At 46.2% G+C, this 70,886-nt stretch overlaps 3 protein-coding genes across 5 annotated transcripts in view; 2 read left to right on the top strand and 1 right to left on the bottom strand.

The window, feature by feature from the left end:
• Window positions 1–82, top strand: part of Adam2 (ADAM metallopeptidase domain 2) — a 56,418-nt gene extending 56,336 nt beyond the window's left edge. Inside the window, exon 21 of the mRNA XM_035453398.1 lies at window positions 49–82. Within this exon, the coding sequence (XP_035309289.1) occupies window positions 49–82 (34 nt within the window). The remainder of the gene's footprint in view (window positions 1–48) is intronic.
• Window positions 83–25,063: 24,981 nt separating this feature from the next.
• Window positions 25,064–43,329, top strand: LOC100760306 (L-gulonolactone oxidase). The gene is made up of 12 exons (XM_035453108.1): window positions 25,064–25,156; window positions 25,272–25,373; window positions 27,411–27,536; window positions 29,091–29,185; window positions 29,764–29,854; window positions 32,465–32,650; window positions 35,970–36,077; window positions 38,245–38,321; window positions 39,763–39,912; window positions 40,085–40,249; window positions 41,953–42,043; window positions 42,548–43,329. Exons 1-12 carry the CDS (start codon window positions 25,064–25,066, stop codon window positions 42,674–42,676), a joined length of 1,413 nt encoding a protein of 470 aa, XP_035308999.1. The 3' UTR covers window positions 42,677–43,329.
• Window positions 43,330–48,874: 5,545 nt separating this feature from the next.
• Window positions 48,875–62,803, bottom strand: Clu (clusterin). Of its 3 annotated transcripts, none has more exons than XM_027390300.2 (9): window positions 62,648–62,803; window positions 59,743–59,869; window positions 57,620–57,768; window positions 55,639–55,809; window positions 54,633–55,041; window positions 53,472–53,576; window positions 50,332–50,561; window positions 49,361–49,536; window positions 48,875–49,099 (listed from the first exon to the last, which is right to left on the bottom strand). In XM_027390300.2, exons 2-9 carry the CDS (start codon window positions 59,834–59,836, stop codon window positions 49,090–49,092), a joined length of 1,344 nt encoding a protein of 447 aa, XP_027246101.1. In that variant the 5' UTR covers window positions 59,837–59,869; window positions 62,648–62,803; the 3' UTR covers window positions 48,875–49,089. The 3 variants fall into 3 exon arrangements, with proteins under 3 accessions (XP_027246101.1, XP_027246103.1, XP_027246102.1); XM_027390302.2 differs by lacking the exon at window positions 62,648–62,803 and adding an exon at window positions 62,085–62,217; XM_027390301.2 differs by lacking the exon at window positions 62,648–62,803 and adding an exon at window positions 61,428–61,447.
• Window positions 62,804–70,886: the final 8,083 nt, after the last annotated feature.

Genomic DNA, 70,886 nt, shown 5'->3' with positions numbered 1-70,886 from the left:
CACTGTATCACTGTTTCTAAGCCACTGTCTCTGTCTCTAACCATATAGGCAATTTGAAACTGAAACTGAAACCAAAGACTAGTCTGGACAGCAAAGATTTCCCCCCCTGTCATTCATGGTGAGTCTCCAACATTCCAAGGGAAAGAGGGAAGGAGGAAGAGAAATGTATGAGACATAAAGGGTGATAGTCATGTAGTTAGTTCTATATAACACAACTACTGACTGTTTTGCAGTATTGTAATTTATATCAATAACATAAGAATGTTATAAGTGATATCACATTTTATCACTGAAAAAAAATCCTGCAGACTGGGGAAATAACTCAGCCTTGGAGGTGTAAGGTCCTGAGTTCTATGGACAGAACCCAAACTGAAAGCTAGGCGTGGTGTGATAGCAGGGCTTATAACCTCAGCACTGAAGGGGCAGGAACAGGCAGTCTAGCTGACCTGGTGGACAGCAAGCACCTGGGAGACAACAGCCAGGGTTGATGTCTGGCTTCCACATGCATGTGTACATCTGCCCATGGGTACATGAGTCCACCTGCAAATGCACACACACACACACACACACACACACACACACACAATTTCTTTCAAGAGCCAGGTCTAGTAGTGTCAGCCTGTGCTCCCAGTTTTTGGGTGGTGGCGGCAGGAGGCTCAGGAGTTCAAGTTCATTCTCGGTTGCACAGAGTTCAAGGCCAGTCTAGGCTACATCAGACTCTGTCTCCAAAAAAAAGGATCATTGTTTTCCATTACGTCCTTTAGAATGTTTGAGTTCAGATGTTGGCCAAAGTTAAAGAGGCTTGAATTTCCCTTCATCATGAGGTCCTCCTAGGGTCTTTGTTGCACCAACATGGTTTAACCTGGTTAACTTTATGGGTGACTCCTCTCTTTATGTGTTCTTTCAGAGTAATTCTCTTCAGTGGACAGAAAATAATTGGAAAAGAAAAAAAATATGCACTCTCTGATTGCCTGGAAGTCAAGCCTGTACATTGTGGTTTTCATCTTGCCAGAAATCATATCTCTCCATACACATGTATGATACATATATGTGTATATAATTCCATAAATGATTCATTTGTAAGAAATGTATGATTATGAACTTTGTATTATAATTTGAAATTTTACCACATTTCTGGTAGCCAGTCATATTATCTAAAAGGCATGTTACAGGGAAGGTTATAATAAAATAAATGAGGTGCCTTGGCTTGTGTGCCTGCCGTGAGTTTAGAGTACAGTGGATATGCTGTCATGTTATAGTCTGATGGCTCACAACCAGACCGATGGCAATGATCCTGGGGTTCAGAAGGCACTCTGACAAACAAACAGTATTTAGAAAAGATACACACTAACATACAGCTTCAAAGGAAGGATGAAAACACAGTAGAGGGTGGACTTGAACCCTGGTAGCCTTCCTGGAGAGGAAGCTCAAAGATGTCAGAGTTCAAAGGGTCACTTTAAGAGGAAAACAAAATAACAAAAAGTTATTTTCCAACTGTTCCTGCAATCCTGGGAATGGAGCCCAAGGTGTCATACATGCCAGGCAAATACTATGCCACTCAGCCCCTATTGAGTTTTAATGAAACTTCACCATACGTGAAGCGAATTTCAGCCAGACAATTAGGAAAATCATCCAATTTAGTAAGGAATTCAAATACTGTAATAACAAAATAACTTGACCTATAGAACTCTGACAACAGGATAGTCTATATTACATATGTATGTATGTATGTATGTATGTATGTATGCATGCATGCATGCATGCATTACAAAGAAGTAAGGTTTGATCTAGCATGTGGAATATTCCAGACCATGTTTTCTTTAACTAAACTTAAGGTAAATTCTGGGGCCACCCATCAGCTGGTAGGAGCTGGTCTAGCATGTCCTTGTGTTTCAATCCCAGCATGGAACGGAGCTAACTGGACATAATGGCACATGCCCATGGTCCAAGCACCAGGGTGGTAGAGGCAGGGGGATTAAAAGCTCAGTCTTTTTTTTTTTTTTTTTTTGGTGACATCGAGTCTAGCCTGGGCTACAACACCTCCCTCCCCTGCCAAAAAAGAAAGGAAAAAAGAGATATATTTAAGGTAAATTATATATATATATATATATATATATATATATATTGCAACACATTCATAAATGCATGAATTAAGAAGAATGTTTAGTGGGATTTTAAATGTATTTTGAACTGTGTCTTTTTTAAAAATTATTGAAAAATGTGTGACGTAGTTAGATCTTGTGCTTAGAAGGCATCTAAGGTATTTGAAGATGCTAAAAGAAAAAATTTAAGGAATTTACTATTTTGTGCACATATAAAAGTGCAATATACACTCATATATGTATGTGTGTTCTCCGGTATGTTCAGGTGTGTTCAGGTGCACATACACGCCCATGTGTGCACATGTGTATGGAAGCCAGAGATTGACCTAGGTAGGTGTATTCCTTGATCACTTTCTGCTTTATTTGCTGAGGCAGGGTCTCTCACCTAACCCTGAGCTAATCCCTTTGATTAGTCTGATTCATGAGTGCTGGGTTTAAAGATAGCTGTCATGCCCAGCTGGTTTTTATGTGGATGCTGGAGATCCAAATTCTGACATTCATGCTTGCAAGACAAGTGCTTTATCCACTGATACTCAGTGGATCCCAGTCCCTCGTCAACTGTCTTTTTTAAAAAATAGGATACAATGTAGAAATTAACAAAAAAAATTAGAAAATTACAATATTAAAAGTAAAGCCAAAAGGGTATATTCAAAAAGGTGAACTTAATAACCCTGTTCCCATGAAGATCGAGGAAAATATTAAATACAGATATTAGCATTATGTAGAATAAGACACATATAGACATGACAAATAAGAAAGTTGCATTTTTTAGATGAAATAGAAATCTTTTACTAAAAATAACATATCGCAAAACTGATCAAAGCAGAATTTAATATCTGCAAATGGCTGTCATAGTTTTCAAAGCAATCATATGCATAACAACAACAAAACCATGATGTTTCAGGTCTGGACAGCTTCCTCAAAAGCCTCACATGTTCTGGTTGCTTTCAGGAGGTCAGCAAACACTGATAGCAAAAGTTGGCAAGACTCACGAAACCCGTGGAACTCTCTTCAGCAGAACCAACAGGCTCTGAGCTACGTGACCAAGGGCAGGCATGTGACTGAGGCAGGGTGTTGACCCAAGCTTATTTGACTCCAAAGCCCACACGATTCAGCCAAGCCATACTAAGAGGAGTGTGGACTTTATTCTGAACACTGCCAAGGAGCAAATGGAGTCAGGCCAGACAAGCTCCCAGCCCTCTTGGGAAAGTGACCAGACAAGCTCCCAGCCCTCTTGGGAAAGTGACCTTAGAGGAGAGATGCTAACTAATTACTGCAGAAGGACAAAGGTCCTGTCTTAGAGATTGTTACAACTGATGGGATAAAATCAGAGTGTCTATTGTTCTGGTGCAGCAGCTGGGTTTTGTCTATAATAAGGGCAGGGAGAGGGCTTTGTTCTCAAGCACAATGATTCCTGGCTCTGGCTTTGTTAGATCCTCAAATGAGTGAGTGACCTGACCATAGAAAGGAGACTGGGGTGAGCCCACTCCCCAGCCCAGAGCATTTGTGGGAGGCTCAGAACTGGGCCAGGGGAAGCTCACTGTCATTGGGGGGAGAGGGGGTTGGTTGTTTGTTTACTCTTCACTCTTTGGGGGCCACCATCCATCTCCCAAATAAATACATGGAGGAGACTTATTCTTACTTAGGAATGCCTGGCATTAACTTGGCTTATTTCTAGACAGCATTTCTTAACTTAAATTGCCCTGTCTACCTTTTGCCTCTGGGCTTTTATCTTTCTCTATTCTGTATACCTTTCTTTACTTCTTACTTCTTGGCTGGCTGTGTAGCTGGGTGGCTGGCACCTGGTATCCTCTCTTTCTCTCCATCATTGATCCTCTTTTCCCAGATTTCTCCTCCCATTTATTGTCTGCCTGCCAGCCCTCCCTATTTCTCTCTCCTGCCCAGCTATTGGCTGTTCAGCTCTTTATTAAACCAATCAGGTGTTTTAGACAGGTGCAACTTCACAACATTAAATAAAACATAAAAGAATGCAACATATCTTTGTATCATTAAACAAATGTTCCATAGCATAAACAAATGTAACACATCTTAAAATAATATCTCACAGCAGCCCACCCACAAGGCTTACTACTACTGGCCTGCCTACTATCCTGTCGTTGAAGACATCAATGAGTAAAGAGACTTCTCCATAGCTGTTTCCTTATCTGCAAATGGCTAATGTCCCAGGATAGTCTCAAACGTGATAAGTGATAACTGTCAGCTAAACTGGTTTCACTAATCCCTCATTCCAACCAGGTCCTCATAGCCATTTGGACAAGATGAGTTGTTTGAAGGTGTTCACTGCCCTCAAAAGAGACTAAAGCTCAGTCCTGAAGGCAGCCTCATCTGCAGGGCCTGCTGCCATTCACTGGGTCAAGAGTGAGATCAGGCTTGGACCCAGCTCAGTAATTGCCCTACAGTCCTGTACCGGAGAATTTACTGTCTTAGCTGCCATACCCAGATGGTGGAGTCCCCAAAGACCGCTGAAGAGGCCTAACAACATTAGTGCAGCCATGACAGGCTGCAGACTTAACAATACTGGGACTAGACCTCACCCTTACAATAACCAGGAAAAACCACAGGCTGTAACCTGCAGGGGACCAATCAGAATCGAGACAAGTACTAGATGTCCCTTAGCCCAGCACATACTTACCCCCTTACATTAAAAATAGCTTACCTGACTTGTATAGAGGTTGCCAATTTCCTTATAACAGTACCAGTACCAATCCCTGTTTGACAAGACTCCTGCTCTCCCAACCCCTGTCTGAATCCTTTACTCCCTAAAATCCTGCTTTACTGAGCTTGATGCTCTCCCTGATTCAACCTCTGTGTAGGAACAGAGGGAGAGACCAAACTCAAGACTTTTGTACATACGAACTCAGACTACTGGTGATCTCTGGGGAACTCATGATAAATCCCTATGCAAAAGCAAAGAGCCTTTATTTGGACAAAATGGTACCATTGGAGAACCTTGAGTTCAATTGAGGTAGGGTTTTTGTCACAAGAGATGTTGGGGTGAGGAGACTTCCAAGGTTCAGGACCCCGATTGACATTTGTCTAGGGGAGTCTTGGTGAAAGGGGGTAAGTATGTGCTGGGTTAAGGGACATCTGGTTGAAATGTTAGGTATTGGATGTTGATTGGCCTGTTCCTTGGTGGTACCAGCTTGTGGTTTTTCCTAGAATCAGGTGTTGCCTACCAGCAAACCAAAACTCAGGAGTACTCCCTTAGCTGGTTATTTATTTATTTATTTATTTATTGGTTTTTTGAGACAGGGTTTCTCTGTGGCTTTGGAGGCTGTCCTGGAACTAGCTCAGGCTGGTCTCAAACTCACAGAGATCCGCCTGCCTCTGCCTCCCGAGTGCTGGGATTAAAGGCGTGCGCCACCAACGCCCGGCACTCTAGCTGGTTTTTATTAAGCCTGTCATGGAAGCTGTGTGGCTAAGCTGCCCTGGGCCCCATATTAGCCTACAGATTTGCTTCATCTGATGAACATAAAAATGGAACTGCATTTTGTTGTGCCCAAAGTCTGGACCCCAAAATCATCAAGAGACCTGATCCAATGCAAAAATCAAATAGTCTTTAATGAATTAACTGTATGAACTCGGGTCCTCCATCCCTCAGACACAGTGGATGAAGCAAAAAGGACAGGTGGGGACCTTGAACAGCAGTGGGACAGGGAATATATTGGGGTCCGCAACAGTCTCAGGATTGGTGTGCTTCCGGGCTTGGGCAACCTGGCCTGTGTTGAATGGTCAACTGCAGCTGCAGGTAGGTTGCTATGGCCTATAGGCCCTCCCAGGGCAGTTGCTGTGCTCCAGAGCCCGCCAGCTAACTTCTGATTGGTTCCTTGCCACATGGAGGATATCTAGCTTCCTAGCGACTAGGACTAGGTTGGGGGCTCAGCACATGTTGCTGAGTCAGAAGCCTACCTCTTGCTGGGTCCTTTCTGCAGCCTGTTATGGCTGTCAAAGCAGGGGACTAGATTAGGGTCTCATCCCTTCACATTTCTTTAAGAAAAGAAAAACTAACTTTTTACACATACAGTGTCAGGAAGGGATACAGCAGCAGGGTCAATGCCTGTGTCACTTTTAGTATAGCAGGTTCCATTGCTTAAGTGTTAGGATGCTTAACATCCTTGCTTAGCCTGGAGATAGCTCCAAGTCCCTTAGAACCCTGCCCTCTTCTACTTCCCAACCCTAGCTCCTCTTTTATCTGTCTATAACATTTCATATATGTGTATTTTTATTTCTTTGAGGAAAAATAGGTGGCGTGTTTGAATGAAAAAAAAAAAAGAAATAGAAAGGACATAACTGCTCCTAGGTAACTATCCTCAATCAGTTATATAATTATCCTTATATAAGGTTAGGATTTTTTTCAGCTTTGTCCCTGTTAAGTTTGAGTCTTTATCCGATTTTGAATTGAAGCTCTTTTAGTACCAAAATTAAATTTGAAATCATAGATACAGTCCATAAGGAAACTAGCAACTTTACTGATCCTTTTATAGTAGACCATGAACAAATAAAGAAGTCAAAACAGCCACTCCACCGGCGAAGAGGGAAAAAGGATTTTACTAAACTGCCAAGGCTGTCTTCTAGGAAATCAAGGAGAAGCAACAAGAGAAAGATTTTCCAGGTTAAATGAGAATGAGAGAAGGGGTATGGTGAGTTGGGGTGGGGCTTGTGAGAAGGGACTAAAGGAGTCCAGAGGTCAGCACTGACCTTGACGAGTAAATAGGTACCACAGTCAGAAGTTAATGGAAGGGCCACAAGCTCCTCTTGCCAGAGATAAGGAGAGAGACTCCCTTTTCTTGCAAGCAGGATAGGGGGACCAGACACTCGATTATAGAATGTTGCAGGGTTTATTTGTTTTTGTTTTGTTGGTTGGTTGGTCTTTTTGTTTGTTTTTGGAGTTGGGAGTTTTGTTTTGTTTTATTTTGGGTATGGCTTAGAGAGAGAGGGAAGAACAGAGCAAGGCAGAGAGTAAGAGAGCCAGAGAAGAGGGCATGAATGAAGAGAAGTTTGGCAGAGGCGGGGGTAGGTGGAACTTTTAAAGGGAAAACCGCGCATACGCACTGAGGTTCCACACATGAGCAGAGTCGTCACACAGGTCCATAAGGTGTGAGGAGTAATGGCGTAGCACGTGCCTGTTCGTGCCCCGTCAGGTGGTTAGGGTCAGCCTGGTGTTGGTCTGACCATCCCAACTCTTGTTTATCATAAAAGGTGGGGAGTTGGGCGTGGCAGGTTAGGGAACTGGGACGTAGAGTTCTCAAGGCTGCTAACTGCTGACCTGGTTGGGGGGCTGTTAGCCATCTTTGGGGGGGCGTGAGAAAGCTGGGGTACTGCCATGTCTTGGGAGAGCTGGTTCTTTCACCGCAGTCCAGGCTGTTTGGAACTCTGGTACCCTCTTTAGAAGTGGCAAGATGTTGGCAGAGTAGAGGACAAGGTTAAGTTTGGAGGAAAAAATTTTTTTCTTAGTTTTCTTAGGTCCTGGTACTTGAGGGGAAGATTGTAAGATGTCCATGTCCATCTCTCAAATTTCTAATTTAAGCAAAAATTTAAAGGAAGCTAGACAAATATTGTGAACCTGAGTAACCTTAGAAATTTATAAATCTTGAATATCAAATATACCTTATTTATACAACAAATCTTATTTATCAAATATACCTTATTTACCAAACATATGCTGCTTATCTAAATTTTCTAGCAGCTTGGTGTTAAACATTCAGCAAAAGACATAAGTAATTAGACATGCATCCTAAATCAGCTTTTGTTAATCTGAGTAGAATTTTATAACCTTAAGAGTTTATCACCATATAGAGGATATTGTACACTACAGCTGAATCATATGTATAGCATATTATAGCAAATACAGCTTTTGTTTTTTTGTTTTTCGAGACATGGTTTCTCTGTTGTAGCTTTGGAGACTGTGCTAGAACTTGCTCTATAGGACAGGCTGGCCTCAAACTCAGAGATCTGTCTGCTTCTGCTTCCTGAGTGCTGGGACTAAAGGCATGTGGGACCACGGCCCGGCATAACCTTAATTTGTTTTTGTTTTTGTTTTTGTTTTTCGAGACAGGGTTTCTCTGTGGCTTTGGAGGCTGTCCTGGAACTAACTCTTGTAGACCAGGCTGGTCTTGAACTCACAGAGATCCACCTGCCTCTGCCTCCCGAGTGCTGGGATTAAAGGCTTGTGCCATCAACGCCTACTAACCTTAATTTAATATAAAATCCGTACTAATCTAAAAGACTTGTTGATGCTTCCATATTCTAAATAAGATACAATGATAAAATCCCAGCACTCGGGAGGCAGAGGCAGGCAGATCTCTGTGAGTTCGAGCCTGGTCTCCAGAGCAAGTGCCAGGAAAAAAAAAAAAAGATAGAATGATAAACAGAGAGCTCATTAGGATTAATAAGTTTACAGTTGTTGTGCCATGTGATCATGTTAAGATGGTGTAGTCACATAGTATGGACTCTTTAACCAAGTGGCTGCTTACGTCTTGAAGGTCATCAGCCAAGATGGAGGAGAGCCACATGGTTGCTATTTAAAACATCTGTTTTCCTAAACAAGAGTTGAATCTAAGTCACATATACAGTATATTCCAGATAAGAGTTGAATCACATAAATGGAATATTGTAGTGAATTAAGATTCCCACTATAGCTGGGTGGTGGTGGCTCACGCCTTTAATCCACAACTCCAGAGACAGAGGCAGGCAGATCTCTGTGAGTTTGAGACCTAGAGCTAGTTCCAGGACAGCCTCCAAAGCCACAGAGAAACCCTGTCTCAAAAAACCAAAAAAAAAAAAAAAAAAAAAAAATCCCACTATAGCTGGGCGGTGGTGACACACACCTTTAGTTCCAGCACTTGAGAGTCAGCCAGGCAGATCTCTGTGAGTTCGAGGACAGCCAGAGCTGTTACACAGAGAAACCCTGCCTCAAAAACAAACAAAAATTCCTACTTAAAAATTTAAGCCAAATTTTGTTTCAGATTTTCCAGATTCTTTAACCACACCCAAAGAATTTAGGAATCAATCCTGAGATAAAGACTGTTTACAGTTGTCTTAAAAGATTTTTGAGAGCAGAGCACAGAGAAATCATAGAGGTAAAAGATTAAAGAGTGGAAAGTTGTAAAACCTTAGAGATAAGAGAATCTATGATCATTTGCTTATGCTGTGGCAGACGTTGTTACAATCTGTGAGAATTTGGAATTGAGTAATCTTTGGCCATCGAGCCATAATGAGGCTTTATGAAAAACTCTGAGAAATGAATTGAGTCCAAGGAGAATGGGAGGAAGGGTCACAAAAGAACTCTGCCATAGGGAGGGTTAGGGAGAGATAGAACAGTGTAGCCATAAGAGACAAGGGGGAACCAGCAGGGACTCCACCCAAGGGAGGGTTCCAATAGCACAGAAGCCACAAAGACCTTCGGGACTTAGCAGGCAGCTCCTGGGGAAGGCAAGGCAACTCCCAAGAGATGGGCCCTGGAGGACACAAGGACAGACACCAAAGAATAGAGAAACAATGTGGGAAAAAATGCAGGCAATGATCAAGGGAGAAGGTTCTACTTGACTGAGAGGAATTCCTCCCTCCTCGAATGTCAAACCTTGCCTACCTTTGGAGCACAGCTCCTGCAGGGATAACTGGATATTAGACACATGACTTATGACTAATTTTTTTTTTTGATTTTTTGAGACAGGGTTACTCTGTATTGCTTTGGAGGCTGTCCTGGAACTTAGCCCCTGGGATCTCAGCCCAGGACTGCAACCACCCCAATCACCATGTGGAGGCAAAAGCTTGATGCAAATTGCATGAGGCTTTATTGTAGTTGTTTAACAAGCTAACCCCATGTTAGCTCAGGCCTTCCATCCACCCGCCATGGCAGATGGCTAGGAAAGACGCTTTGAAGCCTTTGCATAGAGATCTTATGGGGCAGCCTAAGGGAAGTGTCTAGGGGTGCACAGGCTCAGGATCGGTGTGCCTCCAGGCTTAGAGGGTTTGCCCTGTGTTGATTGGTCAACTGGTTGTTATGGCCAATAGGCCCTCCCAGGGTGGTTGCTATGCTCTGCACCTCCTTGCTGTGCACTTGTCCGTAAAGCACACCCAGAGCCATAAAACATAGCACCACCAGCTAACTTCTGATTGGTTCCTTGCCACAAGGCAGGCATCTGACCTCTTAGTGACCAAGGCAAGGTCAGGGCAAGCACGAGTTACTGTCATGGCTGCTGAAAGGGGCAGGCATCTGACCTTAGTGACTAAGACAAGGTCAGACAGGCACGAGATCGGCTATTATGGCTGCCGAAATGGGGAGCTGGTCCCTTCATAGACCAGGTTGGCCTCAAACTCACAGAGATCTGCCTGTCTCTGCCTCCCGAGCACTGGGCTTAAAGGCATGCACCACCAATGCCGGCTTTATAGAGGTTTTTTATTTGTTTGTTTTTCATTAGGAAAGAAGGAAGGGAAGGAGGGAGAGGGAAAGGGGGAGGAGCTCTTCTTCAATAAGTACCAGATGAAATCTCTACCCTCCCATCCAGGAGCTCTTCATAGCAAGCTGCTAATAATGTTTCTTTTTCCCCCAGCATTTTCTCAAATTTGCTTTTAATTGAATGTGTGTGCCAACATGGATGTGTACCCCTTCACCTATAATGCAAACTGGCTCACATCACTCTTTCGATTGATGGCTCTGGTTCTTTCTAAAGGCCACCTGGCTTTTCAGGACAGAGATGGACCACGGTTCACTGTGCTCCTCTTCTGCTGAGGGTCATTTATTCTCATTGCACGTAGAGCGAAGAACACATTTTCAAAGAGCTTCTCAGTGCTTCTGCAGTCACCAAGTTTTCATTATCATTAATCTCATCTTTGTACCTTCATGAAAAAAAAACTTTAGCATCTTCTTTTCATATTTTTTTAACTGGTCAGTTAAATTATGGAGAAAAGAACCAAATAGCGTGAGTTTGAAATCTGGCATTCTCACGGCCATGTTGCCATCTATAATAGACCGGATCGGGACAGAGGCACTTGACAGACACATCTCCGCTTGAGAGGCTTTGCCTGGGAAATGGTCTGGTCCATTCAGTGCTCCTGTGAGGAGCAAGAGGCAGTGCAGCCAGAAAGTGGCAGGTGGCAGATGACACCATGGGTCCTTTCAGAGCCACTCTGAGCCTGACTTTCCATGCCTGTCCCTCTGATTGGCTGAAAAGCAGAGTCATGATGACAAGCAAATACTAAGCCTTCCATTGGATGCTATCCTCCCAGCTGTGCTGGAGGAACCTCAGAGAGACAGTCCCACAGAGATGAGAGGACATGTTCGTTGTGGGTTACATACATTGGAAGCTACTTACAATGCGCTTCCAGTTTACTTAAGTAAAATTATATCCTTCTGGAGTCTTTGGTTGAGTTGAAGACTAGATAGTTATAATTATAGCTTACCTTAGTTATGATAAAAGATAAATTAGATATGAAACTTTAGACTCACAAAGATAGGATAGATGATAGAGTATTTTCTTTAATTTTGCCAAATACAAATAGACTAAATATTAAACTGTAATTCTGGCTTGATAACTGTTTTGTTATATGTAATTTTACTATGTTAAAGTTAAAAACCTTTTTAATTAGATAGAAAAGGGAAGTTGATGTGGGATGTCCTTCTGTATGCTGCAAATATGTGTTACTTTTATTAGTTGATGAATAAAGCTGTTTTGGCCTATGGCAGGGCAGAATATAGCTAGGCAGGAAATCCAAACAGAGATTTGGAGAGAAAGAAGGCAGAGTCTGGGAGATGCCATGTAGCCACTGAAGGAGTAAGATGCCAGAACATTACCTGTAAGCTACAGACACATATGATACACAAATTAGTAAAAATGGGTTAATTTAATTGTAAGAACTAGCTAGTGAAATGCCATTGGCCAAACAATTATAATTAATATTAAGTTTCTGAGTGTTTATTTGGGAGCTGGCTGGCGGGAGAACAACCTCCATTTATAGTGGCTGGCACCATTCCCTGAGTTTGGGTGCTAGACTGCACAGGAATGGAGAAGGCCAGGCAAACACTGAAAAATATGCATGTGTTTGTTCTCTCTGCTCTTGATTTTAATGCGACTACCTGCCTCAAGTTCCTACAGCCTTTACTTCCCTGCAACGATGGACTGCAACTTAGAATTGTGAGCCAAATAAAATTCCATCCATTCAGCTGCTTTTGTCAGTGTGTTTTATCACAACAATGGGAAGCAAAATTAGACAAGGCATTTCCTCCTGGAGTCTGTGATTTCAGGTTGACAAGAGAGCAAGAAGAGGGGTGGTTGGAAAAGACACTACACTCATCATTCTGTTAAGTCCTATAGAGTTCCCTTCATGTCGCCTCCACCCGAAGTTGTATCTTAGGGACGGACTCTGATTCCTCTAACATTAGAGAACACTTTGAGGTAAAACTCTACCAGTCTTGGAATCCTTCCACCAGTCCCCCCACCTGCCCCCCCACCCGTCCCCCAGGGATGGCTTTTGATACAGCAGAGCAGATTTGTTTTCATGGGCTTTGTGCCAAAGCTCACTACTCAGTTCATTTCAAAAGTGGATCCGCTGGGCTGGTGGGTATGTGTCCTCATTGTGGGCAGAAAAATAAAAGTCCCGAGCCATGTGGTCATTCAGGAGCCTGCCTGGCAATTCTCACCTCATATTTTTTCCTTTTTTTTTTTTTTTTCTTTCTCTTCCCCAGCTATCCAGCCTCTGCTAGGGACCTTCTTTTGCCCTGCTTTGGCAGTGGGAATAAAAATGGAAATGAGATACAGGGTTGTGAGGGCATCAGACCAGAACTAGACGATTATGATGCAGTGTGACAACTTTAAGAGCAGTGCCAATGATGGTGATATCTCCAGGTGTTCTCATGCCTGATGTCAATCATAAATAGGTGAACCACAATAGGGAACATGCAGAAGCCCTTTCAATCCTTACAAACCCCATGTGACAGATGACGAATCAACCCAGGCTTTGGAGAGCTAAGGTCATGAGTCAGTGTTGGGGCTTAAGCCATGTGTGTTAGGTTCTAAAGGCCATCCTTTAATGCTGGGCTCAGGAGCACAGAAGGCGCAGTCAGGACATTTGTCATTGTGAAATGCAGCTTTCCCCTTTGATAACTTTAATTAGATAACACAGCTGGCACATACCCAGGAGCACAGCCCTTTTAGCCTCTCCTCTCTGGCCCTCACCTTTACACCCACTCCCTGTCGGCATGATGGACTTTCAAGTGAGTGAGCAGAACTATTTACCCGTAAGCTCTCTGAGTCTTAGTGCCTTTTGGTATCTGTTTACTCTTCTCAGCACCATGTGAGACGAGAGCTCTGTGGAGGCCTCTGCAGGGCCCCAGATACTGAATTGTGTCCCTGTACTCATCCACAGCAGCTGCTTCTGGGGTGAGGTCGGCCCTCTATAAATAAGAATCCTGATGGAGGTCTACTTACAGGCAGGGCAGGGCTGTCATCCATCACTGCCGGCCTACAGCCTTCCGTTGCTATTTCTTGCCTGGCATTCATCACCTTGCAGAAGGCCTCCATTGATTCTCCATTGTAATCGAATCTTACAAATGAGTGGGCTCATAATTAACAAGTCACCATGGCTTTCCTCAAAAATCTCCAACTGCAAATTCAGCATGGGGCAGGAATGATCAATGCCCCCACTCTTTCCCAGCTCCCATGGCATCAATCCAGAGTTCCCAAGAGGCACAAGGAACAGAACTAAATAAGATGACCTCTCTAGGTGCCCAAGGGCTCAGCTATTGTCACTGCACAGCTTGTGCATGTGGCTGTAGTTTGTATATCCAGTGTCCCCACATGTGTATTAAAGTCTTAGTCTCTAAGTTGGTGTCCTTCGGAAGTGGTGGGAAATTAAGATGTGGACCCCAGTGGAAGGTCCTCTGGTCACAGGGTACAGGCCTTTAACTGCAACCTACCTCCCACATCCTGTGTTGTTACCACAGACCCAAAGCAAAAGGACCAATTGGTTATGAAGCAGTTGTGACTTACAACCTCCAAAATTGTGAGCTGAATCTAACCTTTCCTGTCTTTAAGTGCATTTTTTTTTTTTTTTTTTAGAGAAACACTGTTAGGATCCCCCTCTCTGTCCCAGGATTAGCTGCAGATACTAGCCTTAAAATCCCCTGCCTTCCACAAACATGGTTATTTTTCTCACCACCCCCACCCCTATGAGGAACATGGCTTGAGCATCTATAGTAAAGGGCAGTCAGAGAAAAGTACCCAGGGTTACGAATTGTCAATGCAACCAAGACATGATTATCTCCTGAAAGAGAATAAGAGATAATTTATTCAGAAGTTAAATATGAGAGACCCTAACCTGGGAACACAGATTCAAGTTACCTCAAATACCAAGTTCCAAATGGTTACGGTTTTGTTTTGTTTTGGGGCTGCTTTGTTTCAGGTTTTAGTTTGTTTGTTTTTCCAAAGACTAGCTATGTAACCTTGAATGGCCTGGAACTCACCATGTAGACCAAGCTAGCCTAGAACTCTTAGAGGTTCACTGCCTCTACCTAATGAGTACTGGGATTAAAGGCATGCACTGTCATGCTCAGCTGAGTTTTGTAAAGTTTTTATAGTAACAGAATAAAGAAAATCATGAATTAGGACTCTTTCTAAATACATCAGTGATAAGACTGGATAGGCAGTTACAGCAAAGACAGGAAATCTCTGTTCTAGGCTTCAGATGGTTCTGATGACATTTTAGTGTTTGGGTCAATAGAAACTGGGAGGGGGGGTATGTTTGTACATTTCAAAATAACCTCATAGCCATAAGGATGCTAGGTCACACAGAGCAGTGAACACTAAATGGATATTTAGAGGGCCCAAAACAGCAAATCCAGGAAGATGGCTGAGTAAGTGAAGTATTTGCCTTGGAAACATGAAGACCTGAATTTGATCCCCAGTACCTGCTATAAAATACCAGACATGGTAGTGTGCTTTTCTAATCCCAGCCTTGAATGAAAGATTTTAGTTTGCTGAGAGAAAAAGTTTTGAAAGGTTTTAGTTCACAGAGAGAAAGTTTCCCACAGGCCTTGCCCATTACAAGGAAGTAATGCATAGGATGCGCCCCAACCCCGGGCACATCCCATGGTTTAGACGGGGCAATCGCCAAGACAACCCTCTTTGGGTCACACCTGGCTGGCCAACAGACAATCAAGGACTTTTCAGGGTACATTATATGGTTTTTCCTTTGTAGAAAAGCAGGTCACACCACTCTAACATGAGATCATACTTTGCAATCAATCACTTTGTGCCCCTTGCCTGTATGCTGATCTGCGGGGTTTTTTCCTTACACCCCATGCTGGGGTGTGCAGCTTTCCCGATATTGCTGACTCCCAAATGTGCATTCATTCAATAAACCCTCTTGCTTTTGCAGCTCTTGTTCTGGTTTCTGAGTCTCGGGGGCTCCTTGGAATCCTGAGGCCCTTAGGGGTCTGGGTGTCTTTCAGAGGATAAAAGGGTTTCTAAGACAAGTTTAGAGAAGGGAACCATGGTTTTTGTGTCTCAGTAAGAGGTGTGGGAAGGCAGGCAGGTGAGAGAGCCTTCGTAACTGAGCAGTCCACTGTCTATAATTCTAAAGACTTAGCCTGCCAGGGATGGTACTTTGGAGTGCTGTGCCCTGAGCCCCAAGAGCAGAAAATGCATTTCCTAATTAACTAAAAATGAATGCCTTGTTTCTAAAGTTACTGGGTTAAGATTCAAGTCCTTTTTCAGAAGTGCTCTTTTTCCCTGACGCTGCTGGCAGGCTGGCAACACGGAAGGGTGAAGCACGTAGGCATCCAGAGTGGCTATTTGGAACCCTCTCAGAATTTCAAAGTCAGAAGCAATTCACAGAAAGAACATTTCTGGGAATCTCTATGTGTGTTCATTACAATTCAGTGACTTCAAGGGGATGCGCATGCTGGTGGTCTTCAGCGGGTGTCCTAGATTCAGATGGAAATCCACCCTGAATGGCATGGGATATTGTAGGGACCCCCTTCCTACCTCAGCCTGAGATCCTGCAACTGAGAGTCAAACAACATGCTGTGACTGAGTGCAGCAAGGAATCGATAATCATTGGATGCCAGAATTGTGCAGTTCAAAGCCAGGGTTTGGGCAGACCCAACAAACTAGACTCTGCCACTTGTCCTCAAAAAGCCAATTAAAGAGACAGGTAACAGTAAAAAGCAAGGGAGTGAGATTTATTTAATATGGCTACACTGTAACAAAGAGCAAATAAATTAGTGCAATAAAGCCGGGTGTTGGTGGTGCACGCCTTTAATCCCAGCTCGGGAGGCAGAGGCAGGCAGATTTCTGTGAGTTCAAGGCCAGCCTGGTCTACAGAGCGAGTGCCAGGATAGGCTCCAAAGCTACACAGAGAAACCCTGTCTCCAAAAAAAAAAAAAAAAAAAAAAAAAAAAAAAAAAAAAAAAAAAAAAAAAAAAAAAAAAAAAAAAAAAAAAAAAAAAAAAAGAAGTGCAGTAACCTCCCAAGTTGATTTTCTGGGTACTGTCTCAAGGTTTAGGTTTGAATAGAAGGCAAGAAGTCACATAAACACGCCATCCTAGTCAAAGTGTAACCCTGTTCATTACATGGTCTGGTCTCCCATCAGGTTGTCATGAGCACACTATGCCAGAAGCATTCACAAATATGTTAGTGTTTTTCCACAATGACAGAACACGGTGGGTAACAATAAAGTTACAAGGAACATCAATTTGGTTGGCAGCGATTTTCTTTTTCTTACTCTCAGAGCACACATTTCTCATTACATAGTAAATGTATCTGTATCTATAAATACACACGTATTTAGTCTAAGTTATGGCTATGGAGGGCTAAAGAGGCCCCAGAAGAGCCCTAGGAGTCTCAAAGAGGCCTGGGATGCCGAAACTGATAGGGATGCCCAGAAAATATCCTCAGGAATAAGGTAACAAATCAGGCTTCAGGTCTGTGGCTGCTGCTGCTGCTGCTGCTGCTGCTGCTGCCGCCAGAGCCACAGACCCAGGCTGCAAGGTCAGAGCTGACCTGCAGAAGCAATGTGCACTGGAGGTTGTAGAGGTGACAGGCAGGACTGGGGCTAGGTGGATGAATGTGCAGAAATGCAAGTAGGCCATCTCTTGGTGGGTTGTCTGCCCAATGTCTAGGAGTTTTCAGCCTGTTGGTCCCTTGATGCATGCACTGGATGGTCCCATGACATGTCAATGGGGTTTGTCACCATTTCAGTGTTAGGTGTCCACGTCTTTATGGGGTCCAGGGAAGCCGTACCCTTTCGAAGTTTGGTGTGTTCAAAGGGCTCTCAGGTTTGGTTTTATTAATATGATTCTAATATACCCATGTGTTCATCTGGTCCCAGTCCACTTGGATAAATGTAGAAGATGGCAGCACTTCTGCTTTTAGGGGTTATGGTACCAGTGTCTGATGCTCAGTTAGGGACCAATGTGTTGCTTATATGTCCCATCACAGTGAAGTCATCTTCCATCCTCAAAATGGAGCCAACTGTTACTTTCAAAATGGAGTCACTGAGGACAAGACAAGGCACAACCTGAACAACTATGTCAGACCATATTTCAAGAAAGGTGAACTGACAAGCTAGCAGGACTCATCCTGAGAAAGAAGGACACCTTAACACCAGTCCTGGGGGAATTCCAGTTCTTTGGAGGCCACTGTTCCAATAGCCTGATTGTCAGAGAGAGGGGTATGATGTCTCTCTTTAGAATAGCCTCATTCCTGCTAGGAGGGCTACACAAAGACCCCAAAGCACTAATCTCCTTTTGGAATATGCATGGTGAGAGCATGGCTGTTCTAAGGAGATATGTTCCATTGCAGAACACACATGATATGAAAGAGTTCGTTCTTCTGGGTAAGCAAGTCTAAGAAAGGCCATGACCCCGGCCCTTTGGTGAATGCTGAACCATAGACATTGATTTTCTTGTCAATGAATATTTGGAAAAAATATTAAGACTCAGCAGTTATTTAATAAGCTCTCTCCTATAGGAGGAAATATTCAATAAACCTTGGCCCTCAATCACACAGTAAGGACAACACACATCAAATTAAGCAATGTACACCAGTTTTGCTGATTTTTATTTCTTTCAATGTACTTTTATTTTCTTTTCCAATAAAAGAACTTTATACCATTGATATGACTGGCTTCCGTTGGACCGAGGGAGTAACCCACTATAGGCCAATAGCCAGAAAACCTCTGGAGCTGAGTACTGAGAACCTGGGCAGAGCAGGCAGGCAGCCCACAAACAAGTCCAGGCTGTGAGGTTTCTCAGGCCTGTGTCGTGCCACTACGCTCAGAAAGACACAGTTCATCAAAAAAAAGAGCATTTAGACCTAACTCCAGCTGGAAGAAATTGTGGAAGAGGAAATAGGACAAAGTTGGCTTTAAGTCGAAAGGACTGGGTTTGGGGGCATAAAAGATGTAACAGAGGCTTTTAGGAGCAAGGAAACAACCTGGTTTGTCTAGTCATCCTCAGGACCCACCTTCCTCAGCAGCAGTTTGGAAAAGTGCAGGTCTTTGATAATTGGTCAAAGGCTGGAGCATGAGTGTCTCTCTAGTTCTGGGTGTTTTTTTGTTTGTTTGTTTTGTGTTTTGTTTTGTTTTGTATTTTCAAGACAGGGTTTCTCTGTGGCTTTGGAGGCTGTCTGGAACTAGCTTGGCAGACCAGGCTGGTGTCGAACTCACAGAGATCTGCCTGCCTCTACCTCCCAAGTACTGGGATTAAAGGTGTGCGCCACCACCGCCGCCCTGCAAAATAAATACATCTCTTTTATTTTATTTATTTAATTATTTATTTGGTTTTTAGAGACAGGGTTTCTCTGTGGCTTTGGAGGCTGTCTGGAACTCACTCTGTAGACCAGGCTGGCCTCGATCTCACAGAGACCTACCTGCCTTTGCCTCCCGAGTGCTGGGATTAAAGGCTTGTGCCACCAGCGCCCTGCCTGGTTCTGGGTGTTAACACAACATTCTGAACTGCCTAAAAGGTCATGAGGGCCTACCTAGCCAGAACTTTCCAGTAAATAGCAAAGGTACACCATTGCCTCTGCCCTAAGAGTTGGTCCAAATGAAAACCTGTCTGTCTCAGAAATCGTAAGAAATAGTATCAACTTCCTAAATATGATGGTCAGTACAATTGTGCCTTTGGCCATCATCCATCACTCTAAGAGGTACTGGTTCCTTGACCATTGCCCAGTCTCACCCTCAAGAATTCCAGTTATTTCTGCCTGTTTTCTGCATTATGTTCTGTGGATCTTGTCTGAATTCACTTAACAGAAATCATGAGGACAGGATCCTTAGGCTAGCGTAAGGATCCTGGTGTCACAGAGGTCCCAAGCCTGTCTTCCACTGGAACCTTGAAAACATATATAGAAGTCCAAAGCTTGTCTTTTTAAATGAAATCATATTTGTACTTAGTATGACTACAAATTTAGTTTTAAGCACATTAAAGAATTTGATCATTTATAAGATGACCATTAATTTGCATTTCTTATTATCTTTAACAATTCCCAACAATTTAGTGGTTTTTATAAGATTAGGATTGTACAGTTTTAGACATACATTTCTAAGCTAATTTTTGATAACCTGAGAATGCCTTTATAACCTTAGGAATTTATCATACAAAAATCCATTCTAATCCAAGATATCTTGGGGACTTGCCATTGTCTTCTTAGTCTAAAAAGAAGACATAAATAATAAGCAGAAGGTTCATAAGGACTGAGAAATTTCATAGGCATTGCCTTTTACCAATAGCAGCCACAGCTGTTCCTGGCTTTCCTTCCTGGCAGGTTTTTTCCTGCTAGTGTTCTCTAGAGACAGAGGTGCCAGTGGCTCAAAAATTACTGTCATGTTTCAATAAGATTGACTTAATTTATTCTTTAAAGCAAGGAAACTGAGCTGAAGGAGCACATTAAGCCTTTTTTCCATTTTTGTCTCCTTTCTGTTTCTATCTCTAAATTACTCAAGTCTCATCCATTCTGACTTTCTGTTAACTAGACTCCATCGTTATGTTCCTCATTCTAAATGTTTCCCTCCCTATGCCCTTTCTACATTCACAATCCTTCTACAACATTCTTTTTCTCTCAAGTTAGGTCCATTTCCATTCTCAGTGCATCTCCATCCTTCATGTGCTAATTTATATCTGAGGTCAGTTAATGTTGAGCCTCCATCTTCCTTCAGGATAGCCATTTGGGGTGAGGGTATGCAAACCGGGGATCAAAATCTATCCATCATGACTGAAGATGCTGTTCTTCCCTAGTCTGTCAAATAAACTACCATCCAAATTTAAATAAATAGCAGAGTCAGTTAAAATATCCCATGGCTGAGAAACATCTAATAAAAGCAGGTTGGCTGTAGCAATCTTAGACTTTTGAGTTGTATCAGGTGGGATGGGTACAATCTTTGTGGAACACGTGGAGTTTGTGCATAGAGTATATATATATGCTCCTTGTCCTTTCAAAGAGTCGTTTACAAAAGTATTTAAAGCAATCCTTTTAGATTGAAAAATCCTAAATCAATAGAATTTTTAGTTGTAATTTTAGGCAATACCCATGGGCTATCTTTAAATATCTTAAGAGGGGTTGGGCGGTGGTGGTGCATACCTTTAGTCCCTAGGGTTTGGGCAGCAGAGGCAGGTAGGTGGATCTCTGTGAGTTCCAGGCCAGACTGGTCTATAGAGTGAGTTTCAGGAGAGTTAAGACTGTTACACAGAAAAACCCTGTCTCGAACTCCCCCGCCCTCCAGAAGAGAGAAATCTTAAGAGGAAATGTGATGGCTGTTCTTGGTTGTCAACTTGACTATACTGGAATGAGCTATGACCCGGGAATGGAGGGCCCACCTGTGATCCAGCCTTGAGATGAAAAGACAACCTGCCTTTGATTCGGATCTTGAGGCTGGAAGACACTCACCTCTAATCGATCTTGCCATGGGGAACACACGCCTTTAAGCCAGGCCTTGAGGCTGGAAGGCACAGCCCTTTATGCAGGCCACACCTTCAACTGGATGTCTATATAAGGACAATGGAAAAAGGAAGGGCTGTTCTTCAGCTACTTGCCCTGGTCTTGTCAGTGCATCCATTCCTTCATTGGCATTGGGACTCCAGCATATACAGAAGACCAGCCGAGACACCTAGCATTGTGGGCCTGAGCAACCCTAAGACTTTCCATTCACAGCCGGCCACTCTTAGGTTAGTTGGACTGCAGCTTCTAAATCATTCCAATAATTCCATAGTGTGTGTGTGTGTGTGTGTGTGTGTGTGTGTGTGTGTGTGTGTGAGAGAGAGAGAGAGAGAGAGAGAGAGAGAGAGAGAGAGAGGTCTGTTCTTTAAGTTCTGTGACTCTAGAGAACCCTGACTAATAGAGGAATATTTTGGATAATTATCTATAGATCCCAAGTAACATAATAATGCAATCTACCAATTAATTATCTGTGAAACAAATAATGCCCTCTTTACCAGTAAGGGGTTATTTCTATGAGTTACTGCTTTAGCAACTGCATTATTTAATAAATTAATAACCTGCTCTGCTTTAGCTGTTACATTTGTTGTAGAATTTAACTGAGACTTTCCAGAAAGCAATTTTTTTTGGGGGGTGGGGGTTCAAGGCAGGGTTTACCTGTGGTTTTGGAGGCTGTCCTGGAACTAGCTCTTGTAGATCGGGCTGGTCTCAAACTCACAGAGATCCGCCTGCCTCTGCCTCCCTAGTGCTGGGATTAAAGGCGTGTGCTACCATTACCGAGCCCAGAAAGTAAAGAGCAGAGTTAACTCCTTAGTAATGATAAACAGACAAAAGCATACTCAATGGCGACCTAAACTTTTAAATTTTGCTCTTACCATGAAAGTTAAGCATTTTTTTAAGCATTGGTTAGATGAGCAGAAGAAGAGAACATCCATATAATGAATGACTAATACCTCTGGAGATTTAAACAGCATTGGCTTAGTGCTTTATGCCCTGGTTGCAATGGTTTCTGTACTAGAAGTTGAGCATGTTTTCATTTTTTTTTCCCATGAAGGGACCATATTGAGTTATTCCTGCTATGAGGGAAAAACAAAACTATTTAAGCAAAGATCAAGCAAACCAATAAAAACTCTTGTTCTTCGGCAAGAAAGCTAGCTCATGTTTTAGTGGTGGAGTCCCACAGGTCATTCCTTGTTCCTTGGAACTCACTCAGCTCCACCAGACCTTTTGTGTGTGGGGGGGGTGAGGGGGGTTCGAGGCAGGGTTTCTCTGTGGCTTTGGAGGCTGTCCTGGAACTAGCTCTTATAGACCAGGCTAGTCTCGAACTCACAGAGATCCGCCTGCCTCAGCCTCAGTGCTGGGATTAAAGGCATGCACCACCACCACCTGGCTCCACCAGACCTTGGAGGGAAAAAAAAAAAAGCTGCAGGAGTCCTAGCCAGTTAACTCTGGAGATCGAGAGTCCTAATATGGCTCTAATGTTACAGAGGTGTATCTCTGAATATTTTTCTCCTTTGGATCTTAACAAATATCTCAATAACTGCATGAAAAGTTTTGTCTCAAAGGACTGAGAGGAACTCGTGTTAGTTTCCACTCTCACTTACAGTCTCAATTCCTTGGGTGAGAGGTTTCCTAAACCTCCTAATTTCCATTTGAAGGAAACTTTCCTTACCTTCTCCCATGTCACATGTTGTGGTGCCAGCTGTGGTGGTTTCCCCTGTGGGCTTTACAGCAGGCAGGAAAAAGACAATTAGGGTGAGGTAAGAAGGAAACTCGGTTCAGCTGATTTTTGGTAACCAGCACTGGCCCAGGACTTCTAGTGTCTGCCCAGATCATTTCACTTTAGCCTTACTTAAGCACAGCACAATTTTGGAAAAAAACACTATTCAGATAACAATTAACTCAGTCCCAAGTTCACAGCTATTGAAGACATGCTTACATTGAAGCTCTTTGCAATGTACACATGGCTTCATCTGTACAATGGTTTCTTGTGGACTGAGGAACAATAAGCAGGATAAGGGTCTAGGTAGCATGACTGAGGTAAACACAATGCATATGGGTGTTGGGATTGACCTGGCCCTAAGATAAAACAAGTCACTGAGGCTGTCATAGCACAAGTGACATCACTCATAAGACTGGGTCTTATGGTCTAAAAGCAATGCTCAAGATTTAGGGGGAAAGGTCTTGGGTAAGTAAAACCAGAAATTTTGGAGATTCAGCAGAGCCTGTCTCATCAGACAGCAAAGTCACTAGACCTTAAAACAATATCATTCCTGGTGTTCCAGGAAGAGCAGCTATGCACCTCATTCCACTGAGAGGAAAGCTGTGTGTTTAACTTTCCTGGCTTCTCCAGTGTTTATGTGTGCACATGGCCTCTGCCCTCCACACAAGAGCATTTAGATGAGTCCTTGGGCCCAAGGACACAGCCTCACCTTCTTGGATAACTGTCCTAATCTGGAGGGTAGTCTGTCCTGTGAGGTGTTGCTGTTCTTAGAATCCAAGGTGGCTGGATGTGGTGGTGCACCGCCTTTAATCCTGGCACTGAAGGCAGGTAGATCTCTGAGTTCAAGGCCAGCCTGGTCTACAGAGTGAGCTCTAGGACAGCCAGGGCTACACAGAGAAACCCTGTCTCAAAAAAAAAAAAAAAAAAATGAAAATTGCTTCATGACTTCAGTAAAGGAGAGACAATAAAGACAGGTGTCAGACTCATTCTGCTTTTAGTTACCTTGTGGGGTCAATTGAGGAGTCTGAGTTTTAACCAAAACAGCCGTGTTTGCTTCAGTAAGAAAGCAGTTACTGATTCTGAATGCCACTAGACTCAGCAATCGCCTCTCACAACCACCAGAGGTCAGGGTGGAAGCCTGAGTCTGTTTGGGGGGCTCAATACCAGGGCCGCATGAGGACCTGGCTTTGAAGGGCCCATGAGGCATACTGTGCCAAAGCCAGCTGCCTAGGCAGCCAGCCTTGTTCTGAGCCTGGGAGCCGGGCTGGTGTCCTTTGACTCCGAACCCCCAAGGCTGGGTTCAGAGCTCAGGCAGTGGGTTTTAGGAGCACAGCAGCTGCTGCTGAATGTCCATCTATCAGCCTTCCTGGGGAGCACCCAGGCAGGGGGAGGGGCCCAGACACTATTTACAGGGATTGCCTGGATCTTACAGGGGGAGGAGCCTGTTCAGCACTGTTTACCTGCCTTGGTATGAGTGGCTAAACATCCAGTCCCATTCTGCCTGAGGTAACCCAGAGCTGAAGTTGCCTGACCACTGCACCTATTGCCTAGGTCTTTGTTGGACTTTCTTTGGGAACGCTACAAGTCATCTAACGCCGCGGACCACTGGAACCATGGTAGGAATGGTAGGGGCCCATGATGCAGCCAGTAGATTAGGCCAGCTGTGAGCCAGGTGTGGGACGGCAAAGTCTGGCCAAGACTGGAGCCATGGGGACCCTTCAAGTGCACTTGAGGAACTGTTGAGGTGTTAGAAGAGGTATGAGAGTAGAAGGTCTAGCTTGGACTCTTAACACCTTCATTGGGCCTCTGCAAGCTAGAGGAAGACCCCTTTTCTCTCTGAGCCTTGATTTTTGGCAGCTGAGAGAGGACTAATATCCTCTGTTTGATGACATTATTGTAAAGATCTAGTAAGATATGACACATAGACCCAGCCTGTCTGGCTATTACAGTGGTGTGCATCAAACAGAATTATGATTCCCAGGCTGGAGCCTAAAAAGATGATATTGCCATTTAGTCCCCGAGACACACCCCTTCCCTGCTAGGGAAGCCAGACCCCAGCCTCAAGGGCCACCTCTGCCAGCTCTTTGCCTACAGTCCTACTGGCCTGCAGCACTCTTATCTGCTTATCTTCTATCAGCAATGTGCCCGGAGCAGGGATTGACCTGAGTCCTGGTTTATTAAACTCCATCCTTGTTTGACCCATACCATCCTCTTGGCCTCAGAATGGGCAGAATTCCCATCTGTCTGATCAGGAGGGATCACAAGATAACATCAGGAAGCCCTGTATGGGCTGCCAGCTTCAGAGCAGCCGCCATCCCTTTGATCTTCCTAAGTGGCCCCGACCCAAGAACCGAGGAAGCCAAAGAGCTGGGGCTCTGGTGTGGCCATGTCCTCCCGTCTTTGTGATGATATATGGGGTTGATGGTTTGACAGCATACAGTTAGGACAGAGTGGCTGCTCACCCACTGAGACCTGGCTTTCTTCCTGGTACAGGTTCATGGGCATAAAGGGGTCCAGTTCCAAAACTGGGCGAAGACCTATGGCTGCTGTCCAGAGATGTACTACCAGCCCACATCGGTGGAGGAGGTCAGAGAGGTGGGTCCATCAACAACACAAGGGCTGCCCAGCCTGCAGCCACAGTCCTAGCCCTACAACACAGGCACATGTAGGGCTTCAGTCCCTAACTGCTGGCCTGGTTGGGTAAACACAGAGCTCCTCTTTCTGCTTTCCCCAGCTCCACATATGCCCATCAGCCTATTTGTTTTGTTTTCGAGACAGGTTCCTCTGTGGTTTTGGAGGCTGTCCTGGAACTAGCTCTTGTAGACCAGGCTGGTCTCAAACTCACAGAGATCCACTTGCCTCTGCCTCCCGAGTGCTGGGATTAAGGTGTGTGTCACCAACACCCGCCTCCGTCAGCCAGTTGTAATTTTCCATGCTGCCCCAAGCCTGCCTAGCAGTGTGCCAAGGGCAGCCATGTCTGCACTCCCCTCTCAGACTTCTGCAGTGAACTCCAAGCATACACTTGTGCACATGCATACGAATGAACATACATGCATGCAGACTGTGCATGTGCACACATAGGCCTCTGCATGCAACTGCAAATTCACACACTTGTACATCCATCTATGCACAGGCACACAAATAGGTCTGTGCACAGATATCTGGGCAAATGCACATTTATGCATATATATAATATATGCATAATATTATATAAATATGTACTTAGGCCTGTGCACTTGCTCATGTAGGCTTGTACATACATACACACATATACACATATATGCACATATATGTACAAACACGTGCATAGACTCACATTTACACTCCCCTATGGGATGACCTTCTAAGAAGAATCAGGGTTACTAGCGAAGGACACTAGTGTAGGGACTGAGGACTGTACCCTAAGAGACAAAGAAGAAGCGCCAGGGTGAGAAGCTGGAACTAAAGCAAGGTGGCTTTTACGGAGCTTGGGAAATTAAGGGATGAGGGAGGGAGCCAGCAGTGTGCTTCTGTCATAGCTACCCAAGAAGATGGTTTCCGGGATGTGCTAAGCCCACATGACCTTGTGGCACTAACAGGGTAAGAGGTAGTGTTTCCTTGGAGGACCAGCAAAACCCAGTGAAAATGAAAATAGGTTTACGGCCAAGCAGCTCCAGGCTTGTGGTGTGACACAATGTCCTGCTCAGCCTCAGCCTAAAACGTACCGTGGGAGGAGCAGGCCGTATAGTCAGCATTTCTCAGTAGTTGATTTCCAATTGCCAATGAAGGCTTTGTGATAGAATGTGGGTGCCCAGAATGTGTTTGAGTATAGGCGCAAGGAGGTGGAGTCACTGAAGCAGCATTGGAACCATGTGTTTATCTCCAGACACTATCTACCTGTTCCAGCCCTGGAATAGGTCACAGTCCAGTCTGCCACAGTCACCATTCTCTAGGGGCCTTTACTGAAGTGTGGGTGTAGACTAAGGGTTCCTTGAAGCCATGTTGAGGCAATTGGGTCCTATCCTGTCACTAGGATATCTTCAGAAGTTTTTTATTGTTGAAGAATGCAGTGGAATTTGTCTTTTAAAAGCTTTGAGCTAGAGTTGGTTAGAGATCTACCTCAGCCGATAGAGAGCTTGCCTCACGTGCATGGAGCCCTGGGTTCCATCCCCAGTGCTGCACATAGCATCCTGGTTATATATGCTATGGTCCCAGCACTGAGGAGGCAGGAAGATCAGGAGTTCAAGGCCAGCTTTGGCTATACAGTGAGTTTGAGGCCAGCCTGGGCTATATAGGTCTCAGAAAGGAGGGTTCCTCAAACTGGCCCATATGGTGGCTCTGTAATTCCACCATTTATGGGAGGAAGAAGATCACAAACAAGCTTGGATCACATAGCAAGATCTTGTCTAGAACCAAAATGGAAAGAAGGCCTGAAGCTGCAGTAGGAGGAAGGAGAGACACACACTAGAAGGACTGTGGTTCTGTCCCAGCTTACATCAAAGTCCATCTGTCCGGTTCTCTAGAGCCAGGCAGGGTACACTAATACCAAAGGCTCCCCCTGCAACATCTCCCCACCCCCTGCAGTCTACACCCAACCCTGAAGGGCCCCTGGCTTCCACTCTGAGCAGGTCCTGACTGGCATTGTCTCCACAGGTGCTGACCCTGGCTCGGCAGCAGAACAAGAGAGTGAAGGTGGTGGGTGGTGGCCATTCACCTTCAGACATCGCCTGCACTGATGGCTTCATGATCCACATGGGCAAGATGAACCGGGTTCTCCAGGTACTGAGGCCCTTGGCTCCTCTCCCTGCTACTTCCTAAGCTGAATAGCCATAGTCATGCATGAAATCTCCCAGCCTTTGTCTTAGTCCTCAGCTTCTTCCTGCCCTGTGTCATCAGAGTGAGACCCTCATCCCTGGCCTTTCCCTGAGCAGCTGTAACCCGAGCACTCCCTGGGCTTGGTCAGGCCACTTGTCAAGTCTGTCTGGCCCTTTGTGGTCACAGAGATGCCCCCCCTCCGGACACCCCCCCCCCCGATGTCTTGCTATAGCTTCCATTCCACCTCATTCAAAGAAGTATGGAGAAACAGACTCCCAAAAAGTAGACTCACAGTGACTAATCCAGAAGAATCCCAAGTGACATTGAACTAGGCTTACAAACAGAGAAATGAAGATCTGCGACTTGCCCGTGGTCACACAGCTAATAACAGCAAAGCTGGACCCAGACTCAGCACTGCCACTAGCTTCCTTTTGGAATACTGTCCATGCAGTTCAGCCAGCACCCACTTGGGATCCCAGGAATGTGTACTTAGTTAGGACTGTAGTCCTTACCCGCCAAGGGCTGGTTCCCTTGGGTCCCTTGAATTACACAGAATGCTCTTCCCTCCCTGCAGCCAGCTCGCAATGACCTAGGCTTCTCGCCTGTGCCGGTTTTTGCCACACTGACAGGCTCTTCTCTTAGTCATGGTAGTAATTAACTCTGATTGCTAATTAGTGAGGACTGAGCTTCAGCAATTGATTTTCCGAGCTCTGTGCCCTGGGTGGCTGGACGAGCCAGTGCTTAGTAGTTGGGCAGATGTGGACTCTTGCCCCAGCTCTGTCACCGACTTCTCTGTTTGCATGACCTTAGATCTTGGTATAGCCCCTGAGCTGCTGTTGGATCTCAGGCTCTCACCCTGACATGGCCAATGCAGACACCCAGCAGAAAGTTGTGTTTAGCCATTTCTCTTCCCTTCCCAGTTCTTGACCATTGCCTAAGACTTTGTCCTCCAAATAGCACAGCCAGGCCCTGTGGCAACAGATCATGTCTCAGTTTCCCAGTGAGGACAAGGCGAGGAAAACGGGTGTGGCCTAGTCCCCATCCTAGCCCAAGTGTCCCTGGGTAAAGCTCTTCACTTCTCTGGCTCTCATTTCCTTCGCCTGTGAAAAGAGCCGTTGCATGGAACATCCCAAAAGGGCTAGAAGTGAGGCTTAGCAGAGTATGCTTGCCCAGCATGTGCAAAGACGCAGGTCCTGTTTACAATACTAAATAAAGAGCTGACTTGGTGAGACCAGCACCAAGGAACTGAGGCATCCTTAACCCCTCTGTTTGGAAGGTGGATGCAAGAGAACTACACGTTTGAGCCAGCCTGGGCTACCTAGTAAGTCTCTGTTTCAAAAATCAAATTTTTGCCCAATGTTCCAACATCCTTGGGCTCAATACCCCCTTTTAGATAGAAAAGTGTGTTCAAGCTGGCCACAGGCTAGGATAGCCATACTCACACTCCAGAGGGGTCTGACTGGAGAGCAAGGGTCTGTGTGTGGTCTAGTTCCTCCCAGCCTATGCTGGCTCTTGCAGGTGGACAAGGAGAAGAAGCAGGTAACAGTGGAAGCTGGAATCCTCCTGACCGACCTCCACCCACAGCTGGACAAGTATGGCCTGGCCATGTCCAAGTAAGAGTCCCTCCTCTGGCCCAGGGTGGGCCAGGGCCGCCTCTCCCCTCTTTGCTCTGGGCCCTACTCTCAAGGATGTGGCAGTGAGACAGTCACACTTCTTGGGGTGTACTCCTATCTCAGAGATCTGCCTTCCCAACTCAGGGTGCCTTTGGTAGTTAGAGGAAAGGGCCTACTAGGCTGCAGGCCCCAAAGGCTAAACAGCTAGGCCTCACTGCAATCAGCTTATCTGCTGGTCTTGGTGATCAGGGAACTGAGGCCCAGAGAGATGAGCTGACCATAAGTTGAGCCATCCAAAGTGAAGAGAGGATTCACAGGCATAAAGAGGGGCTTTGGCTGGTGAAGTGGTGGCGCACGCCTTTAATCCCAGCACTCAGGAGAGACATGCAGATCTCTGCGAGTTTGAGACCAGCCTGGTCTACAGAGCAAGTTCCAGGACAGCCTCCAAAGCAATACAGAGAAACCCTTTTTGGAAAAGGGAGTCTTCTGTCCAGGGAGCGTGTACTTCACCTGGGGCTCCCATTGTCCTGAGAAGTCTGACTGATCTCTGTCACTCTTGTTCTACCTGCTGAGCCCAGTCTAGGAGCAGTGTCTGATGTGACAATTGCTGGTGTCATTGGATCTGGAACACATAACACAGGGGTCAAGCATGGCATTCTGGCCACCCAGGTGAGTCTTCTGTGTTCATGGCATGTTAGGTCCAGCTCTGCATGGGCCTGAGACACTTGACAGTGTCCCTAGAAACACAACTTCCTTCCCTAAACCTTACCAGTCCTGAACGAGCCCCAGGCTTGTCAATGCTTTAGCCATCCCAAAGGACACTCTCATCCCCAACCCTGCGTCCTCTTAGGCAGCACAGGACAAGGGGTGCCAATTCCACTGGAAGTTATAACCAGGAGCCAGGCAGGGGATGGGACTACCGCAGGGGAGTAGTGGAGATAGGGTCTGGGGAAGGCATAGGAGTAACCCGTGTCAGAGTCTGCCTGTGCTTCATTTAAAAAAAAACAAACACATTTTAATCCATCACTACCTGTGCACACTGGGAAGGGCCTCTAGCTTCTGGGTACATTGCTGTCAAAATCCTCAGCTAAAATGAAAATAGCCCAACCCACAAGGAGAGGACATAGAGTGAAGATCGTGAGGTAGCAATTCAGAAGTACCTGCCTCAGGAACAGCCTTTCAGAAACCAAACACCTTCAACTTTCCACACTGTCAGCTTGGAGTTCTCCATGGCCGTTGCCATCTCAAAGTTGGCCTCACTGCCCAAGGGACCCCGTGGTAACTAGGGATATAGGCGGGGATCCCAAGATAGGAGCCCAGTCCTTTTCCCTGACGTTAAGATGGTCAATGTCCACTGCTACACATTGGTCATCAGGATGTAAAATTAATCTCAAGTGATCACTCAAAAAATGCACATAGGATTCATTGGTTACTTTTCTTTGGAAGCCCCACTGAGCTGGTCTGGAATCAAAGGGGAGGACTTGTTCTGTGTTATAGTCAGGCTGTTGGCAACTATAACAAAATGTCTGAGGAAAATCAGCTTCAAGAAGAAGTATATTTTTGCTCAATGGTTTTGGAGGAAAGGCATGACCCAGGAAAGTTAGCTACCATACAGCAGCCAGAATGGAAGACAGCAAAAGAAGGGGCCAGGGACAGGAAAGGCACTGTTAAGATAAATCTGCCAAAAGCCACCTGAACCCTACTACATTTCCCAGAATCCTCTTTGACTCCTAGTCCCATCTAACTTGCTGCCTCATTGGCCAAACAGTACTTTATTCAACAATCAATAAGATGAACATACACAGAAGTACATTCCCCATCAGGGCACACCCCCCAGTAGTGTGAGGTTTTTTTCCAGTTAGACCCCAACTCTTCATTTTTCACAACCTCCATCAAATTAGTCAACCTGTGGATCACTGAGGTTAGATCTGTCATGAGTTAATGGCTTCCCCTAAACCTGTCAGCTGGCAACCAAGACTTTATTTTTATTTATTTATTTTTGGTTTTTCGAGACAGGGTTTCTCTGTATTGCTTTAGAGGTTGTCCTGGAACTCGCTCTGTAGACAAGGCTGGCTTTGAACTCACAAAGATCCGCCAGCCTCTGCTTCCTGAGTGCTGGGATTAAAGGCGTGTGCCACCAATACCCAGCCAACCAAGACTTTAATACATGTAACTTTAGGGAACATTTCAGATTCAAGCAAAACTACAGAAACAAGGAAAAGGGTGGACAGCTCTCACATCTCACCAGCTTACAGCAGGGGATGTTCTCGGGCTTCATGCTTGCTCTTCTACCTTAGGTAGTTAGGACTATCATCAGTTAAGGTCACAGCAGTTAATACAAACCCCACCCTTCACAGGCTGTTAGATGCTTATGAAGCATCTCACAGGCACACTATTTTCAAGGCTCTGAATCTTCAACAGTGTCCAGCTTCTGTAACAAATACCGAGAGGCCCCCCTCTCTCTCACCACAGCTGGCCACAGTGTCCCATTTCTGTCAGTTCCTCCTCTCTGCTCTCTGGTCACTGTTAATCAGGATTAGTTCAGCTGTGGCTGTCCTCCCTGAGCAATCAACCACCAACTGCACACATCAGAAGCAATTTCCATCCAAATTAGTAAGTAGCAGAGTGCAGAGAGGGACCTCAACAACCATCAGAGACAGCCCTTCTGGAAGTAGAGACCTTGGGGACCTCCATCAGTTTGCAACCAAATGCCTCAATACTCACAGAAACCCAAACTTTCTGGTGAGGCGAAGCTAAGCAGGCGAAAGAGTCCTCTATGGAAGAGGAAGACTCCACATGGCTGGGCAAGGCTGCTGGGATCCCAATCCACTGTCCCATCTCAGGGCACATGCGTGTTCACTTGGCCTTGTCAAGCACCTCTCCTGGGGGCCTGTGTCCCCAGAGCATCTCTAGGCTACTGAGGCTAGCTGCTCCTTGAAGGAGGCCACAGAATGATGGCGGGCAAGCCACGCCAGAAGGGCCCCATGTGATAACACATGATGATGGGCTCCAGTCTGTTGAGACCTGAGTGCTGGTACCAGATACAGCTTTACACACACACACACACACACACACACACACACACACACACACACACACTCTTCCCAGAATGCCCTCTCACATAGCAATAATAGACCTGACAAGGAAGTGGTGTGGCTGACCATGGTACTCTGGGGGGCGGGGGGGTAGGAGCTACCTGGCCTCTGTTGTAAGGACAAGCCAGAAAGTGGAATGATAATTCTGAGCCGGGATATTAAGTGACACCTTTCCCACTGCCAGGTGGTGGCCCTGACCCTGATGACGGCTGATGGGGCAGTTCTGGAGTGCTCTGAGTCAAGCAATGCAGATGTGTTCCAGGCTGCACGGGTGCACCTGGGCTGTCTGGGCGTCATCCTCACTGTGACCCTGCAGTGCGTGCCACAGTTCCACCTCCAGGAGACATCTTTTCCTTCGACCCTCAAGGAGGTACTAGTCTTTTGCTCTTCACTGCCCAGCCTCAGAAAACAGATGGAGGTCCTGGCCAGGAGTCCAGCCCTCAGACAGTTCCCATGGACCTTTGGTGCCCTCAAGGAGGTGTGTGTGTGGGGGGGTTGGGTCTCACTTCACCACCATTTTCTTTCTTGGTCCAAGAGAGACTGTGGTCAGAACCCTGACGGGCTTTAAGACCCAGAAGAACCTCAGGCATTACTGACATGTGGCTGTGGAAGGGGTTTGGGTAGAGAGCAGGAGGAAAATGAGGACTGGCTGTTCTTAAGGGCATTGACTCCTACCTGTGCCATGGAGGACATGCCAGGACTCCCTTACCGTGGAAGGCACCACAGGCTTAGATCAGGGCCCAGTCTCTAAACATGGTCATGTTCTAAGGAGGTTAGGGATTCAGTGTAGGAATCTAATAGACACAGTTCAGCCAGTGGTAGACAGTTTCAACCCCCTAGGAAATTGATCAATGAGAGGGTCCATCACCCCCCCAAAGAGGACTTAAAGAAAGGGGTCTTTGAAGACAGGATATTTGGCTGATGAGCGCATACAGAGGAGTTAGCTAGACAGAAATGAACATGGTGAGGAGAGGGTAGGGTTCCCAAAGCAACAGGTAATGTTTGTCCACAGAATGCTTTAGAGGGTCAGATCAATATCCAGGTCAATCAATCCCTCAAGGCCATTGCTGACCTCCATGAGGACAGCTGCAGAGTGGGGTCTTACAGGCTAAGGAGAGAAGGACATCATAGGCCAGGAAGGGATGAGCAGCTAGGACCATGTTCCATCAGAAAGAGGTTCTAATTAATCCTGCATGCTGCTTTGTTGAATCTTTTGTCCTGCCCAGCTAGAATGTAATGGTGCTTAATCTGGAGCCTTTGACCAACAGATAAAGGGCTCAGTTCTTCCTTGTAGAGGATGAGCATCAGCCCCCATGTTTCCATTACTGTACCAGAGCTGGGTGAATGGATGTCTCCCACCACCTGCTTGTCTTGTTTCCTCTGACCTAATTCAGCAGCATTAAAACAATTACAGACAAATCTTGGATCTATTAGAGTTTCATCTTAGGCTGCCTCTCCCACTCCAACATGCACACAAGCACACACATGTGCATATGCACACTCATGCACACACACACACACACACACACACACACACACACACACACACACAATTGTATGTATAATGTACTCTCACACATGCATGATCACTTGGAAGCATACATGTACACACGCATGCTCATAGGAACAAAACTTGTGAACCTGGATCGGAAGGGGCTCCCTTTGTAATAGGTGGGACCTGGCACGGTTCCACTCAGCAGCCACTCACTCAGTGTCATAAAGGGCACTGTTGCCTGTGAATCATAGAGCCACTGTAAGAGGAAAGATTAGTGAACAAGCCTCTCAAGATCCAGAGCCTAGAAAATGGTGCCATTGTGTTTGCTGCTTGGATCCTAGAGTTCAATCCAGACAACCCATTCCAAGACCAGGACTCTTCCTCCATCCACAGCCAAAAACATATCTATGCTCTGGGTTCTAAATTTGTCCTGCAGCTGCCTGGTGGGTTCCATGAAGACATTATTTGCCCCAACCTGCGGGGCACCACGTGCAGTCACCAAAGAACCTAGAACAATAGGGTCAGGGAGAACAAGGAACCACAGCAAGACAGGTTTCGGATCAAGCTGCAAATTTTATTTTTCACAGGGACCTTATATAAGGGTGCCAATCAGGGAGCTTGGCAAGCAGGGAGAGATTGTTTGAAGCTGCATGCCTGATAACCAAACCGTGGGATGCCCCTGTGTGTGAGTCCTTGAGAGTGCAGGATGTTACCAAGGTCGCAGGGTGCAGGTGTTAGATAGTGGGTTAGAAGGGGGGAAGGGTTGCTAGGTAACCTGACCGTGAAATGTATCTTTCCTTCTATAAGCTACTTTATGAGCCTAGGGAGGGAAAGATTGAAGGCAGCTCTTCTTTTAACATAAAGGGTTGTTCTTAAAACGCTGGCAACTTTCTCTGAAGCAGCCAAAGTCTCTTACAGGTCCAAGATTACTTTTGCCATGGCCCCCGACAATTATTCATAGTATCTCCAAGTCTGCAGTAATGAGTGGTGTTAGGATCTATTTACTGTGTGTCAGAGACAAGAGATGATGAAAATAATGATGACAGACATGAGGATGATAGTGATGACAATGATGAAGACAAAGATGATGGTGATGATGATGTCGGTGCTGGTGGTGGTGATGATAATGAAGTTAAAGATAATGATGGCAGTGATGGTGAGAAAGATGGTGATGATGACAGTGACAGGACTCAGCATAAAAGCTGCAGTACTAGACGCAGGATTGGAGGCCTATGAAGCGACTCCCTTATGCCTGGTACTGTTTTAAGTACTTTCTGCCATATTATCTCATTTAATCTTCATAAAAACTCCATGTGCTACTCACATTGGCCCCAGTTTATACATGCCACTAATAAAAGATTTATTTATTATGTATACAACATTCTGCTTCCATGTATATCTGAACACCAGAAGAGGGCACCAGATCTCATTATAGATGGTTGTGAGCTACCATGTGGTTGCTGGGAATTGAATGCAGGACCTTTGAAAGAGCAGCCAGTGCCCTTAACTGCTGAGCCATGTCTCCAGCCCAACACCCAGCATATTTGTAGACCTTTACCAAGCTATTTGGTAATATTAAGACAACTTCAGTATTTTCTTCTATTCCAAATAAACTAGAACACACCTAGGCCTTGACTTGGCTTTACTGACTTCTTCCTGTGACTAACAGCCTCTCCCTGGATTAGTTTCTTTTGCATAATGGTCAAGAATGTGTGACAGACACATCTTAAAGGAGGAAGGGTTTCTTTGAGCTCACAGTTTCAGGGCATTCTACCCATCATGGCAGGGAGAGCACAGCAGGAAGCAGAAGAGGATACAGGGAGGGACCAGAGTTATGCCCTACCTCTGACCCATTGCCTTCCCATCATGCCTTCATATCATGAGTCCATCAAGAGCTTGACTTGACTCGGTAGTGGTGGCAGCAGCTCACACCCTTTATCCCAGGACTAAGGTGGCAGAGGCAGGCAGAACTCTGAGTTTGAGGCCAGCCAGGACTGTTAACACAGAGAAACCCTGTCTCAAAAAACTAAAGAATAGGAAAGAGAGTGATTCGTTGATTCAGTCAGAGCCTGCATGATCTACTCATCTCTGGAGACACTCCCACAGACCCATCCAGGTGAATTTCCCTAATCTGTTTCTCATTCCAATCAAGTTGACAGTCAAGATCATCCGTGCTACTTCCCTCTTGTGCCAGGTCCTGGACAACCTGGACAGCCACCTGAAGAAGTCAGAGTACTTCCGCTTCCACTGGTTTCCTCACAGTGAGAATGTCAACATCATCTACCAAGACCACACCAACAAGGTAACTGCAGTGAAGACCCAGCCTTGCCCAGCATCCTGGAGCAGGGGGCTGCTGGTCACCAGCGTACACACTCTGCATCTTCACACACCCACAACCTGCACACCCTCCCCATCCCAGAGTAGTCGACCTTTGTCCTGATGGCTAGGGATATGGGATTGTCATTGAATGCGAAGAGAGGAAGAGGCAGAGGGGAAGGTGAGAAGGAAGGTGGAGAAGTTGGGGTCCATGTGTCAAAGGGAAAACCTAGATGTGGGGGAGAGACGCAGGGAAAAGTACGTATAGGAGAAGGCAGGATGGATGGATCTGAGTCAGGCAGCTGGGCTGGACCACACAGAATCCTTCATGTGCTCCTTCTGTAACACCTCCGCTTCAGATGAAGAGACAAAATTTTGTCTGCTGTACTCACAGCCTTGCAAATAAGGAGCTTCTCAGCAGAAGGAAACAAATGTAGCAGGCTTTCTTTTAGACCACCAACCAGCTCCCAAATCATGACTGGAGACTTATTAACTATGAATGCTCAGCTTTGTCTTATGCTTGTCCCGCTAGCTCTTATAATTTCAATTAACCTGTTTCTCTTCATCTATATTTTGCCTCGGCTTTTTACCTTTCTTTCATTCTGTATGTCCTAGTCCGCGTCTGAGCAACTCGCTCTCTTTCTCCCTCATTCTCTCCTTCTCCACTTGAGCCTAGCTTCCTGCTTCTACTTATTCTTTCTGCCAGCACCCCACCTATCCCTCTGCTACCTAGATACTGGCTGTTTAGCTTTTTATTAGACTATTCAGGTGCCTTAGGCGGGCAAGGTAAAACAGAAACACAACTTTCCATGATTAAACAAATGCAGCATAAACAGATGTAACACATTGTATATAGTTAAAGTAATATTGTAGTCCAAAACAGACAAAGCCAACACTTACCAGCTAGGGTGTTGGCTTTGTTGATAAAGTGTTTGCCATGCAAGCATGAGGACCCATGTTTGATCCCCAACATCCAGAAAAAAAAATAAATATAAAGAGGCTGGGGGAGAGGGTAGCACACAGCTGTTATCCCAGCTCTGAGGAAGTGAAGACAGGAGGAATCCTGGGTCTTGCTGGCCAGTCACTCTAGCTACTTGGCAAGCGCCAGGTTCAGTGTGAGACTGCCTAAAAACTTAAGATGGAAAGACTAAAGAAGAGACTCAGTATTGACCTTTGGCCTCCACATGTGCATCGGTGCATATGTAAACACACACACAATGTTTAAAATGCCATAATTTAAAAATGAATGTCTGTGGTATCCCAAATCCAACTGTGTAGAGGGGCAGTGTAGGGTTTGTAAGGGGTGGCTGATGAATACCTGGATCATGGGCTCTCAAGGTAAGGGACAGATGGTATATTTGTCTTATGAAAAATAAAGGCAGGCCAGAGAAGATAGCTCACTTGGAAAAGACATTTGCTGCCAAGCCTGATGGCCTGAGTTAATTCCTGAGACCCACTTGGTGGAAATTAGCTCTCCGTGGAGAAATAAGGCTGCCAGTTGTCCTGGTAGGTAGGTCATCTCACTTTCCTCCCTCCTTCTCTAACATAAAGTCCTCTTGGGACATGTCTTCTGTAGTTGTTTTTGGTTTTTTTGTTTTTTGTTTTTTTATTCTTTTTACTCTTTGCTCTTTTGAGAGGCCCACCACTCAGCTCCCAAATAAATCACAAGGAGGCTTATTCTTATGAATGCCCACCCAGCCTTAGCTTGGCTTGTTTCTAGCCAGATTTTCTTAAGTTATCCTGTCTACCTTTTGCCTCTGGGCTTTTTCCTTTTCTTACTTACCTATATCTTCTTACATTCACTCTTATTGTGTGGCTGGCTGGGTGGCTGGACCCTCGTGTCCTCTCTTAATATTTTTCTTGCTCTCTGCCTGCCAGTCCCACTTATCCTTCTGCCTTGCTATTGGCCATTCAGCTCTTTATTAGACCAATCCGGTGTTTTAGACAGTAACACAGCTTCACAGAGTTAAACAAATCCAACACAAAAGAATGCAACACATCTTTGCATCATTAAACAAATATTCCATAGCATAAATGAATGTAACACTTCTTAAAATAACATTCCACAACAGTCTTCTAATGGAACGTCATAATAAACAAGTCAGAAAGAAGTTGAGTCCCTGGTGCCTAACTCATAACCTTATCCCTCCCAGGCCCCCTCCTCTGCATCTAACTGGTTTTGGGACTATGCCATCGGGTTCTACCTATTGGAGTTCTTGCTCTGGATCAGGTAGGAATGCCACGGGGCCTCTGTCCCATCTTCTGTATGCACGGAGGATGCAGTCCATCAGAAGAGGCCCTGCCTTTACACCTGCAAACTGGGTCAGCCTTCTGGGTCCAGGGCCATGGTTTCAGCCCTGGCTGCACATTGGAATCACCTGGAGAGCTTGGGGTTTATTCTAAGGACAATGAAAGTCATTACAAGGATTTGAAGGAGAATAAGGCACCCTGGGGGCTGTGAGCCAGTGGACCAGGAAAGGCAGGAGGAATTTGAGATGGAAGAAAGAGGGGGATGAGTCTACTTGAGCAGTGCCTGTAACAAGTCAGTGGGGATAGAGGTGGGAAAGTGGTGGATGGGTGAATGGTTTGGTGGATGGATGGGTGGTTTGGTGGATGGATGGGTGGTTTGGTGGATGGATGGGTGGTTTGGTGGATGGATGGGTGGTTTGGTGCAGGCATAGCAGTGAAGGATTGACCATCACACAGCAGGAAGGACACAGAAAAAGGAAAAGGTCTGTGGGCAGATACACAGTCAGAGACACACTTGAAGTGACCTAATTCCTCTAACTGAGTCCCACCTTCTGATAGTCCTCACAACTATGAAATCACTGGTGTGTCAACCCACTGATAAAGGTAGCATCCACCTCATGATCTAATTAACTCCAGCCGAAGAGCAAACCCATGTTGGAGTGTGTGTGTGTGTGTGTGTGTGTGTGTGTGTGTGTGTGTGTGTATGTGTGTGTGTGTGTGTTAAACGATGGCATGTGAACTTTCTAGAGCCAAAAGTTAGGAGGCAATTGTGTCTTGGCCCAAGAAGCACTGAGACTCTTTCTATAGTTCCCCAGGGAACTCCCAGCATTGTGTCTAGGGACAACAGTCTAACCCAAGGCCCTCTCCCAGGACACTTCCCCTTTTAGCAGCTTACTCTTGACAGTGTTGAATCGAGGCTCCCAGGGTGTAGAAGGAGCTTGAATGGCACCTGCTGAAATTAAATCTCCACTCCCACCTTGCCTTAGCTTTGAAACATGAACATTTGTTACCATGAAGTGACAAGACACTGTATACAGTCTTTGCTTGTTTGTTTGTTTTTCAAGATGGGGTTTCTCTATAGCTTTGGAGCCTATCTGAAGCTCATTCTGTAGACCAGGCTGGCCTCAAGCTCACAGAGATCTGCCTATCTCTGTCTGCTTCTTGAGTGCTAGGATTAAGGCATGCACCACTATCACCTAGCAACACTGCACAGTCTTTAAGGGCTGGAGGTAGGGAAAAGGTGAAGTAAAGTGGCCACTGTCCCTATCCAGACCAACACCATATTGGCCCTGCCAGGATACAACAAGGCCACTAGGAGAGTAGGAGTGAGGAGTAGGGGCCTGGTGTGAAAAGAACTCAGCCCACAGCTGACACACAGTGATTTCTGGCCCTTCCTCCTCTGCTCTGCCCCCTGCCTGCAGCACCTACCTGCCTTGCCTCGTGGGCTGGATCAACCGCTTCTTCTTCTGGCTGCTGTTCAACCACAAGAAGGAGAGCAGCAACCTCAGCCACAAGATCTTCACCTACGAATGTCGTTTCAAGCAGCACGTCCAAGACTGGGCCATCCCCAGGTGAGTGCACTCCCCCCGGGCCTGCCATGAGAAACGTTCCCTCTAGAGCTGGGAGTCCCCATTGCCATGAACACCCCCGGGGGCTGAGATCTCCAGGGAGCCCTGTATCCAGCCACAGAGGAGGATTGGGTAGCCTCTTCTTACTGCAAGGTCTCTCCTTGGCTGAGGGCAGGGAGAAGACCAAGGAAGCTCTGCTGGAGCTGAAGGCCATGCTGGAGGCCCACCCCAACGTGGTAGCCCACTTTCCTGTGGAGGTGCGCTTTACCCGAAGTGACGAAATCCTGCTGAGCCCCTGCTTCCAAAGGGACAGCTGCTACATGAACATCATCATGTACAGGTGACAGCCCACTGCAGGGTGTGGGTGGAGGGAACCGTCCCCTCATGTCCTCTCCATTCCTCAATCTTCTCCTGTCTGTTTCTGAGGCCGCCTTCTCGACTGGGCGATGACACTGATCCTAGCAGCTGGAAATGGCACCTCACTCAACTCTGAGTTCTTATATGACTTCCTCCCTGCAAACTCCTGTGACATGTACCCACTGATAGTCTGTAGCTTTGTCTCTGTATCCTAACATCAATAGTGAGTTAATAGTAATGAGCAATATTTACTATTAGTTAGGACGGTACATTGGGATGAACAATCTATCCTAGCACAGGTGCCCAAGTCAGTAAGATTTCTGCTGGCCTGGAAGAAGCCACGCTACATTGAGACCAGTTCTGAGGCTGGCTTAAATTCAGTGGAAGAGACGTTAACCTGATTGTTAGGATGTATTTGTCAATCCTAGTGACTGAACGCAAGCCCATGGCTGACCTTCTTTTGTCTCTTTTCAACCAGCATGAGGCACCTGAAGGGGTTTGCCTTTTCTGGTTCCCTGCTAATATGTATCCGTCATCTGCCACCCACCCCTCCTCCCATCCTGCTTCTTGCCTCCACGTGGCACAGGCCTTCTCTGGCTTCGCAAAAAAAAAGTGGCCACCCTGATCTTTTCAGGGAGTTCCTCCCCCATGTGTAAGCCCCAAATCCTTTCAAAGCCAGGGACAACTGACTTCACAGTTCTTAGGGGGCCCCGGAGCCGCAAGAGTTTCTGAAAGACACACTGAAGGAAAAGTAGTCTAGTTCATGGAGGATGTGGCTATGGTGAAGCTCGCGTGCCAGCTGTCTGTGTGTCTCCTGTTCTTGTTCCTTGAATTCTGCTGCAGAAGTGAGTTGCCAGGGGCGCATCTGACTGTGCTTGTTTGATGCCAGCACTGAAGTCAGCTTTGGGGGCCAGTCACTTTGGGTTGAGTCGCTGAGTAGGAAGACTGGAGACATTCACTAGGTTACACAGCCATGCTTTCCAGACAGGAATGAGGTCATCCAGGGATTTCAAAGCACTATGCGTGTATATGATATGTGTGAGTATTGTATGTGACTAGTATGTTGGCACTGCACAAAGATCGTGTGAATTATGTAATCTATATCATGTGTAAATACTAGCTTTGTAACTATTGTGTGTGTTGTATTTAATTATTGTGTATAAGTATTATAGGGTAGAATTTATATTATTTGTATATTGTGTGAATACTGTATCTATGTGTGTATTGTGTGACAGTAAGGAGTTGCTTTCAAAGGGGACGCATTCTGACAAACACATCATTAACAATTTTGTCACAATGAATGTCACCCTGTGAAAACCTTCTGCACACCCCTGTTAGGCTGCTTGCCTGTGCAATGCACTGTGTCTGTTTTATACTATTGTAACTAACCTGTGTAAAGCAATGACCAGGACAAGAGAAACTTTTTTAGCTCCGTTACCTTAGGGTCTTTGGCCAATATTAAACTCACAGTAATGTCCAGCCAACAACTGATAAATATACAAGGAGACAAAGTCCTGGGGATCCCTGGGGGATGTGCTATGAGCAGAAGCCCTCAGGTGCCTGTCCTGGCTGTGCTGTCCTGCAGGAAGAGCCAGCCTGATCTCCAGTCAGTTGGCAGATTCGGGCAGGTCACTGCACCTGAAGCAGTGATGGCCTGGCTAACCATCTTCTTCCTCTCTTCCCTAGGCCCTATGGCAAGGATGTGCCTCGGCTGGACTACTGGCTGGCTTATGAGACCATCATGAAGAAGTTTGGAGGCAGACCCCACTGGGCAAAGGTAACTTTCCCCTTCACCCATAGCCATGGGGCTACTGCTATATTCTTTGCTTCCACCAGAGGGCGCCCCTCCTCTCCATTACTCGGAGGAATCTAACCCCTAGTAAAAGGTACCGGATGCCTCTCCTGTGCTCCAGCTCCAGAAGCCCAGATGTTGCTGGGCCCTTGGGGTCTTCATAGTAACTTCCTTCACTTTATCGGATTTTCCTGTAGCGCTTGTGAGCAGGATAAGGCAAGCATCTTTATGTCCATTTAACAGATAGGAAAGTGGAAGGCTTGTGAGGTGGTGGGACCAGAGCCAGGCCCTCCATGGTATTATGGGATGAGGATACCAGAAATGAATTCTCAGCTCCTTTAGCTTTACTTTCCAGATCCCTTTCTGTCTGGGATTCTGTACTGTGTGTAGAACATGGGGGAGCAGGCTCAGGGACTCTGGGTGGTGGCCTGCAGCTTGGCCTGCCAGCTCTGTGAAGACAAAGCCTGCTGCATCTGATTGCTTCCACAGGCCCACAGTTGCACCAGGAAGGACTTTGAGAAGATGTACCCTGCCTTTCAAAAGTTCTGTGAAATCCGTGAGAAGCTGGACCCCACTGGGATGTTCTTGAATTCATATCTGGAGAAGGTCTTCTACTAAAGCAGGGCTGGCAGCAGCCACCCCCACCCTTCATGTCCTGAAGCCTTTGAGGGATGGAACAGTTTCCCACCAGCACAATGGGGGCTGACCTCCACTCCTGGCTACACAGAAGGGCTTGGCTCTGGGAGGGGCCTCTCTGCTCCCTTCTCTGCCATCTTCAAAGCATCCCAGGCAAGAGGTGGCCTCTCACTCAGATTCCTGTTTGCATTCACATGAGTCCCACACACATTACAATCGTCCAGACTGGGGATTTGGTTCATTCCTAGACTCTGCTTGTCAGCCAGGTACAGTGAGGCTCCCAAGGCCTGCTGTTCTCCAGATCTCTTCAGAAGGGATCCCTTGGCAAGAGTTTTAGCACAAAGGTGGCATGTCTGTTGGTCCTGGGCAAGCCATCTTCCAGATGGGTCCCTCTGGCCTGACCAGCATGGCCTGGCCCTCACAGTGTCTCTTTCAGGAGGTGTTCAGAGTGGAACTCACCTTGTCTGTGTGTCTCTCCCATCACCTTTGAGACAGGTCTTAGGAGCAGGGTCTCACCATGTCCCTGGCTTTCCCCGGGTATTGTTCTCACCTTCCTCTTCACAAATGTGATTTCAGTTTGCTCTGGAGTGTTACTTGGAGAACCAAGATGCTCCATCCAGCTACTTTGAAAATATTAAAAGACTCTGAAGATATTTTTCTGTCTTTGAGAAATTCATATTTTAATCATACCTCATAAAAAGTTAAAATGCAAAATGTACTTACCAACAGAACTGCCAGATCAGCAAAGGGGCAAAGGACTTGGATAGATATTTCTCTATAGCAGATACACAAAGGCCACCTGAACACATAAAAAGATGTTCAACATCATTGTTTTAAGAAAGTGCAAATGAAGTCACAGCGACATGACACTATTAGTATCAACAGTAGCAAATATTTTAATGTAGGAGCTTACTTAAAATATAGTTTTTGAATTTTTTTGAAACTTGATTGCCTGTTTCTATTTTTTTTTTTTTCTGAGACAAGTTATCTCTGTGGCTTTGGAGGCTGTCCTGGAACTAGCTCTTGTAGACCAGGCTGATCTCAACTCACAGATCTGCCTGTCTCTGCCTCCTGAGTGCTGGGACTAAAGGCCACCACCGCCCGGCAATTGCCTGTTTCTTATGTGTGAACTGTTGTAGGTGATAATGCCATGTTGACCGTCCAAAAGGCTAGACATGCCCATTAGGGTAAAATTTGGCCTGTAAGAGTCCACACTAACTCCAGCCAAAGTTTGCTGCCTTTGGGGCGGCCTTGCAGACTGAAATCACAGGTGCCTAGGTCCAATATTGAACCCCTTGCTATTGCTGTATCCGTTGGTTGTTTTTCTCTCAAGGGCTCTGGAATGGATTGGGGTGGCTAATGGGAGTCAGTGTGTGTCTGGAGAGATGGCTCTAGAATTTAAGGGCGTACACTGCTCTTGTGGAGGACCCAAGTTTGATCCCCAGAGACTTACAACCACCCATAGCTCTAGTTCTCTCTTCTGGACCCTGGGTATTTGCACTCAGGTGTACAAACCCACACATGCATATATACAAGTAGATTTTTAAAAATAGTAGCAAATAAACCCGAGGCATTGGAAATAACCAGGTCTAAATCAACCCACCCCTGCCCTTCCACAAAAGAGCCTCAGGGAAGTAAAGAAACTTGTCAGCATCTCAGAGCACTACATAAAGCAAGGTCTTTAAACTCAACTACAGTGAGGGGAATGAGACAGGCTGCATAGGCATAGGGGGAAGGGCCAACGGTTTGTTGCTTAAAGAAAAATGAAACCACAGAGCTGTCTGATAGTGAAACACCGATCAGTGGCCAACATCGCTGACCAAAATGCTCACTGACTGTCCTTGGCTTCACTATAATGGCAGCTTGCCTCCCCTGGGCTTGCAAGATTGCCTTCCCCATTATTCATCTGATGCCATAACACATCTGGAAAACCCCATAAAGGGCAAAAAGAGGTGAACCCCATTCTGGGGAAATCCACACATAGAATCTCCCACCCCACTTGGAATTCATAAACAACCTCCCTTCCATTAAGTTTGCTCATAAAGGGGGCTATCCAAGATCCCAGTGACTCCAGTCCCTTGAGAAGCCCTCACTTCCTCAAGTGCTTAAGGGTTGTCTGTCTCCTGCCCATGCTTAAACTAAAGCCTGCACTGTCTTCGTAACAAGTCCAGGACTTTCCTTTACTTACTCAACTCCAACTCCACTTCAGACTGACTCATCCTAAAAATATTTTTTTCATCAGAAGGCTGTACCCAAGTAGCAGCCTGGGGAGAGCTTCCCCTACTGCTGGAGACAAAAGCACCCTTTACAGCATGCGTTCAGATAGTTTACATTCGATTCTTAAGCCCTATGGATGGAGCATTCTATTCAAGACATATAAGCAGCAAGAACTCAGTCTAATGACTTAGATCTGAATCCTCCAAGTTCCTTAATTCTTCAGTTCCCGGGTTGATTAGTCAACCCAGTATTCTGGAAATACTCATTCCAGTTGCCAGTATCCTTAGGGGCTTTGGCCTCTGATGAATGCAAGTTATTCTTTCTTAGCGCTGGTGTCTTTTGACCCCTGAAGGCCATCCATTCAGAAGACTCTCGTGGCACCATCCTTTTGATACTGTGATGTGTGCTGAGCCCCTGTGTTGGGCTTCGAAGGGCATTGCTGATCTTGATGCCCCTTTCCTCCCTCATTCCATATTTCTCCTGTTTCTTCTATTCCAAGTTCCCATTGGGTGGGTTCTGTCTGCAGCCACCTCCCCATCACCTGAACCTGAAGCAGAAACCAGTTCATCCATCCCCTGGTGGCAAATACTGGCTCCTCTCCAGATGTGGGAACTCAAGGGTGTGTGTGGGTGTGTTCATGTCTGCTGAGCCTGGACTCTAATAAGTGGGCAGTAATCAATAGAGCATGAAAGCAATTAAAATCAAGTAGTACGATGAGGACCAGTGCCCTCCTGGTGTTTGTGTGTGTGTGTGGGGGGGGGGGTTGATTAGGATCACAACACAGCATCAGCTCTCCAAGCCGAATCTGGAGAGAGAGGTGACCAACCACACTTCTTTCCAGATGCCCCCTTGTCCCCATACTTCTTGGGTATGCAGCTGAGGAAAAAGAGGGACCAGTGTGAGCACCGAGGCTTGCTTGGAGCACAGTCACTAGCTCATTACTCTGAGGTTCTTGCCAGACCTGAAGAGCAGGACACTTTAAGGCTGAAGACAAGTGACCCTTATGCCCTGGGCTCTCTGGCTCAGGATAGGACAAATTTAGATAAGTTGGCCAGGCCACCAGTATGGTGGCCCAAATATGCAGTGCCTCCACAGGCTTCCCTGTCTGAGTCCTTGGTCTCCAGCTGGTGGGGATGGTTGTGAAACTGTTAGAGGAGATGAAGGCTCATCAGTTTGTATCTGGAACTGTCAGCTCTTTCTCCCTCGAATTGCTGTTACTGGGATATTTTTATCACAGCAATAGGAAGTAACTAAGACTGGAGAATGGATCGGCTCTAACACCTTGGAATCTTAGATAAGACACGGTGACCTGTCAGGAGGCAGACTGTTAGAGCCATCAAAGCTCACCAATGGAGGGAACACATAGTTCAGGAAGGGCCCTCTCTAGTCCTTCCATGGTGACCTCTTATAGGTCTCTGGACTGGGCCTAAAGCTGTCCCCAGCACCTAACATGTGTGCCTGCCATGGCCTAAACAAAAAACTGACCTTGAATGTCTCTGAGAAGGGAGCAGACACCAAGCTCCACAAACCATAGCTGGCTTCACATAACTAATTCATAAGTTAGGTTCCCTGGTCCTTGTAAGTAAGGTCCCTTCCTGAGGTCTTGTTCAAGATGGATTCTATCACAAGAATGGCAAAGTGGAAGCCAGAAAAATCATTCCAAAGAGCCTAATCACACAGGCCAAGGAGACCTAGGAATGGGAATCTACAAAGAGGGGCAATACCACCAGGCATTGTGGAGCAGAGGTCACTAAATGTCTGAGCTGTGAACTTCAACCTTGTCCTGATGTTGTCTCCATGAGGCGGGACCTTTGAGAGGTCAAGAGAAGCCCAGACATCTCCAGAAAATTCTAAAAGGGAGTCACCATGTGTTTGTTAGTTTCATGTTCTTGACATGTGTTTCTAGACACAGATGTCTTCACACAGCCAGAGTAAGACAGTAGCATGTTGTGTTTAAGGCTGTCAAGGTCATCATGGTCCAGTTTCAGACCTATTGACTGCTGATCTGTGCATTCCTGGAATGGTGTCAGTGTGTCATTGTGGCCTTACACTTACAACATCATTGGCAAAGATGTCATGGCATTCATGTTCACTTATGAACATGAGCTGGGAGAAAGTGGCCCTCCAGTTACCCCCATCCTGTGACGTGCCTTAGTTCTGGAGGCAGTCACCGAATCAGTCTGGTAACAAATCAAAACATGGTCTTTGTTCCCCTGGGTGCCGGTACAAGTGAGGGCAGGTTGATCATGGTACCCAAACCTGTAACAACTCCATCCCAAGCCTAGATGAACCCTCATCCACTTGTGACAGAGTCCATCTTGGACCAGAGATGGTCAGTTCCACTGCTGGACCACAAGTCACTGAGCTGGGGCAGGAAGAACTGTGCAAACACTGATGATGCCCAGCCATCATGAAGCAATGTCATACTCGGCAAGAAATACAGCGGGGATACTGGGATCAGAGGTGAAACTGGATTGGAGTGGGAACAGCACAGAGGCAAACAGTTCCTTGCGAACCTTGTGAGATTGCTTGGCATGGTGTGCTGTCTGCTATCTCATCAGCAGGGTCAGTGCTGGGCTCTGATGGTCCAAGCCCTTCCTGCACCTTCTCTTCATCTTCCTCATGCATCTTGGGTTGACCAAGCTCTGATAGAAAACACCCAGCAAGGCTAGGTCTGCATAGGACACTGAGCTAGAAGAAGCCTTGGCATCTATAAGGCCACCGTGAAGCCCCTTGGTACCTGAATCTGCTATTTACTAGCTTTAGGACTGCAAATAAATGGCCCCTGTCATTTCTACAGTGTCAATCACAATGGCCTGAGATCCCTGCAAGAAACAAAGTGGATGTGCTCAATGGAGATGTAGACTATGGCTGATCAGTGTCACCTGCTGGCAGCACCAGATACTGCAGCTGACGTACAGCTCAGCCTGAGTTGTGGAGGAATAAATTTAAAACCACAGAGAAATAAACACCCAATAAAGAGGCAAAGATTGTATGGAGAGGCAGTGACCAGAGACCACCATGGTTTAGAAGTGTCCCAGGGTTCCAAGTTCTTACAAAAATAGGAAACTGTCTCTTAGTCTGGCCTCCTGCTGGCCAATTTCCACGGTTACACCTTAAAACACCCGTGTGTCTTATTGGCCTCTCTTTGCCTTGATTTTCAGTGCATTGTCTTGAGAGACTCCCCTATAGAAGACACCACAACCACGCCTCCTCGGGGCTGGCTACCGGTGTGCCCGACCACACCCACCAGGGTGACGTGAGGGAGGTTCAAGAGTGAGGGGCTCGCACATGGGAGCCCCTTATTTTTCCCTGCTTCATCGGCTTGCACTGCTTACTTCGCTTCCTGCCGGCTGGCTAGGTTGCTCTGTAAGTAAGGTTCTCCCTAATAAATATACCCTAATATCTCTACTGGCTCTATATCAGTATTCACCTTCTACTCCCCTGCCCCTGTCAGGACACATGGACAGTGCTGTAATAGGAAGGAATAGTTTCTGGCTTCAGGAATTTGCCTCAGTGGCTTACTGGGACATGCCTCTCTCCCTCAAAGCTAGGGTGTCACCCCTCCTCTGCCCAACTGCCATGATGAGTATTATTTACTCTCCACTATATGGTGGGACCTTACAATCTCAGTCCTTACTCTGAAGGTTTCTTTTGCATGCGTGTGGAGCCCAGAGGTCAACCACGGGTGTTGTTCCCCCAGTCCTTCTCTACCCATGTGTTTTGAGATGAGACCCGAGGCTCACCAATCAAGTGAGACTGGCTCACCAGCAAGCTCCAGGGCCCTCTTTCCTCCACCTTGACCACACTGAGGTTACAAGCATGTGCCATCATGCCTGACTTTACCAAACTCATGTTCTTGACAAGCACTTTACCAATTGACACATTGATTTCTTTGTTTCTTCCCCACACCAAATGAAGGCATGCAGCCAACAAGAAAATCAAGTATGAAAACAGGCCGGGTGACACAGATCACAAGGCGGCTTTATTGGATTAGTTGCGTGGGGGAAGTTCTTCCCAGAAGCAGCAAGTGCAGGCATTAGAGTGCAGAATCCAGAGGAAGGAGAGGCTGCTGGGGTCCCGGCCTACTCGCCTGGAGACATGCGGAGCTCTCTAGGGAGCTGAGGGGGGCCTTCACTCCAAGAGGCCCCCACATACAGGAAAGCAATGCTTCTGTCTCATTCCGCTCTGAAGAAAGGGAATGGAGAAGAGAATCAATATCCCCCCAAGAAACAGCCACCTACACCCACATTCTTACCACCAAGGAAAAGCATTTCCCAGAGCAAAGAAAGGAAAATTCCCAGGGTTTACGTAGCTTACAGAGATAGGCACTGTGCCCAGAATGCACACTCTGCTCCTCGTCTGGACTCCTGAGGCCTTTCCAGCCTCCCAGGGTCTGAAAGGCTTGTTTATCAGTCCCTTAGGGTCACAGAAAGGCTGCCTACTCACCGGCTTTTCTTGCGGTATTCCTGTAGCGCTTTTTCCGCCACTGTGTCCATAAATTTAGGGTTATCCTTGGAGACTTCTTCTGGTAACACCACTGTGATGGGGTCAGAGTCAAACAGCTTCACGACCACCTCAGTGACACGGGAGGGCTCTTCTGAGTTATTAGAGTGGGTTGTCACCTAGGCAGAAGAAGGCAAGCAAGACGTCTCTACACAATGTCTCGAGTATGCCCTTCTTTGCCAAAGGATATGGATCTTCTCTTTGCCCCCTCAACCAAAGACAGATATTCTGTTATCTGTCACTAGTCAAGATGTCTAGACAATTCAGAGCAAAAACATCCCAGTTTGAAAATGACCAGACATTCCAGAAACTTTATTCTCAAATGTTTTCTTGTTATCTTGTCTTATTTCCTTGTTTTTGCTTTGTTTGAGACAGAAGTCTCACTACATAGTCCAGCTGGTCTCAAGCACTTCACCCTTCTGCCTCAGTTTCTTCAGTGGTGGCTTACAGCATGCCTAGCCCCAATGTTTGCTTTGTTGTACAAATGCTAACCAGTCTGTGGTTGAAAGGGTTCAGGTGGTGGGGGTGGGGGGTGGTTCCTAGCACTAAAGGAAGCTGTTCTCACTAGCTGACAATGAACCGATTCATGTGCCACTTAACACAGCCCAGGGTAAGAAAGCAGCTTTGCAGCCAGGCTGATGAGTCAATGACCCAGGGAAGTTGTCCAAAGTTCCCCATTCTTAGTAAGCTGCAGAACTTTTCACTTTCTTTCTCTTGGAAATAGGACTTGGATATCTGACCTCAAAGGGTGAAGGCATTTCAATCCTAAAACAGGCAGAGTTTCCCTAGTCCCTGCCAGTGGAAATCACAGGTGCTCTTGTGTGGTACCTCTGTCCCATTTCACCTCTAAGAGAAACATTATCTCTAGACTACACATGGGTCTAGCCTGAGCACGTGACTGGAACACTACTCACTGTGGAGACGCGAAGGTAGTACTGGTCTTCGCCCTGTGTGAGGTTGGCCAGCTGGGACACCCAATTGAACTGTTCGTTCAGCTGCTCCAGCAGGGATGAGGTGTTGAGCATCTTGGTCTGGAGGGAATGGAGCAGCTCGTTGTACTGCTGGGTCAACCTCTCAGCCATCTGGAGGGAGTCATTCAGCTCCTGGCGCAGGTGAGCCTGCGCAGGGTTGTTGGCTGAACAGTCTGTCCAGAGGGGAAAGAAACAGAAGCAGGAAGGGAAAGTTAAAGGGTGAAGAAAATGTCCTTGGGAACCAGCTCCTGCTGCTAGCAACTGAAGCAGACAGAGCTACTGTTAAGTGGAGGTCCATAGACTAGTTCTTATGATTCCCATAAAACACTTCTCCCCAGTTGGGCATCAAGGCACTCACTGCTCCCTTCATGCTTTGGGAAACAATGGTGGCTGTGCTAAGCTGTGTTGGAGCAGCATAACTGAGTCCTCTCCAGGTGGTGGACATGACCAGTCTTGGTGACTTGACCCAGTACCACTGACCATGCTCCAGGGAGCATTGATGTCAACTGCTCCATGTTTTCAGAACTGGAGTTACTCTTGCTGCCTTAGTTCCTCCCAGGAGTCATCTCCAAGCAGGAGAAACCTACTATGCACTGGACACTCCACAGAGAAGAGGAGTATAATTTACTTAGCTGCACCTACTGTGTGCCAGGTACACATAAGGTGCTCCAGGTGTCCTTTTCTCTCAAAGTATGCTTGGCTTGACCTAAGCATCAAAACTCTCGTTTTATCAGTAATAAAAACAGGTTTCCAGAAGTAAGAAACTTGGCCAAATCTAGAGGAGTCAGAATTGAACCCACACCTTCAACTCCTCAACCTGAGCTCTTCCTCCTTTGAGACTATGGTTCTAGAGCACTCTTCAAGCTTATTTTTGAGCATATTTGTGAGACTTTGGGATTCTGATTCCCCAGAACCCAAGCTTTAGAAGAGCCAGTGAAATCTGTAGGTTACAAAAATGCATGTTTGTGGTCTGGGGGTCAATCCTTGCCTGCCCTTTTCCACCCACAGCTGGCCAGGAGGCTTCTGCAGAGAACAGGGCAATCACAATCTTCCCTTCTGGTCCTTGAGTATACTACAGATGTTGGGTTTCTAGGACCTCCATGCCATCAGAAAACCAGTTTCTCCTCCCCCTCCTTCATTTTAAAACATTCAGGAGTGGCTATATGAAAACAAAGCAAAACAAGAGAGAAGAGAGCCTTCTGGGTGCTATGTTCAGCTGCAATCATTCATACTAAAATAAGATAAAATGTTGTGTGGGACAGGAAACAGGATTAGAGACAGGAAGCCAGGTTGAGAAGAAATCTTCAAGGAATAATCTGAACATTCTTACTAGTAAATACCCCAAACAAGGGAAAGTCCTTGGGGGGGCCCGATGGTGCCAAATGGTGGTTCTCCACCTGGGACAATGCTATCCACCAGGGGACATTCTGGAAGTTCTTAAGATATTTCTGATTATCACAGTGGAGGGTGGGTTGTTCTTGCATCTGGCAAGTGGAAGCCAAAGGTGCTGTTAAATGCTCAGCATTGCAAATGTCTGCCCCACAGGGCTGAATCAAGATGTCCCAGGCTATAAGCCCCCTGGGAGAGCCTATTCATGTAATTGTAAGCACTGTAAATAAGATGATGAACATGGTGAGTGTTGATTGTGTGGTCCAGGATCACTAAGTCTGCTGTAAGAGATCCAGTCTATCTAAGCTTCCTTGTGGTCAGGATCTCTGTCATTCAACTATCCTGACAGTTTCCTGGGGAAAGCCTGCAGGTGTGGCAGTATATTTGTCTAAAATTTCACACCATAACCTTTGAAAACACTAATGTTTGATTGCATGGCCTCCTAACAATGCGGGAGTGAGGCTAGGAATATTTAACCAGACTCTGGAGGCCTGTCCTGGCCAACCGCAGGTATGTAGTAACAGCAAAGCCACAGGGTTGATAAGGAAGATCAACCCTTTGTGACCTGAGTACAGAGCGTTGCAAAGACAGGGAACCACTGTAAAAACTGGGCTCAGAGCAGGAGCATTTGATCGATAGCCAGACCTGATAAAACTTCAAGAGACAGTGTTGATTTTTGCTTGTTTTTTTTTTTTTTTTTTTTTTTTTGAGACAGAATCTCACTATGTAGCTAAGACTGGCCTTGAACTCCCCATCCTCCTACCTCAGCCTCCCAAGTGCTGGGATTATAGGGGAGTACCACCATACCCAGATTGCCAGAACTGATGAAGGAAAGTATTTCCTCTTCTGGGGGACTAATCCACCAAAAAGAACATGGCCAGATTTCAAGGACCACCATCACAAGGACATAGCTTGGGGTCCCCAGGGAGAAATCCAGAGTGCTATCCATTAACACAGCCTAAGTGAGATATCTCATGTCTCCTAATCTTAGGTAAAGTCAGCTAGACATTCTTCAAGATGGAAAGAGCTGTACCCAGCTCACAAGATCATTCTGAAGGGTGAACAAACATCTGTGAAGTGTTTACAACAGTGCCTGGCACGTGGTGAATGCTCATTAAACAAAATGCCTGTCCTCTAAGAAGAGAGAGAGAGAGAGAGAGACAGAGAGAGAGAGAGAGAGACAGAGAGAGACAGAGAGAGAGAGAGAGAAACCCTGACTCAGAAGACCAAAAAAAAAAAAAAAAAAGAGCAAGGCCTACTATACTTGGCACTGCAGACAAAGTAACCAGGGGAACGAGCTGTGGATTGCTGGTGGTTGTAGTCATATTCTATGATGACACCCACCATGAACTGTGGGTTTACCATGGGCCACCAAGGTGGAATGTGCTTCAGATACACCTCATCTGTGTTAGAACAATCTGCATCTGAACTTGACTCTAAGTACAATGGTTGTGGCTCACTGGTGAAACACTTGCCCAGCAGGGTTGAGGCACTGTGTTCTACTGTAGCTCCCAAATAATGAACCTAACTCTAGACATGAGGACAGTAGACTGTGCATCAAGGTGAGGACCCTCTCAGGGACCACAGCTCACAGACAGAGAGCTAGTCTCTGCAGGATAGCAGTGCCAGTGAGTCCCTGGTGACCCAAAGTCAGATGACCACAGTACCAGATTGTAGAATGGTCATCCACTCACCCACAGACAAGATCTCCTGGCATTTCTCACACTGGCCCTTCATCTTCAGGCACCCTGTGGAGTTGTGGCGGATCTCCTTGCACACTGCACGGTCATCTTCACCTTCTGGACACATATGATGGGAGAAAGAGGCAGATTGAGGCACACAGCACTTTGGAAGGGAGCCCACCTGACACTCCTCCACACCTCTGCTCAGCCCTGTGGTCAGGGAAAGATGCCGGTGATTGTTTCCCTGTGGCTCCCAGAGAATATCTCCAAGTCTCTTCAGCAGGTACAGCCTACGCTCCCACTGTCTCTATCTGAGGAGCTCTCTCCTGCCACATTCCCCCAGTTGTGTGCCTTCTGGCATCACAGCACACTCTCTGTTCGCTGATCTCCTTGGCTGGTGGTACTCCCTAACTGGCCATCGAGCCCCATGGTACACACCACACCATGTAGAACATAGTATTAGGACACAAATATCTGAAGGAGAATATTGCTCCTCAGACACTGGCTTCCTCTGTCCATGTTACATTTCATCCCTTCAGACATTGCACACTAAGGTCCAGGCCACGAATCTTCTTTAAGGGCGATAAAGGCTGTAATACAGTTCATGCCTGGAAGGACAGGCTTCCAAAGCACACCCTCAAGAGTCTCTAAGAAAGAAGTTGTGATCCTGTGGGAGGCACAGGCCAAGTCACACCCTTAGTTGGCTACAAAGAACAAAAGAACACAGGCTCCAATCTCTCTCTGTCTCTCTCTCTGTCTCTCTCTCTGTCTCTCTCTCTGTCTCTCTGTCTCTCTCTCTCTCTCTCTCTCTCTCTCATTAGGATTTCTCTCTCTAGATAGGATTTCTCTGTGTAACCATTGTGGCTGTCCTGGAACTCGATTTGTAGACCAGGCTGGCCTTGAACTCACAGAGATCCACCTACCTCTGTCTCCTGAGTGTTGGAATTAAAGGTGTGCATCACTGAAGCCTGGTCAGACTCCAATCTCTACAGTGCTAAATTGAACTAGACCCCACTTTGTCATCTGCATTCCTTTACCCCCTCTCCTAGTTCCTTTACCCTATAAATGGAGAAAATACCAGCCTATAGGGCTGCTAGGAACATGAAAACAGCACACACCAAGCCCTGCAAGAGCTTTAACATCTGGGAGATAAGAAAGCAAGTATTTTCTGACCTCTTAAACCCTTGTCCGGGAACTGGAAGGCTGGTCTGTGGAACTGGACATCCATGGCCTGTTGTGCCTGGTGTATCATTTCTAAGAATGGCTGGAACATGTCGTGGAAGCTCGGGGGCCCATAGTGGGAGAGAGGGATGAGGCTACGGACCAAGCGGGACTTGGGATATAAGAAATGAGGCCTCCTGTGTGGAAAGCCGAAGGGTGAGAAGTAGTGGGTGTCCTGGGGCTCATGGGTGAAGAACCGGTCCTGGAAAAGCATGTCCATGATTCCAGATGCCCGGGTAAAGCTGTCCTGCATGGCATCTAGGACTTGGCTCTGCTGTCGGTCACTCTCCATCAGGGAGTCAATGCGGTCACCATTCATCCAGAAGTAGAAGGGTGAACTCTGGTTCAGAAACTCCTCCAGCTGGGACCCAGAGAAGCACAGTAAGGAGATGTTGACTCCAGCCTCATCCTCCTCTGATCACATAGCAGGTGACCCAAGTCCCCACTGTTCTCCTAGGTACCCTGTCGGCTAGTACCACTCCATCTACCTCTCATCGTGAGACCAGAGACTCACAATTCTCATCACTTCAAGAGAGTCCCCTGGCATCTTTGACCGTAGAGGACAGCCACTCCCACTTAGGTGGTCAGCCTTCAGGAAACAGTGACTCGTACTGAGTTCCAGCCTTGTGAAGCTCACAGGCAGAGATAGAATCAATGCTAATATACTAAATATTCTTAATTCCCTCTCCCTAGACGAGCACAGGATTCTGCCATACTATGAGGCCATTTTACCCAGCTAGTTAAAGGTCTTCTAAGAGATGGTACCTGGCAAGCACACCTTTGATGGTTGTTTACGTCTGCACTCAATGTCAGATATCACCAATTAACCCTGACACTAGAAAGGCAAGTCGTCAAGCCATGCTAGTCAACTGTATCCAGCATATGGAACGAGGCCTATTTCATGGATTCTCCACATTCCCCATCCAGAGCCCAGGCCATGTACATGTCTCCTTCTCACCTGGCGGCCAACCAGACCAGAGCCGCTTCTGCAGACACGTGCATAGAACTTCATGCAGGTCTGCTTCAGGCAGGGCTTGCACTCTTCCCAGAGGGCCATCATGGTCTCATTGCACACTTCCGGGAATGCCTTCAACTTCATTTCAGTATCCCTGGTGTCATCTAGAGCATCCTTCAGGAAGATAACAAGGCCAGGTGAGCCACACAGAGACCTGGCAGGCCTCCCTGGTCTATGGACAACGTGCTACTGCTGCCTTCATTTTTGCTCTAGCCCTGAAGCCCTCATCTTTGCTCTAGCCCACATGTCTTGCTGTCCCTGCTGGGCTCTCAGCAGCCTCTTACCTTTCAAGTACCAGCTGCTTCCTAAGCTTTCCCTGACCTCTCTGACTCGCTGCTCTGACAGTCTCTTCCTCAGGCTCCACCTCTCCCTTACACCTCACTTCCTCTTCTCATCTCCCCAAAGACCCAGTGTCACCTTTCTGTTGTAACTGTGGCCCCTGACATGCAAATCAAAGCTATGAAAACAGAAGTCACATCAACCATCAAGCTCATTACCATGCCCCTGGCCCATCATTGGCTCTAGGGATTGCCAAAATAAAAATTTTAGAACCAGTTCTGATGGGGAATGTACTTCTTTGTATGTTTATCTTATTGATTATTGAATAAAATACTGTTTGGCCAATGAAACAGCAAGTTAGGCAGGACTAGGAGTCAACGAGGATTCTGGGAAAAGTAGTAGAGAAGTGGTGATCCAGGCCGGAAGTGACATAGCAAGGAGACTCATATTTAGCAAGGAGAAACAGGAAGTATCCCCTTTCCCCTTCTCCTCCAGCGGCAGGATGTGAGCCACCGGCAAGAGAGGGCACCAGCGAAAGGCATCCGATAAGACAAGTCTTATACAATATATAGATTTATGATAATTAGGACTGAGCTAGCAGATGAGAATCCTAGTCATTGGCCAAGCAGCATTTGAACCTAATACAAGTTTCTGTGTATTCATTTGGGCCCTAACTTGGGCGGGCAGCTGGCGTAAAGCTCACACATGGCGGTGGAGCTCTGCGGCTTTTGGCGGGAAGATTTATCCTAACACAGTTCCTAAAGAGATATTATTTTACAGCAGATGTGTACATCTATATATCCATGTAGAAAATAAATGTGTATGAATGATGGATACATGTATAAATTCCACGGTGTGTGTGTGTGTGTGTGTGTGTGTGTGTGTGTGTGTGTGTGTGTGTGTGTGTGCACCTGAACCAACCAAGATGCTCAAATGTAGAAGGCAAGTTAAACAAATGGTAACACAGAAGCCCCAATTATCAGTGGTCTTACCTACTCACAGTCTACAGCATTCTAAAATTAGTATCATGGACCGTGAAGAATTAAGATATTTTACGAGTGAAATACATCTGCATAACTTCATCTAAAAGATTATAATTGTTCTATGTTGTTGTTGTTCATCTTTCTTCCTGTAATCTATAAATTAAGCATTGTCATAAACAGGCACACAAACACATATCCAGAGGGCCTGGTACAGCTTCAGGCTTCTACTAAGGGTCTTAAACCTGCCCCCTTGTGGCTAAGTGAGGATAGATAGATGTCCAGGATAGATTACAAGGATTTTACATTAATTTTAAATACAAAAGGAAAGAGTAGAGCAGAGTGACCAAATGCTGCCATGATCCACCCCCCATCCGAGTCCCACACAATGCCCTATCCTCAACAAGGATTAGAAACATCTATTGAAATGAATCTGGGCTTCAGGCCCTGGGCTGGGCTTGCAAGAAAACCAGTCCAAGACCTCAGCCCCGAGGCTTTCACAAGCAAATGTGCTTTCCCTCTTTCCTGGGTCTAGCCCAGCTGCAGCAAAGCCCTGCAAGGACTACGCTAGGACACCATGGCAACCCCACAAGACATCTGTCCACCACATCGCCTTCCTCCCCTCCAGCAGGGAGGGCCAGGGCCCAGTCAAGTCTTGGCCCTACCTCCTTCTTCTTCTTGGCTTCCTCTAAACTGTTGAGCAGTGACTTGCGCTCCTCATTGGTTTTTTCTATGAGGGTCTTTATCTGTTTCACTCCCTGGACGGCATTTTGAATTTCCTTATTAATGTACCTACTCCCTTGAGTGGACATTTCTGTGAAAGAAAGGAAGGTAGAAAGAGTTGAGAGGAAGAAATGGCTGGAGAAATAGCCTGGGACTATGAGAAAACCCTGCTCTGGTGGGGGTTGTCAGGGCTGTCAAATTGAGACACAATTACCACCACCCCAAGCCCAAGCCAGTGGCAGCTGCTATGGTCTCTGTCCTGCCTCTATGTCTTATCACAGGGCTCATGGTAGATGCCACCCCACAGCTCAGAAACAAACCACAGGAGTAGTACAGAGAAGGGCAGCCGTACTGTGTCTGGCCTCTACCACACCACCCTGGGGAGCTGACGGCCACAGAGGATATTTCAAGGACAGGAGAAAAAAAGTGATAGTTAACCTTTTAAGTATCAAAATACAATAAAAGTCTGTTGTTTGGGATGTAGATTTCTCTGGAGTTCAGTTTAAGCCAGCCTTTGCACTTCTTTGTTCCGATGCACAGTGCCAGGTGACGGGGACAGGGAGACGAATGAAATGGCACAGGACACCATGGAGACAGGAAGATAAATGAAGAGCTGCATTCACCATGGAGACTGTAACCAAGGCGCAGCACCAGGTGACGGAGGCAATGACACATGTCACAGCAGCACCACTTACTGGGTACTTATCCTGCGTCAAGCGCCATTTCCCACACCTCAAATGTGTTCTATCTACATCTCTTGAGGCCATTGTCAAACACATCCAATGGGAAGGGGAAGTGGGGGTGGGGACTATTGAGACAAGGGCATGAAGTTTCAATTACACAGCATGAGTAAGTCCAGAGTTCAATGGTCCAAGTGGTGCCCGTGGTTAATAATATTGTGTTCTACCCTTTGTCGTGTGCTAAGAGAATATATTTTAAGTGTCTGAACCACAATAATAAGGTGAGGTGATGGACAGCTAATAGCTTGATAATGGCAATCATTTTGCCATGCACATCCATATTAGAGCATCAGGTTGTATTGTGTAATACATTGTTTTTATGTGTAAATCATATCTCAGTAAAGCTGGAGTTTAGGAGCAGAGTGATGAGATCAAGAACAATGGTTCTCAACCTTGGGTCGAGACTCCTATGTGGGTAGGGGCAGGGGGTCGAATGACCATTTCACAGGGGTCACATATCGGATACAACTGTATATCAGATATTTACATTACGACTCATAACAGAAAAATTACAGTTATGAAGCAGCAGTCAAAATAATTTCGTGGTTGGGAGTCACCAAAACATGAGGAACTGTATTAAAGTGTTGCAGCATTAGGAGGGTTGAGATCCACTGAATTAGAGAGTATAGGGCAGAGTAACATCCAGGCCTGATCCAAATATCTGGGTTTTCTAAGTGAAAAGCCCACAGAACTGGTCAGCAAATGAGCAAGAGGTTGGGAGGGAAGGAAGGAGGAAAGGCAGGTTTTGGGGACAGCCTTGAAAGATAGGGAGGAGGGGGTGGAAGATGAAGAGGAGGGGTGAAAGATAGGGAGGAGGGGGTGGGAGATGAGGAGGAGGGGACAGAAGATAGGGAGGAGGGGGTAGAAGATGGAGAGGAGGAGTTGGAAAATGGGGAGGAGGGGGTGATCTCAGATGATTACTCATGTTGAATTATACTATTCTTGCCCGGAGAAGGACACTGGTGGGACCAGGTTTCCAGGGAGATAAGTTTGGGGACACACGGGTGAGAACTCTGAATGTCAAGGGGAGACTGACAAAGTTTCAAATGGTCCAGGCACAGCTTTGAGAGAAAAGTAAGATAGCCAGGTGAGGGGACCAGGAAGGAATGAAAGAGTGGCTTGGGACATAGGGGTCAATGTCTACATTGAAGGGACCTGACTACACCAAAGCAGGAGCTTAGAGATCAGAGAGAATGGAACAGGGGGACAGGGACAGACCCAGGGTGCTGTATCAAAACAGCCCACAGCACTTGGGGACTGAGCTTAGAGAGCTGACCCTGCCCCAGGCCCCACCACCTCCACTGGAGTCTACTTAGCCTACTTGCCCTTGAGCTCATTGTCGGAGACCTCCTGCTCTCCCAGGACCATGCCATTGTCCCAGGTCAGCAGCAGCCCCACGCACAACAGGAGAATCTTCATGGCGCGGCCTCCTCTGGGTCAGGAGTCCTAGGTCTGTTTGGAAAGAACAGGAGAACACCATGGTAACAGCTAGGCAGCTTACAGGTTTCCTGCAGCCTGCCACAGCTCCCTGAGAAAAGGAGGTGGAGTGTGATTAGAACCTGTGACCCTCATCTGTCCCCTCAGCTGGCATTACTGTGATTAAAAAAAACAAAACAAAACAAAAAACAAAAAAACCTGCGATCCCCTTCAATGTGACTGTACCCTCACTCATCCCAGCCCCTTCAGAGCCCCTAGGGCTATCTAAACGTGCTTTTCAGGAGTCAGAGATAGCATTCACGGCCTTCAGTCAGCACAGCAAATTCAATCCATATGACTGTCTGGATGGGGCATGTTCCAGGCTGAAGATGGATTCTAGTGTGTAGGATGGGGGTAAAGAAGCAATATGAGGAGGGAAGGGCTATTTAGAAAGCAGAGCCAGGGAAGACAAAGCGGGGATTATCAATGGCCCCCATGAAAGCCCCTTCTGGAGGACAGGCCCATTGGCTCCAGCAAATCCCTTTCACATGCCTGTTCCCTCTAAGCCTGAACCAGCATGCTCTGCCAAGGTGCCCCTGCCACAACTGGGCTGGCTTCCCTGAGCCAGGGGACACAGGCTGAAGCCCCAGTATTACACAATGGATCCTTTCCCAGAAGCTGGATTGGTTGCATAAACATACATACACACACGCACGCTCGCGCGCGCACACACACACACACACACACACACACACACACACACACACACACACACACCTTGTATCTCTAACCCTGCCCCAAAAGGCTTATCTGGCTGAGCTCACCAACTTCCCATAGCCACAGGAACAGAGAAGAGGGAGTGGTCTTTCTTCCTGAAATGGCTCATTTTAAAACATGCTCTCAACTGGACAGGCCCATGGGCACACTGGGTAGATCATTAATAAAGAAGGCCTCCACCAAGGCATAATTGTGGACACAGGCAGAGGAGCTAAATAAGAGGAGAGACGGGCATTTTCCCAGTGGTGGGTGGGCGGCCGAACCAGCCTGGTTTCAGCTCCACTATGAAGGTCCTGATCTCACAGGCCTCCCAGACACTCACTGAGGCCTGAAATGCCTCAGGCAGGGACAGGCCCTTTGCCACATCAGAAGTGAAGCCACACAGATACCTGTAGGTGGGAGAAACCTCAAGTGTGATTTGGAAACTCCATTCAGCAAATGGGTTCTGAACAGAGGATAGTATTGTTCCCGGAATCAGGTCAGGGTAGCCAAGGAAGACCATGGACTGGGAGGTGAGGTAGTTATCAAGATGAGCCCTTGTGGACCTGGGACCTACCAAAGGAGATCTGGGGCCTGGAGAACCACCAAGCTCCCAGCTAAGAAAGGAAGAGTCACTCTTCCACCCAATGTCTCACTTCTACCAGAGTGCCAAAGCCTAGGGACCAGTGAGGTACCAAGACACACCATAAGCCAGGGACCACCCCAGGAAAAGAGCCAGACCTTCCAAAACCTCATTTTAATATTCTTTCCTTGACATCAAAAGTCTTAAATCTCTCTATCTTGCTTCCTTTATCCACAAACTGGACCTGATACAGACCTCGGAGAAGCTGTCAATGGCTCCTCGACTCTAAATCTAAGGACGCTCCCTGAGGTTGTGTGGTGGCAATACTGGCTGTAGGGCAGAATCTGCTTGCCTCTCAGGCTTCCAGGTGCTGCGTGCTGTTGGTCCAAGGACAATGCCGCACAGCCCAGCGCCCTCCCTCTACACTGACTCACTTCCTCTCATCATTTGGAGGCTGGCCTGCTGCCTGCCTGCCTGCCAACTGCCCCAAGAGGATGACCCCACCAGGGCCAAGGGCCGCCTTATCTAGTAGGACAACACCGCCTCTTTCCGTGTGGCCCGTTTCCTCCATTTCTTTCAACGCATTTGTATAAACCATCCCTTCATAGGTCCTGTTTTCCAATGTCCTTTGAAGTCACACATTTGTGGCTGTCTAGTATTCCATTGACTAACGTTTGCAGTTTATTTTATTATTCTCACAAGGTCGGGCAACTAAATTTACTCTCATGAGCTTCCTGTTACAGAACCTGCATAGATGCTTGGATTTCTAACTTTTTCCTTTAAAACCACCACCGGCAGCAGCAGTTTTTAAAATTGGGTCCAGAAATTCTGGAAAGCCAGCGGCCTTCAGTTCTCATTCGTGTAACGCTGGAGGCTGAACCTCTCTCTAATCCCCTCCAGGCCTCAGATTACCATCTATAAAACGATCCGTTGGGATCAGAAGCCTCCGGCCTGATGAAGCATTTCTCTGAAGGACTGAATTAATTCAGCCCTGTGGTAAGCAGCATTGGATAGCGGCAGAGTGTCCTTAAACACGCATCTTATTTATCATGTGCTGTCCCGGGAGCTGGAAGGGAGGTGCAAACACGGTGACTCATGCATGCAAGACATCAGCCGCCACCAAGATCCGCACCTGCTCGCAGCGCGTAGCCATTCGCGCCCCTGTGCCTCCCGAAACACAACGCAGACTTCAATCCTCAGTTTCCCCATTTTTGCAAAAGGAAGATCTTTGTATGCGGCCTATTGAACAGCCTTGAAATTGTGACCCGGGCTAATGAACACCGGGACTCCTGAGTCTGAGCCAGCGCACAGCCCCGGTGCAATTCTACCCGAGACTCGGCTGCCTGGTGATGGGATTCTGGCCTCCTCCCACTTGCCCACGGCTGCGCCATCTCTCCACCTAGCTGCTTCCCCTATCCTCCCATCCCTCCCGGTGTCGCTTCTGCACTGGGGTAGAAAAGGTGCGGATGTCTCACCGGTCTGCAGCGTCGCTCCAGTACGCTCCTCCTGGTGCTGAGCACCAGGGAAGAGCCCTATTTATAGTGCTCGGCTCAAGTACACCCCCTTCGGGGCTGGCTGCAAACCTGCATGACTCATGCCCAGAGAATGCCGGGGAATGCACCAGGAGCTTTCGAGAAGCCTGGCAGTGGGGGGTGGGAGGTGCAGCACTCGGCGGGGAGCACCGGGGGGCGCATGGGCATCACAAATAACCCTGCCGGTGCCAGAGGGGCCATAGATGGCTGCTCTCTTCCCTGCGTGCTACCGAAGGTCTCACAGCCAGGCCCTACCTAACAGAAGAGCCTTAGGGGTAGAGGGCTACACACACTACTCTGGCCCAATCCCAGCCCAAAACAGGCTCAGGATTCCACCACCCGACGCCCACCCTACTGAACAGCCATCTTCACATTAACCCATTAACCTCTCTCCCTTTCTTTTCTCCCATTTAAATGGGAGAGTATCCCTAACACTGAAGATGGCACAGGCATTATGACAAGGAAGATCACGCACTTGGGAGTACTTGGCTCCCTAAATGCCGCCTTAGGCAGCTGGTCCCTTGGCAGACAGATGGAGAAAACAGAAACGGCTTAAAAATGAACAAATCCTACCCCAGGGACCCAGAAGGTCTCTCCTGTCTCTGGGATCCATAGAACTTAAACATTGTTTCCACGCCTGTGGGACCCTGTCAAGTAGGGTGGGCTTTACTGGCCCTGGACCTAGGAACCTCACTCCTATTTTCAAGCACACTATCTCACTTTGTTCAGTGGTAGAGCCACCGGTGAGGTGCCATGTTTCTGTAAATAACTTTCCTCTCCATGCTCCTGTATGCAACTCTAATGAAACTCATGAGAGAGAGAAGAGATTATGGGATGGGGGAGAGGACAAGAAAAAGAAAATGAGGAGGGGTGAATAAGATCAAAATGCATTATATACATGTATGGAAATGTCATTATTAAACTCATTATTATATATAATTACATATATAAATACATGTGTTATGTATACATTATTATGGAATATATATGAATACATATACTCATTAAAAAATTAAAGCAAAACCACTTTGTCTCAGGCTTGTCATTCACACTGGTTTCTAAACAAGGAGCCTTTTGTGGAAGTTCTCCTCTGGACTCTGCAGATTAAGTAGCTAGGTCTGCGTCCAGAGGGGCTGAGAAGTTGCACAGCTGTTTTCTGCTGAGAGCAGCAACATCTGTTACAGGGATCCCTGGAAAGGAGGAACAGTCTAGAAGCCTCCACCACGTTGCTGCTTCTTGGAAGAGAAGCCAAGTTTCCCACTCAGGACCCTGGGACATTTGTGTGTCAAGAGACAGGGCAAGAGCCTGGCATTCCTCTCAAGCAAGTGAGGACCAGCGCAGGTAAGGCAGTTTGGTTGGAAGGCCTGGAAAACCCTGTAAAAGAGAAAGGGCTTGAAGGAGAGACATGTGGTCAGGGCCTGTGTGTCCCTTTCATGTCTATAAAAGAACAGCCAGGAAGATAGATTTCCATTTGCTCAAGGCCAGAGGCTATGGTGATCTGGACCTCTCCCAAAAAGCAGCCTACAGAAGTGTGTAGGCTTGGGCAGAAGTGAGGGCTAGGGCTGGTTATAGTCCCACTTGTGCCTGGAGGCACCCAGTGCCTTTGGAAGAAGCACATTGCCCTCGGGCTTTAGTTTCTTCTGTCTGGGAAGGGTGAATCTGAAATGTGTCCCCTCTAAGGCTTCCTTTAACCTAACCTGATTCAATGCCAAGTTTGAGAAGATAACTAACCAAAGAACAGAGTCAACAGAAACTTGGGGGAATTTTCCACCTCCAGAAACTTCTCTTTGTTTTCCTTAAAAAGGAAAAAAAAAAAAAAAAGAATTATCAGTAACAGCTACATTTTCTGTGGGCACTGGTGTCCTTGTACCTTTTTTGTTCTGCAGCTCCCTCCCTGTTGGATGAAGCAGGCACAGACTACAATAGCTATGCCTGTAAGAACTGTTCTTTGGAGGTCGGGCAGGAGATCTGCCTTTGTCAGCTGAGTAGGGGATCCAGGGAGAGAATGATAAGGATTTCCTGGCCGTGATTACTAGTGGCCACTTTTCTCCAGTTCCCAAGTACACATGATTTGGAAAGTCAACTTTGAGAAAACTGGCACAGACCTTGAATGCACCACTTGATTTGTGTGTGCCTCTGTGTGTTTATGGATGTACTCAGGTGTGCAGATGCATATGTGTGCATATATGAGACCACGGGACAACCTTAGGTGTCCTTTCTCAGGTGCTGTCCATTTGTGCTTTAGACACGATCTCTCACCGGCATGAAACTCATCAGGCAGGCTAATGAGTCATAGGATCCTCCTGCCTCTACCTCCCCAACTCTGAGGTTATGAGTATGGGCCACTTTTTACACAGGCATCAGCAGTCTAACTCAGATCCGCATGCTTGCATTTTATGAACTACTTCATCTTCTTAGCCCTGGATTTTCAGTATTCTAGGAAAATTGCAGAAGACAACGGGTTTGACCCTCACACAAGATCCTCTTCCTGCTCAGCATCCCTGCCAGGTGCTTCCCCAATTCTACTTGGATGCCTCCAGCCTGAGAACTGGCTACCTCCCTTGCCAGCAATTAGTGCTTTAGGGAAGCCATTGATACTTAGGGCATCTTGCCTGAAGCCCCCTTGGCTCCTTAAAGGCTGGCCCTAAGCTCAACTCTGTCCTCAGAACCACACAAAGAAATCGGACTTCTGTCTCCCAAAGGTTATCTGATGGTTGAAAGCAACTCAGTCTGCTTCCCTCAGAGGCCTGGAGCTGGAAACTCCATGCTTGTCATCCTTTGCAGACTCTCCCAGGCTTTGACCTTCTGACTTTGCCACACTTGAAACCCCAAAACCCAGCTCTGAGCCTGGCAGTGCCAGGAGTGACAGGACCAGGCAGAGCAGAATAGGGCCATCCACTTCCTGATTCTAAACACTCCTCATTAGCCTTGAGCTAGATGCTGAGTCACAGGGCTGATTCACAGAGTTCAGCTGCTTGTCGGCTGGGATTGCTGTTTCCCACTGTTCTCCCATCTTGGACTTGTACAACCCTGAATGAAGGGTTTAGCTTGTGTCTTTTCTCTGTGGTTGGGGGAAAGAGTGCTGGAGTAAGTAAAGAACTTTGTGGTGATCTCCTTTTCTCTTTAAGCTTTGCTCAGCATCTCTGACTGCCCAAATGTCTCTGCATCTGATTTTTTACTTGGTGCCCTTCCTATACACCCGTTAGCCAGCTCAGTGAACTCAGCATGCAACCAGGCAACTTCAGTTACCAACAAAACAAACTAGAAATGAACGTGAGTAGAGTCCCTATGACCCACACTATGACCTCTTTAGAGCCAGGTGGTGGTAGCACATGCCTTTAATCCCAGCACTAGGGAGGCAGAGGCAGGCAGATCTCTGTGAGTTCAAAGGCAGCCTGTTCTGTTCCAGGACAGACTCCAAAGAGAAAACTTGTCTTGAAAAAAAAAAAAATTACTCTCTTTAGGCAGTAATTGTTTAAGTATTTTAGGGTACATTAAGTCAGTCACAGGCCCATAATGACATCATGGGTAATAAAACCATAAATAACTTAATCTGCCAAGGGTTGATGAAGAAGAATGTTTAGCATCTTTTCTGAGCATCACTGAAGTACAGAAACACTTCACCAGTTAGTCCTTCTTCTCTTCCCATTTGGGATTGCCCAGGAGAGAGAGCTGTGGCTAGTCAATCATGAATTGCTTATCATGCACTTGAGCTAGATAAATATTCTTTAAACCAACTTTACCATTCCTCATGCTGTGGACAGGCTACAGGTCTGTATTTCACTTCAAAATTTCTCAATCCCAGCCTTGAAAAAAAATTGACCCACAGAAGAGCTGCCTCGAATCAAGACTTCTTTTTCTACAATCACCTAGGCCCCAATTATTACTTTAGATCTGTGCTTTCCTATGGAACCAGTCAATGGCTAACCAATGGAACTACTAGGTAGCCCTAAACATTACCAACGAGGACTAGGAACATAGTTCAGTTGGTAGAAGTCTTGCCTAGCATGCATGAGCATCTGGGCACAACTCCCAGAAACATACTCCAGTTGTGGCGGCACTCGCCTGTGATCCCAGCACTCCAGAGGTGAAGGCAAGAGGATCAGGATTTCAAGATCACCTTCAGCTGTTCAACAAGTTCGAGACCAACCTGAAATGTATAAGATCATGTCTAAAAAGAAAATAATTAAATTACATTAAAATTACCAATAGCTGAATTCTCCCCGTCAGCATTTTTGATTGAATTCATCTGAGACATCATCTGAATACATATATAATATATACATAATATATTTTATATTAATACATATACAATTTTATATTAGTACACATCAATACATATATCATATATGGATGGATCCAAGTAAAAGTAGCCACAGTTTAGAAACACAGTTTTCAAATTGTTGGCTTACACTTTTGCTGCGTTTGACCTTCTCTATGTCATAGTGTGTGGGGTTAGTCCTTCTGCAGAAAGCATGGAGGAAGAGGACTCAGAGGATCCCTAGCAGGTATCTGTTCACTCTGGCTGTAGCCTGGGCAGTTTCTTCTATACAGCTGCCTCCTACGTCTTATTTCTAAAACAATATGTGATAAAGTGTCCTTTCTTCCATAAGCCAACTGGTCAAATTGTATCTGACCTTACTTATGTTTTATTCATACAGGCTGCCAAATACCTAACTCTTCATCCCTACCTCAAACATGCTCCATTTTGCCTTTATGTGTGGGTTTAGACTAAACACAGGATACCTGGTTGGGTGGCCAGCTGGGACAGTAGCAAACACTTTCTATTTGTGATTTTGATGGCCTGTCTCTGCTCATTTTTGTACAATATACAAAGTGCACAATCCTGTGCCTCACACTGATGTAAACTGAGGTGTGGGGCAAGTTGGAGGACACAGGACAGAGACACTGCTGGCTCAAACATTTAAAGGAAAAGATGAAAACACAGTAACCAGTCTCCCTTTCTTTATCTGTCTAATTGTCAGCTTCCCTTGGAACTTCATGCTTCTAAAGTACTTGGTGTTTATTTATATGCACACATTTACATGTAATGTGTGTGTTTACAAACAAATATATAAGCAAAACATTGCTGTCTTTTTTCTCTTCTTTTAAAAAAGTAGTATTAAAGACCTTGGATAGATGGCTCAGCAGTTAACAGCAAGCACTTGCTGCTCTTTCAGAGGACCTAAATTCAGCTTCCAGCACTCACATGGTGGCTCACAATAGCCTCTAACTCCAGTTCCAGGGGATCTGACTCCCTCTTCTGGCCTTCTCAGGTACTGCACATATGTAGTGTATATACATACATTGTTTTAAAAAACAATATTAAATCATATGCAACTTGCATATGATTTTCCACCTAATGAACTATCATAGACATCACTCTGAGTCAATGCATAGGAAGACCTAACCCATATTTCTGGGCAGCTTCACAGCATCCCATAGTAAAAGTAAATATGTTTTGTTCAATCATTCTCTCAATCCACCTTCCCTGTCTAAGCAGCGTCATAAATCATGACTTTCCACATGTCTCTGGATTTATTGATGCCCTTATCGCTCCCAACAAGGTTAAGGTACTGACAGATAAAGCAGACAGCTCCTTCTTTTTTTTTTTAAAACTCTATGTATGAAGTATGTGCACATGTTCACGTATATGTGTATGGGCTGTTATGTGTGTTCCATGGCACATGTGTGGAGGTCAGAGAACAACCTGTTTGAGTCAGGATCTCTTGTTCCCTCCCATCTCTGTGTAGGAGCTCTGAGATCTCAGATGGCCATGAATATGTCCTGATGTGGTTCCTCGCATTTAAACTCTGGTCCTTACGTTGGACAGCAAGCACTTTGCCACTGGAGAGGGTTTGTTCTTAAGGCTCAGATACATTGTCTATTGACTGTCCCCCAAGGGTTTCTGTGACTTTAGCTTCTCTAAGAATGCCCCTTCCCATGTGAGCACCGTGATAGACGTTGTCCTTTGGATGTGCCAGTTTGGTGAATTGAAAACTAGTATCTTCCACCAAGAGTAGTGATGCCTGCCAGTATCATGAGTTTGAGGGAGGCCAGCCTGGACTACATAGCCAGTTCAGATCAGTCTGGGCTTTTTAATGAGACCCTCCCTCAGGAAAAAAGAAAGAGAGAGATACAGAGACAGTGACAGGGAGTCAGACAGAGACAGAGAGGCAGGCTTTATCTGTCATAGTCTCTGGGTATATTTACTGATTTCAACTCTATGTTTTGAAGTAAAATTACCTTTTCTGGTCTTGGCTATCCATATTGTGTGCTTATTTTAACAAGTTATTTGTTGTCGAGGACTATAGAAAAGTTCTATTATGGAATGTCTTAAGGTCCAGTCTCCGGCTTCAGTAAACAGGAGCACCTGAAAGCTCCGGCCCACTATTGTATTGCTAATGCCAGCAGGTCTACTATTGTTTACCATGGCCTCTGGGTAGAACGCCTCCTAGTTTGCATCTCTATGGGCCTAAGCATCTGAATAGACCTCTGCACCTGGGCAGAGGTGCCAGGAGTGTAAGTAACATGTAAGGATGGAGAGTTACCAGCCATCTAGCAGAGAGGAGTCAACAAAAAGACAGAAATGGCCTCCTCATAGCCATAGAAGCATGGTTAAGAAACAGCCAAGAAGATGCTAAATAAACAAGAGACTCTAGTTTTACAGCATGGAACTGAGCGCTCTTTAAAGATGACAAGATGTCTGGGTTGCTAGGAGTCTCCAAGCCCACACTACCCCACTCAGGCCAAACCTCATGGCTGTCGTGGCTTGGAGCCGAGACCTGCCCGGCCCGGCTATGACAATTTGTGTTTATCAATCAATTATAAGAGTTTTTAAGTAAACTAAGAAAAACAAGGACAGTAATCCTTTGTGTGTCCCAGGTTCCCTTTCTTTTACATTTTTTTAAATTTTTATTTGTGTGTCTGTATGTATTTGTGTGTGTGTCATATACCCATGAAGATGGAAGAGAGTGTCAGGTGCCCTGGAGCTGGAATTCTAGGTGGTTTGTGAGCTGCTTGGCATGAGTTCTGGGATCCAAACTTGAATCCTCTGGCAGAACAGCAAGTACTCTTAACCCCAGACCCTATCTCCAGCCCCCTTTCTAAGAAGCTGTTACCTTTGATTGTGGGGCCTTTCCAAAATTTTTATGCAAGTAAAATTTGTTCATTTTTTTCTTTAGTCTTTGGATCTCCTGTCTTTTTTTGAGAATTTCTTTCTTTAGCTCAAAGATAGACCACTATCCTCCTCATTTTAATTTAGCTTCTATTGTGCTATTTTTATATATGTATTTCTAACCATAAGGAAATGCATGTATGTGACTCTGTGTATATGAGTGTTTGGGGGGGTGGATAAAGTAGTGGTCTAGCTTCATTTTATTCTAGACTAGTACCCTAATATATAACATTATCATCAGAGAAATTGTGTTTGTCACTTTTCCATTTGCTATGGTAAAATACTTAAAAGCAACTTAAGGGAGAAAGGGTTTGTTTTGGCTCACCATTTGAGGGTATAGTCTGTATGGCTGGGAAGTCATAGCAACAGGAACTTAGAGCAAGTGATCACGTTGCATCCACAATCATGAAGCAGAGAGCTGTAACCATAAGTCTTAACTCCAAGCCGCCCGAGTCCTGCTGCCACGTGGGCACTCCCTGCCAGGTAGCCCAACTTCCACCCGCTACCATGTTAAGATCCCAAGTAACACACAGAGACTTATATTAGGTACAAATGCTGCTTGGCCAATGACTAGGATTTCTCATCTGCTAGCTCAGACTTAATTATCATAAATCTATATATTTTATAAGACTTATCAGATACCAGTGACAAGTGTCCTATCTTCCTGGGCTCACATGGCGACTCTGCGCTTTCTCCTACCTTTCCCAGAATCCCCCTTGACTCCTAGTCCCACCTATCTTGTTTCCTATTGGCCAGCAGTACTTTATTTATCAACCAATAAGATAATCATATACACAGAAGGACCTCCCCCACCATCTCCTCTTTTCTGTCTAAATAAAAAAGAAGGGTAACTTATCTTTTATAACTGAAGAAAACTATAACCATAAGTATCTCTCTTCAAAGACCACAGAAGGATAATATATAAACTCTAGAACTGACAGAGACATCTGGCAGCCTGGACAGTCACCCAAAGTTCCTCTGTAATGTTGGGGCATCCATCTTCAT

Source organism: Cricetulus griseus (assembly GCF_003668045.3).
Source record: "Cricetulus griseus strain 17A/GY chromosome 1 unlocalized genomic scaffold, alternate assembly CriGri-PICRH-1.0 chr1_1, whole genome shotgun sequence".
Taxonomy (NCBI): domain Eukaryota; kingdom Metazoa; phylum Chordata; class Mammalia; order Rodentia; family Cricetidae; genus Cricetulus; species Cricetulus griseus.
Note: the sequence above shows the minus strand (reverse complement) of the source record. Positions and strands in the feature narration are given on the sequence as shown.

Coding starts and splice junctions, on each gene's coding strand:
- LOC100760306 (XM_035453108.1), top strand. CDS start 25,064: ATGGGCTGCCAGCTTCAGAGCAGCCGCCATCCCTTTGATCTTCCTAAG. Junction 25,374..27,410: donor CGGTGGAGGAGGTCAGAGAG/GTGGGTCCATCA, acceptor TTGTCTCCACAG/GTGCTGACCCTGGCTCGGCA. Junction 39,913..40,084: donor CAAGACTGGGCCATCCCCAG/GTGAGTGCACTC, acceptor GGCTGAGGGCAG/GGAGAAGACCAAGGAAGCTC.
- Clu (XM_027390300.2), bottom strand. CDS start 59,836: ATGAAGATTCTCCTGTTGTGCGTGGGGCTGCTGCTGACCTGGGACAAT. Junction 57,769..59,742: donor CTCCGACAATGAGCTCAAGG/GCAAGTAGGCTA, acceptor TTTCTTTCACAG/AAATGTCCACTCAAGGGAGT. Junction 50,562..53,471: donor CCAGGAGATCTTGTCTGTGG/GTGAGTGGATGA, acceptor CCCTCTGGACAG/ACTGTTCAGCCAACAACCCT.